The 72,089-nt window shown below is 45.7% G+C and overlaps 2 protein-coding genes across 3 annotated transcripts in view; both read left to right on the forward strand.

Annotated features, from left to right (window-relative positions):
• Nucleotides 1–7,618: 7,618 nt before the first annotated feature.
• On the forward strand, nt 7,619–30,754 carry LOC125507128 (BURP domain-containing protein 15-like). The gene is made up of 3 exons (XM_048671812.2): nt 7,619–7,663; nt 7,784–8,149; nt 30,347–30,754. The coding sequence occupies exons 1-3, from the start codon at nt 7,619–7,621 to the stop codon at nt 30,752–30,754; spliced, it is 819 nt and encodes a 272-aa protein (XP_048527769.2).
• A 37,656-nt stretch (nt 30,755–68,410) lies between these two features.
• LOC125509734 (Low temperature viability protein) overlaps nt 68,411–72,089 on the forward strand; it is a 4,180-nt gene continuing 501 nt past the window's right edge. Inside the window, exons 1-5 of one of the 2 annotated variants that reach the window (XM_048674757.2) lie at nt 68,412–68,865; nt 68,933–69,277; nt 69,896–70,504; nt 71,083–71,210; nt 71,942–72,089. The exon at nt 71,942–72,089 is cut by the window's right edge and continues 501 nt beyond it. In XM_048674757.2, coding sequence (XP_048530714.2) covers nt 68,497–68,865; nt 68,933–69,277; nt 69,896–70,504; nt 71,083–71,210; nt 71,942–71,945 — 1,455 coding nt within the window. In that variant the 5' untranslated portion in view covers nt 68,412–68,496 and the 3' untranslated portion in view covers nt 71,946–72,089. Of the gene's footprint in view, nt 68,866–68,932; nt 69,278–69,895; nt 70,505–71,082; nt 71,215–71,941 lie in introns of those variants that run through there. The other variant, XM_048674758.2, reaches the window with a different exon arrangement.

Raw genomic sequence — 72,089 nt, forward strand, 5'->3', positions numbered from 1 at the left:
AGGCATCGAACGCCTCTTGGGAGAAACAAGCGTCACGGAGTACGGCCCGGCAACGCCTGTGATTCATGGCGCTCTCCACTTCAGAATTTGTAGCAGATAATCTGTCCGCATCCTCTGTAGGAGGAACATCCGGCGTCTGCCCAACGTTAGCTTCCGCCTCTATGTCCGGCCCTGGAGCCTGACTGGTTGAGGCGTGATCGGCAGCCCCTCCGGATATAGTCTGGCGAGCGTTTTTTCTGCTAGGAAACATGGACGTCATTATATTTTAAGAAAGACGACAACCATGGAGCGGGGTTTTTTGTCATACCTCTACGTCGGCGTCTCCGTCCTGACAGCCTTCCTTTTTGGCCTACCCGGCTTCGGTGCCCCTTGTTGGCGAGTTGCTGCGGGTTCGGCACGGCGTCCCGAAGGCCTTCCCTATAAAACACCGTATGTGTACGGTAGGTGAAGTGCATAAAAGGGGATCCTTTTTGGGAATTGGGACTTTGGTTTTTTCTTACGTGCGATGCAGGGAGTAGTCCAGGATAGTCGGCCGTTATGGCCACCATGGCGTCATCACATCTCAATTGATAGAATTGCCTGTCTATCAGCTCCACAAATATGTCCGGATCCTCTTTGAGTCCGGGATCGAGGGCCCGACTAGGGTCCTCTGGTTGTGGAGGTGGGCTATTGACCTCCCTTACAGCTTTTCGCAGTTCCTGCCGTGAAATGGCAAGGTGAGTATCTACGACGAAGAATGCGGGAAGGTTGGGAGTGAAGAGTGACAACTCACCCAGTTTGGAGGGTTGTACATGGAGAATCCATCCCGTGGCTTAATACGGATGAATTCCTCTTCCTCTCCCTTGAACAACTCGGACAGGGGGTGCCCTCGATATTGAAGGCAGCAGCGGAGTCCAGTCCCTTACGCCCGCAGCGGGTGGCATCATCTTCCCCGTTAAAACACCACAGGGGGTGCCCTCGATATTGAAGCGGCTGCACCCCCCCGCATTATGCATATTGACATAACCTCGACTATCGTCAATCCTGATTGAGCCCGCACTTTAATCCGGTCCATCAGGTAAAGGGCTTCTCCGTTGTCTTCCACCTGGGGGCTCCGTGGGCGCCAACTTCAGCGTTTCTTCAGAGGAGCATTGTTGAACTCAAGAAGACCCCGCCGAACAGGGTCTGGAAGGGGGATGTCCTCCATGTAAAACCACTCCGAAGGCCAGTCTTCGGACATCCTCTTCGGGGTACCGGATAGGTATCCGGTCTCGGCGATGCGCCATATTTCGGCTCTGCCCACTTGATAAAGTGACCCCTCCTGTGTGCAGGGCACAAGGCAGAATAGCCTTTTCCACAGCTCGAAATGAGTCTCGCAGCCCAGAAACATCTCACAAAGGGCAACATAACCGGCGATGTGTAATATGGAAGCAGGGGTGAAATTATGCAACTGGAGGCCGTAAAACTCCAGGATCCCGTGGAGGAATGGATGAATTGGAAATCCGAGTCCCCTTAGTAAGTAAGGGACAAGGCATACCCGCTTCCCCTTGGAGGGATTGGGGAAGCTCTCCGCTTGCTCCTCGCCATTATAGGTGGCGAGCCCGGCTCGGATGGGGACCATATACGCTGGAGGAATAAATCCCTGGGTCTGCAACTCTACTAATCGGCTGTGCGGGACGGAACACTTCTCCCAATCACCGGGCTTAGGGCTACGGGAGCAGGAGGAGGAGCTGCGATGGCCGGCCATGATGGAATGGGTTTTTCCGAGCGCGCTCCGATGGGCTCTCACCGTGGGAGGATGGTGTGGATTGGATCTAAGAATCCCCATCCCTTTAATAGACGATTTATTTACCTAGCTAGGGGGCGAATGTAAAAACGCCCTGGCTCCTCGCATTCGCTTGCCACATGGAATATAGTCCTTATTGGGCGCAGAAGCCAAGAAGTGCAACATTTATGGGGAGCCGGACACTACTTAGCAGATATTCAAAATTTGGAGAAGAACCCGCCTTGTAATGACGAAGACAATACTGCGCGCCGGACTCATCGTCATTGAAGCCTAGTTCAGGGGCTACTGAGGGAGTCCTGGATTAGGGGGTCTCCGGACAGCCGGACTATATCCTTTGGCCGGACTGTTGGACTATGAAGATACAAGATTGAAGACTTCGTCCCATGTACGGATGGGACTCTCCTTGGCGTGGAAGGCAAGCTAGGCAATACAGATGTGTAGATCTCCTCCCTTGTAACCAACTCTGTGTAACCCTAGCCCCCTCCGGTGTCTATATAAACCAGAGGGTTTAGTCCATAGGACAACATACAATCATACCATAGGCTAGCTTCTAGGGTTTAGCCTCTATGATCTCGTGGTAGATCAACTCTTGTAATACTCATTTCATCAAGAACAATCAAGCAGGACGTAGGGTATTACCTCCATCAAGAGGGCCCGAACCTGGGTAAACATCGTGTCCCCTGCCTCCTGTTACCATTCGCCTTGGACGCACAGTTCGGGACCCCCTACCCGAGATCCCCCGGTTTTGACACCGACAATCATCTTATAATGCTACCACTAATCAAAGCAAAATAAGATGCATAAAAGATAAACATCACATGCAATCAATATAAGTGATATGATATGGCCATCATCATCTTGTGCTTGTGGTCTTCATCTCCGAAGCACCGTCATGATCACCATCGTCACCGGCGCGACACCTTGATCTCCATCATAGCATCGTTGTCGTCTCGCTAACTATTGCTTCTACAACTATCGTTGCCGCTTAGTGATAAAGTAAAGCAATTACAGGGCGATTGCATTGCATACAATAAAGCGACAACCATATGGCTCCTGCCAGTTGCCGATAACTCCGTTACAAAACATGATCATCTCATACAATAAATATAGCATCATGTCTTGACCATATCACATCACAACATGCCCTGCAAAAACAAGTTAGACGTCCTCTACTTTGTTGTTGCAAGTTTTACGTGGCTGCTACGGGCTGAGCAAGAACCGTTCTTACCTACGCATCAAAACCACAACGATAGTTCGTCAAGTTAGTGTTGTTTTAACCTTCTCAAGGACCGGGTGTAGCCACACTCGGCTCAATTAAAGTTGGAGAAACTGACACCCGCCAGCCACCTATGTGCAAAGCACGTCGGTAGAACCAGTCTCGCGTAAGCGTACGCGTAATGTCGGTCTGGGCCACTTCATCCAACAATACCGCCGAACCAAAGTATGACATGCTGGTAAGCAGTATGACTTGTATCGTCCACAACTCACTTGTGTTCTACTCGTGCATATAACATCTACGCATAAAACCTGGCCTGGATGCCACTGTTGGGGAACGTAGTAATTTCAAAAAAATTCCTACGCACACGTAGGATCATGGTGATGCATAGCAACGAGAGGGAGAGTGTTTTCCACGTACCCTCGTAGACTGTTAAGCGGAAGCATTATGACAACGCGGTTGATGTATTCGTACATCTTCACGATCGATCGATCCTCAGTACCGAACATACGGCACCTCCACGTTCAGCACACGTTCAGCTCGGTGACATCCCGCGAACTCACGATCCAGTAGAGCTCGGGGAAGAGTTTCGTCAGCACGACGACGTGGTGATGATGTTGATGAAGCTACCGTGACAGGGCTTCGCCTAAGCACCGCTACAGTATGACCGAGGTGGATTATGGTGGAGGGGGGCACCGCACACGGCTAGGAGAGATCTTCGTGATCAACTTGTGTGTCTAGAGGTGCCGCCCTGCCCCTGTGTATAAAGGAGCAATGGGGAGGCAGGCCGGCCCTTGTTGGTGCGCCAGGAGGAGGAATCCTCCTCCTAGTAGGAGTAGGATTCCCCTCTTTCCTACTCCTACTAGGAGGGGGAAAGGAAGGGAGATAAAGAGAAGGAAAGGGGGGCGCCCCCCCCTCTCCTAGTCCAATTCGGACCAGAGGGGAGGAGGCGCGCTGCCTGCCCTAGGCCGGCCCCTCTCTCTTTCCCTTATGGCCCAACAAGGCCCATTAGCCACCGGGGGGTTCCGGTAACCCCTCCGGTACTCCGGTAAAATCCGGATTTTACCCGGAACTCTTCCGATGTCCAAATGTAGGCTTCCAATATATCAATCTTCATGTCTCGACCATTTTGAGACTCCTCGTCGTGTCCGTGATCATATCCGGCACTCCAAACTATCTTCGGTACATCAAAACATATAAACTCATAAAACCGATCGTCACAGAACTTTAAGCGTGCGGACCCTACGGGTTCGAGAACTATGTAGACATGACCGAGACATGTCTCCGGTCAATAACCAATAGCGGAACCTGGATGCTCATATTGGTTCCTACATATTCTACGAAGATCTTTATCGGTCAAATCGCATAACACTATACATTGTTCTCTTTGTCATCGGTATGTTACTTGCCCGAGATTCGATCGTCGGTATCCCAATACCTAGTTCAATCTCGTTACGGGCAAGTCTCTTTACTCGTGTCGTAATGCACTATCCCGCAACTAACTCATTAGTTGCATTGCTTGCAAGGCTTATAGTGATGTGCATTACCGAGAGGGCCCAAAGATACCTCTCCGACAATCGGAGTGACAAATCCTAATCTTGATCTATGCTAACTCAACATGTACCATCGGAGACACCTGTAGAGCACCTTTATAATCACCCAGTTACGTTGTGATGTTTGGTAGCACACAAAGTGTTCCTCCGGTATTCAGGAGTTGCATAATCTCATAGTCATAAGAACAAGTATAAGTCATGAAGAAAGCAATAGCTGTAAACAAAAACGATCAAGTGCTAAGCTAACGGAATGGGTCAAGTCAATCACATCATTCTCCTAATGATGTGATCCCATTGACCAAATAACAACTCATGTCTATGGTTTGGAAACTTAACCATCTTTGATCAATGAGCTAGTCAAGTAGAGGCATACTAGTCACACTATGTTTGTCTATGTATTCACACATGTATTATGTTTCCGGTTAGTACAATTCTAGCATGAATAATAAACATTTATCATGAAATAAGGAAATAAATAATAACTTTATTATTGCCTCTTGGGCATATTTCCTTCATATGTAGGAACCAGTATGAGCATCCAGGTTGCGCTATTGGTTATTGACCGAAGATGAGTCTCGGTCATGTCTACATAGTTCTCGAACCCGTAAGGTCCGCAAGCTTAACGTTCGGTGACGATCGGTATTATGATTTTATGTGTTTTGATGTACCGAAGGTAGTTCGGAGTCTCAGATATGATCACGGGCATGACGAGGATTCTCAGAATGGTCGAGAGATAAAGATCGATATATTGGAAGCCTATATTTGGACATCAAAATGGTTTCGGGTGAGTTCGGGCATTTACCGGAGTACCGGGGGGTTACCGGAACCCCTCGGGGAGTATATGGGCCTTATTGGGCCTTAGTGGAATAGAGGAGAGGAAGGCCAAGGAGGAGGGCCCCCCTAGGCCAGTTTGAATTGGGTGGGGGGCCGGCCCCCCTTCCTTCCTTCTCTCTTCCCCTTCCTTCTCTCCTATTCCTACTAGGGAAAGGGGGAATCCTACTCCCGGTGGGAGTAGGACTCCCCCTAGGGCACGCCATAGAGAGGGACGACCCTTCCCTCCTCCACTCCTTTATATACGGGGGAGGGGGCACCCCATAGACACACAAGTTGATCTCTTAGCCGTGTGCGGTGCCCCCTCCACAGATTTCCACCTCAGTCATATCATTGTAGTGCTTAGGCGAAGCCTTGCGTCGGTAACTTCATCATCACCGTCATTACGCCGTCATGCCGACGAAGCTCTCCCTTGACACTCAGCTGGATCTAGAGTTCGTGGGACGTCACCGAACTGAACGTGTGCAGATCGCAGAGGTGTCGTACCTTCGGTGCTAGGATCGGTCGGATCATGAAGACGTACGACTACATCAACCGCGTTGTCATAACGCTTCCGCTTACGATCTATGAGGGTATGTGGACAACACTCTCCCCTCTCATTGCTATGCATCACCTAGATGGATCTTGCGTGTGCGTAGGATTTTTTTGAAATTACTGCGTTCCCCAACAAAACAAATCGTTGGTCTTCGCCCGTAGGATGCGCACCCACGATCACTCTCAGCGGATGTTGTGGGTGCTTCGTATGGACTGGCACAGTGTCCACCCTCATCCAGGAAACCCTGCTCTTCCGCTATCGTGGTCATGGCGACGTCATCGTTCCCTGCTCGCCGGCGATTTGTCCCTCCGCGAGTGGTACTCGTCGATGAGCTGAAGGTTGTAACGTTGGTCCTCCTGTGCCTATCGGAACACAGACAACAGCAGTGCCGGCAGCTCTTCCGATGTGGGCGGGGGCGCCAGTTTGTCGCCAATTCGTCGTCAGACGCCTCCTCCATTGCGTGATTGTTGTCACTGACCTCTGGCGAGATCGTTGGCAACCCAACCGCTATCCATCACGCACGAAGGGCTTGCCAACCAACCACAAGGCTAGCAGACTCTTGCTTCTACGCGGTCGAGACGCTCTCCCACATGGCTCTAGAGCCCACGGTCATGACGAAGATGGTGCAGTGTGGATCGTGACGGGCATGGACACGTACGAATAGCGGACGTCGGCCAGGCCAACCGGTGCCCGCTGTTCTAATGTAGGCGTCGGAGTGGGTTTATTCTCGGTCATCATCTCTGTATAATGCTGGCGGGCGGACAAACTGGCAGCCAGTTTGGATGTGGTAGAGAGTCATCTCGTACGGTCAAATCTCTCCGGCATTGAACAGTCACGGAGACAGGGGCGCGGAGCGGGCGGCGCACTCGGCCAGTGCGTCGTCTCAATAGCAGCTCCAGTGAACGGTTGTGTCCTCTGTGGTCTGTCATGAATGCGGCGCAGGGCGGAGGTACACTCATGAGGGAGAGAGTGCGGGTGCGGGAGAGGTTTTTGGATGAGATGGGGATGTCGGATGCATACGTGATAACGGTCCAGACGCCGCAAAGCTCCCTCTGGTTTGCATCCAGTTTGCGGGGTTTCAAACAACCATATGTGTCCGTGGATCGATGGGTCCACATTTGATGACAAACTATGTACAGACAGCTTGGTCTGGACATTTGCGGGCGTTTTGAGTGTTCGCGTTGGAGATACACTAACCCCTTGTGGTTACCTGTGATTTCCAACCAGACAGTAGTCATCCAGAAGTTTCAGTTCATAATCGTAGGAGTAGTGATTCTTTCATCACTACGTTTTGCTGAAAAGAAGTTTCTGCACCGTCGAGCGTTGCACATGACATCCTCACAGCAACCGTCGTCACTGAAGATTATATTCCGATCGTCCCCGACCATCGTCGGGTCACTCGGGTGGCGCACAGTGTCGTCCACCCGATGAGTAGGTCATCGTCGATCGTTTCTTTCCCCAGACCAGAAGGGGCGGTTAAGTGCAGAATGCAGAGATCGGAGGCGTCTCGTGTGGCTCTCTGCTCCCGGATGCAACAATCGCCGCCGAGATTATATTCTCAGCTCCCGACGATTTCCGTTTCACGTCGCCGTCGCCACCCCCCTCTATAAATTCGGCACGATCTCTCTTGGTTTCCACACAAGGAGCACCAAGGCTTCCTCAAGGTCGTGTGGGTCTAACTAGCTTGGCTCGGCCCCTACCTCCGTGCAGCTCCGACGATGGCGCGCCTCCTCGTTCTCGCCGTCACGGCCACGGTTCTCATGGTGCGAAAGAGCTAGCTAGTAGAGCCGGCCATGCATGGCTCAGACATCTACCATACACGACCGAATTTTGTCTTGTCAAACATTTCATCGGTGCGTTTTCTTGTCTCTTGAATCCCCCAGGCTCGGTCCGGGCAGCCGGCGTCCGCTGCTTGGACGTTGCCGGCGGAAGCCTTCTGGCGCGCCGCCCTGCCCGACGCCCCCATGCCGGACGCCATCCTCGAGCTCCTGCCCCAGTTTGATCACCACGCATCAACGGAACAGGGCGCATACATGAATGCAGAGACTGGCACTCCGGAAGGCGCAGTCGCCGAGGACAGCGTGGAGGACAACGACCCGCCGCGGCCCATGAACTTCAACTACGGCTACAACAACGCCTTGCCCCGGAGCGAAGCCACCAGCGCCCCCTCCCCCAACGTCCTACTGAACCGCGCCGCCGTCGTCCGCAACGTCGCCACGCCGTCATCGGCGGTGTTCTTCCTCGAGGACGCGAGTAAATTGCATGAAACCACTACTTTGAAGGCTAGCTTTGCAGAAAACACTATAATACATTTTTTTTTGCAAAAAACACTGCATCTTTAGTAATCTTTTTGCAAAAACCACTGATCGACGGATCTGGCTTAAGCGTGTTTATGACAGATGGGGCCCATTTTCTGCTTACATGGCATAACGGTTTAGGTTTCATGCAAAAACGCCCTCCAACTTTCTCCCCCTGCTTCCTAGGCCCTCCAATCACGCCACAGCCCTTCCCCTCGCTCCCAACCTCTCTCCCTCCGCAGCCGGCAAGTGTGCACGCAAGCTCAGTGCCGCCCCTCCATCCCCGTTGACCATGGGGCGGCGCCGGGATGAAGAAGGAAAGGCCAGGGCCAGCGCCAGTGTCACAGCCCCAGAAATCTTTTTGTAATTAGTGGCATTGCATCCACGCATCATTTTCATTTTCAATTAATCTTGAAATGGGGATGCTTAAACCCTAGCACCAAATGAATTCAACTAGGGTCAAAATAAAATCTTTTTCATTGAACTCAAAATGCCCTCTAAAAATGTTCAACATTTCTGGATTGAGGTGGAAGCATCTACCAAAAAATGCTTTACATTTTTGCAGGACATCTTCGGGCTTTGAATTAATTCAAACATATTTGAATTGGAGCTATTTAAATGCTATATATATTTTAAGTGCTCCAAAAATGTTGGAAGTTGTTATGGGTCATTAGAATAATTCAGACAGCACCCCTAATTATTTCCAGGATTTTATTAAATGGTTTAGTATTTTACTAAATCAAAACAGAATAAAAGAAATAGAAAAGCAGAATCAGCAGAGAGAGAGAGAACAGCACCTGGGCCTCTTACCTGGCACCCACCAAAGCCCACCTGGCTGGCCCAGCTGGCCAGCCCAACCCACTGGCCTCCCCCCCCCCCCCCCCCCGTCGTCTTCCTCGCGACAGAAGGACGCCGGGCGTGTGCCCCGTGTGCGCGGCCACGCGCCCCGGCCACCTCCTGCTTGCCGCTCCCCCTCGACGCCTGGACGCCTCTGGGAGACGCCACGCACCCCCCTGGGCCTCTCTCACTCTCCCCGTGCTTTCCCCCTTCTCTGTCTCGCTCTCCTCCCCACAGCCGAGCGCTACCGTCGCCACCGACGCCGTTCGCCATAGCTGCAGCCACCGCCTCCCCCTCGCTTCTCTGACCGGCCCAGAGGCTCCGCCTCGACCCCCTCTTTCTTCCACCCCGAGCCACGCCACCGCAGGAGCCCCACATCGCCGCCACGAGTCGTCTTCCCCGAGCACGGCCGCCGGACTCCATCGACGGATTCGTCACCTTCCGGTCGTCCCCGAGCCAGCTGAGCCTGTCGTCGGCCTCACCGTGAGCTCCCGGTCCTTTCCCCCTTAACCACGTCGTCGTTTTCGTCCCGTAGCCACTGCTGTTGGGGAACGTAGTAATTTCAAAAAAATTCCTACGCACACGCAAGATCATGGTGATGCATAGCAACGAGAGGGGAGAGTGTGATCTACATACCCTTGTAGACCGACAGCGGAAGCGTTATGACAACGCGGTTGATGTAGTCGTACGTCTTCATGGACCGACCGATCAAGCACCGAAACTACGGCACCTCCGAGTTTTAGCACACGTTCAGCTCGATGACGATCCCCAGACTCCGATCCAGCAAAGTGTCGGGGAAGAGTTCCGTCAGCACGACGGCGTGGTGACGATCTTGATGTTCTACCGCGACAGGGCTTCGCCTAAGCACCGCTACAATATTATCGAGGATTATGGTGGAAGGGGGCACCGCACACGGCTAAGAAAACGATCACGTGGATCAACTTGTGTGTCTAGGGGTGCCCCCTGCCCCCGTATATAAAGGAGCAAGCGGAGGAGGCCGGCCAGCCCTATGGCGCGCCAAGGAGGAGGAGTCCTCCTCCTAGTAGGAGTAGGACTCCCCTCTTTCCTACTCCTACTAGGAGGGGGAAAGGAAGGGGGGAGGGAGAAGGAAAGGGGGGCGCCGCCCCCCTCTCCTAGTCCAATTCGGACCAGGGGGGAGGAGGCGCGCGGCCCACCCTGGCTGCTCCTCTCTCTCTCCACTAAGGCCCATACGGCCCATTACTTCTCCCGGGGGGGTTCCGGTAACCCTCCGGCACTCCAGTTTTCTCTGAAATCACCCGGAACACTTTCGGTGTCCGAATATAGCCGTCCAATATATCAATCTTTATGTCTCGGCCATTTCGAGACTCCTCGTCATGTACGTGATCACATCCGGGACTCCGAACTAACTTCGGTACATCAAAACTCATAAACTCATAATATAACTGTCATCGAAACCTTAAGCTTGCGGACCCTACGGGTTCGAGAACAATGTAGACATGACCGAGACATGTCTCTGGTCAATAACCAATAGCGGAACCTAGATGCTCATATTGGCTCCCACATATTCTACGAAGATCTTTATCGGTCAGACCGCATAACAACATACATTGTTCCCTTTGTCATTGGTATGTTACTTGCCCGAGATTCGATCGTCGGTATCTCAATACCTAGTTCAATCTCGTTACCGGCAAGTCTCTTTACTCGTTTCGTAATACATCATCTCGCAACTAACTCATTAGTTGCAATGCTTGCAAGGCTTATGTGATGTGCATTACCGAGAGGGCCCAGAGATACCTCTCCGACAATCGGAGTGACAAATCCTAATCTCGAAATACGCCAACCCAACATTTACCTTTGGAGACACCTGTAGAGCTCCTTTATAATCACCCAGTTACGTTGTGATGTTTGGTAGCACACAAAGTGTTCCTCCGGCAAACAGGAGTTGCATAATCTCATAGTCATAGGAACATGTATAAGTCATGAAGAAAGCAATAGCAACATACTAAACGATCGGGTGCTAAGCTAATGGAATGGGTCATGTCAATCACATCATTCTCCTAATAATGTGATCCCGTTAATCAAATGACAACACATGTCTATGGTTAGGAAACATAACCATCTTTGATTAACAAGCTAGTCAAGTAGAGGCATACTAGTGACGTTTTAGTTTGTCTATGTATTCACACAAGTATTATGTTTTCGGATAATACAATTCTAGCATGAATAATAAAAATTTATCATGATATAAGGAAATAAAATAATAACATTATTATTGCCTCTAGGGCATATTTCCTTCAGTCTCCCACTTGCACTAGAGTCAATAATCTAGATTACACAGTAATGATTCTAACACCCATGGAGCTTTGGTGCTGATCATGTTTTGCTCGTGGAAGAGGCTTAGTCAACGGGTCTGCAACATTCAGATCCATATGTATCTTGCAAATCTCTATGTCTCCCACCTGGACTAGAACCCGGATGGAATTGAAGCGTCTCTTGATGTGCTTGGTTCTCTTGTGAAATCTGGATTCATTTGCCAAGGCAATTGCACCAGTATTGTCACAAAAGATTTTCATTGGACCCGATGCACTAGGTATGACACCTAGATCGGATACGAACTCCTTCATCCAGACTCCTTCGTTTGCTGCTTCCGAAGCAGCTATGTACTCCGCTTCACATGTAGATCCCGCCACAACGCTTTGTTTAGAACTGCACCAACTGACAGCTCCACCGTTTAATGTAAACACGTATCCGGTTTGCAATTTAGAATCGTCCGGATCAGTGTCAAAGCTTGCATCAATGTAACCATTTACGATGAGCTCTTTGTCACCTCCATATATGAGAAAAATATCCTTAGTCCTTTTCAGGTATTTCAGGATGTTCTTGACCGCTGTCCAGTGATCCACTCCTAGATTACTTTGGTACCTCTCTGCTAGACTTATAGCAAGACACACATCAGGTCTGGTACATAGCATTGCATACATGATAGATCCTATGGCTGAAGCATAGGGAACATCTTTCATTTTCTCTCTATCTTCTGCATTGGTTGGGCATTGAGTCTTACTCAATTTCACACCTTGTAACACAGGCAAGAATCCTTTCTTTGCTTGATCCATTTTGAACTTCTTCAAAATTTTGTCAAGGTATGTGCTTTGTGAAAGTCCAATTAAGCGTCTTGATCTATCTCTATAGATCTTAATGCCCAATATGTAAGCAGCTTCACCGAGGTCTTTCATTGAAAAACTCTTATTCAAGTATCCCTTTATACTATCCAGAAATTCTATATCATTTCCGATTAGTAATATGTCATCTACATATAATATCAGAAATGCTACAGAGCACCCACTCACTTTCTTGTAAATACAGGCTTCTCCAAAAGTCTGTACAAAACCAAATACTTTGATCACACTATCAAAGCGTTTATTCCAACTCCGAGAAGCTTGCACCAGTCCATAAATGGATCGCTGGAGCTTGCACACTTTGTTAGCTCCCTTTGGATCGACAAAACCTTCCGGTTGCGTCATATACAACTCTTCTTCCAGAAATCCATTCACGAATGCAGTGTTGACATCCATCTGCCAAATTTCAAAATTATAAAATGCGGCAATTGCTATCATGATTCGGATAGACTTAAGCATCGCTATGGGTGAGAAGGTCTCATCGTAGTCAATCCCTTGAACTTGTCGAAAACCTTTTGCGACAAGTCGAGCTTTGTAGGCAGTAACATTACCGTCAGCGTCAGTCTTCTTCTTGAAGATCCATTTATTCTCAATTGCTTGCCGATCTTTGGGCAAGTCAACCAAAGTCCATACTTTGTTCTCATACATGGATCCCATCTCAGATTTCATGGCTTCAAGCCATTTTGCGGAATCTGGGCTCACCATCGCTTCTCCATAGTTCGTAGGTTCATCATGATCTAGTAGCATGATTTCCAGAACAGGATTACCGTACCACTCTGGTGCGGATCTTACTCTGGTTGATCTATGAGGTTCAGTAGTATCTTGTTCTGAAGTTTCATGATCATCATCATTAGCTTCCTCACTAATTGGTGTAGGTGTCACAGAAACTGGTTTCTGTGATGTGCTACTTTCTAATAAGGGAGCAGGTACAGTTACCTCGTCAAGTTCTACTTTCCTCCCACTCACTTCTTTCGAGAGAAACTCCTTCTCTAGAAAATTTCCGAATTTAGCAACAAAAGTCTTGCCTTCGGATCTGTGATAGAAGGTGTATCCAATAGTTTCCTTTGGATATCCTATGAAGACACATTTCTCCGATTTGGGTTCGAGCTTATCAGGTTGAAGCCTTTTCACATAAGCATCGCAGCCCCAAACTTTCAGAAACGACAACTTTGGTTTCTTGCCAAACCACAGTTCATAAGGTGTCGTCTCAACGGATTTTGATGGTGCCCTATTTAACGTGAATGCGGCCGTCTCTAGAGCATAACCCCAAAACGATAGCGGTAAATCAATAAGAGACATCATAGATCGCACCATATCAAGTAAAGTAAGATTACGATGTTCGGACACACCATTACACTGTGGTGTTCTGGGTGGCGTGAGTTGCGAAACTATTCCGCATTGTTTCAAATGTACACCAAACTCATAACTCAAATATTCTCCTCCACAATCAGATCATAGGAATTTTATTTTCTTGTTACGATGATTTTCAACTTCACTCTGAAATTATTTGAACTTTTCAAATGTTTCAGACTTATGTTTCATTAAGTAGATATACCCATATCTGCTTAAGTCATCTGTGAAGGTGAGAAAATAACGATATCCGCCACGAGCCTCAACATTCATCGGACCACATACATCTGTATGTATGATTTCCAACAAATCTGTTGCTCTCTTCATAGTACCGGAGAACGGTGTTTTTGTCATCTTACCCATAAGGCACGGTTCACAAGTACCAAGCGATTCATAATCAAGTGGTTCCAAAAGTCCATCAGTATGGAGTTTCTTCATGCGCTTTACACCGATATGACACAAACGGCAGTGCCACAAATAAGTTGCACTATCATTATCAACTGTGCATCTTTTGGCTTCAACATTATGAATATGTGTGTCACTACTATCGAGATTTAATAAGAATAGACCACTCTTTAAGGGTGCGTGACCATAAAAGATATTACTCATATAAATAGAACAACCATTATTCTCTGATTTAAATGAATAACCGTCTCGCATCAAACAAGATCCAGATATAATGTTCATGCTCAACACTGGCACCAAATAACAATTATTTAGGTCTAATACTAATCCCGAAGGTAGATGTAGAGGTAGTGTGCCGACCGCGATCACATCGACTTTGGAACCATTTCCCACGCGCATCGTCACCTCGTCCTTAGCCAATCTTCGCTTAATCTGTAGTCCCTGTTTCGAGTTGCAAATGTTAGCAACAGAACCAGTATCAAATACCCAGATGCTACTGCGAGCATTAGTAAGGTACACCTCAATAACATGTATATCACATATACCTTTGTTCACCTTGCCATCCTTCTTATCCGCCAAATACTTGGGGCAGTTCCGCTTCCAGTAACCAGTCTGCTTGTAGTAGAAGCACTCAGTTTCAGACTTAGGTCCAGGTTTGGGTTTCTTCTCTTGAGCAGCAACTTGCTTGCTGTTCTTTTTGAAGTTCCCCTTCTTCTTCTTCCCTTTGCCCTTTTTCTTGAAACTAGTGGTCTTGTTTACCATCAACACTTGATGCTCCTTCTTGATTTCTACCTCCGCAGCTTTCAGCATTGCGAAGAGCTCGGGAATAGTCTTATTAATCCCTTGCATATTATGGTTCATCACAAGCTCTTGTAGCTAGGTGGAAGTGATTGGAGAATTCTGTCAATGACGCAATCATCTGGAAGATTAACTCCCAATTGAATCAAGTGATTATTATACCCAGACATTTTGAGTATATGCTCACTGACAGAACTGTTCTCCTCCATCTTGCAGCTATAGAACTTATTGGAGACTTCATATCTCTCAATCCGGGCATTTGCTTGAAATATTAACTTCAACTCCTGGAACATCTCATATCCTCCATGACGTTCAAAACGTCGTTGAAGTCCCGATTCTAAGCTGTAAAGCATGGCACACTGAACTATCGAGTAGTCATCAGCTTTGCTCTGCCAGAAGTTCATAACATCTGGTGTTGGTCCAGCAGCAGGCCTGGCACCGAGCGGTGCTTCCAGGACGTAATTCTTCTGTGCAGCAATGAGGATAATCCTCAAGTTACGGAGCCAGTCCGTGTAATTGCTACCATCATCTTTCAACTTTGCTTTCTCAAGGAACGCATTAAAATTCAACGGAACAACAGCACAGGCCATCTATCTACAACCAAACATAAACAAGCAAGATACTATCAGGTACTAAGTTCATGATAAATTTAGGTTCAATTAATCATATTACTAAAGAACTCCCACTTAGATAGACATCCCTCTAATCCTCTAAGTGATTACGTGATCCAAATCAACTAAACCATGTCCGTTCATCACGTGAGATGGAGTAGTTTCATTGGTGAACATCACTATGTTGATCATATCTACTATATGATTCATGCCCGACCTTTCGGTCTCCGTGTTCCGAGGCCATATCTGTATATGCTTGGCTCACCAAGTATAACCTGAGTATTCCGCGTATGCAACTGTTTTGCACTTGTTGTATTTGAAAGTAGAGCTTATCACACCCGATCATCACGTGGTGTCTCAGCATGAAGAACTTTCGCAATGGTGCATACTCAGGGAGAACACTTCTTGATAATTAGTGAGAGATCATCTTAAAATGCTACCGTCAATCAAAGCAAGATAAGATGCATAAAAGATAAACATAACATGCAATCAATATAAGTGATATGATATGGCCATCATCATCTTGTGCTTGTGATCTCCATCTTCGAAGCACCGTCATGATCATCATCGTCACCGGCGTGACACCTTGATCACCATCGTAGCATCGTTGTTGTCTCGCCAATCTTACGCTTCCACGACTATCGCTACCGCTTAGTGATAAAGTAAAGCATTACAGCGCAGTTGCATTGCATACAATAAAGCAACAACCATATGGCTCCTGCCAGTTGCCGATAACTCGGTTACAAAACATGATCATCTCATACAATTAAAATTTAGCATCATGTCTTGACCATATCACATCACAACATGCCCTGCAGAAACAAGTTAGATGTTCTCTACTTTGTTGTTGCAAGTTTTACGTGGCTGCTACGGGCTTAAGTAAGAACCAATCTTACCTACGCATCAAAACCACAACGATAGTTTGTCAAGTTGGTGCTCTTTTAACCTTCGCAAGGACCGGGCGTAGCCACACTCGGTTCAACTAAAGTTGGAGAAACTGACACCCGCCAGCCACCTTTGTGCAAAGCACGTCGGGAGAACCGGTCTCGTGTAAGCGTACGCGTAATGTCGGTCTGGGCCGCTTCGTCCAACAATACCGCCGAACCAAAGTATGACATGCTGGTAAGCAGTATGACTTATATTGCCCACAACTCACTTGTGTTCTACTCGTGCATATAACATCAACACATAAAACCTAGGCTCGGATGCCACTGTTGGGGAACGTAGTAATTTCAAAAAAATTCCTACGCACACGCAAGATCATGGTGATGCATAGCAATGAGAGGGGAGAGTGTGATCTACGTACCCTTGTAGACCGACAGCGGAAGCATTATGACAACGCGGTTGATGTAGTCGTACGTCTTCACGGCCCGACCGATCAAGCACCGAAACTACGGCACCTCCGAGTTTTAGCACACGTTCAGCTCGATGACGATCCGGACTCCAATCTAGCAAAGTGTCGGGTAAGAGTTCCGTCAGCACGACGGCGTGGTGATGATCTTGATGTTCTACCGTCGCAGGGCTTCGCCTAAGCACCGCTACAATATTATCGAGGATTATGGTGGAAGGGGGGACCGCACACGGCTAAGAAAACGATCACGTGGATCAACTTGTGTGTCTAGGGGTGCCCCCTGCCCCCGTATATAAAGGAGCAAGGGGAGGAGGCCGGCCGGCCCAATGGTGTGCCAAGGAGGAGGAGTCCTCCTAGTAGGAGTAGGACTCCCCTCTTTCCTACTCCTACTAGGAGGGGGAAAGGAAGGGGGGAGGGAGAAGGAAAGGGGGGCGCCCCCCCCCCTATCCTAGTCCAATTCGGACCAGGGGGAGGAGGCACGCGGCCCACCCTGGCTGCTCCTCTCTCTCTCCACTAAGGCCCATACAGCCCATTACTTCTCCCGGGGGTTCTGGTAACCCTCCGGCACTCTGGTTTTCTCCGAAATCACCCGGAACACTTCCGGTGTCCGAATATAGCCGTCCAATATATCAATCTTTATGTCTCAACCATTTCGAGACTCCTCGTCATGTTCGTGATCACATCCGGGACTCCGAACTAACTTCGGTACATCAAAACTCATAAACTCATAATATAACTATCATCGAAACCTTAAGCGTGCGGACCCTACGGGTTCGAGAACAATGTAGACATGACCGAGACATGTCTCCGGTCAATAACCAATAGCGGAACCTGGATGCTCATATTGGCTCCCACATATTCTACGAAGATCTTTATCGGTCAGACCGCATAACAACATACGTTGTTCCCTTTGTCATCGGTATGTTACTTGCCCGAGATTCGATCGTCGGTATCTCAATACCTAGTTCAATCTCGTTACTGGCAAGTCTCTTTACTCGTTTCGTAATACATCATCTCGCAACTAACTCATTAGTTGCAATGCTTGCAAGGCTTATGTGATGTGCATTACTGAAAGGGCCCAGAGATACGTCTCCGGCAATCGGAGTGACAAATCCTAATCTCGGAATACGCCAACCCAACATTTACCTTTGGAGACACCTGTAGAGCTCCTTTATAATCACCCAGTTACGTTGTGATGTTTGGTAGCACACAAAGTGTTCCTCCGGCAAACGGGGGTTGCATAATCTCATAGTCATAGGAACATGTATAAGTCATGAAGAAAGCAATAGCAACATACTAAACGATCGGGTGCTAAGCTAATGGAATGGGTCATGTCAATCACATCATTCTCCTAATAATGTGATCCCGTTAATCAAATGACAACACATGTCTATGGTTAGGAAACATAACCATCTTTGATTAACAAGCTAGTCAAGTAGAGGCATACTAGTGACGTTTTAGTTTGTCTATGTATTCACACAAGTATTATGTTTCCGGATAATACAATTCTAGCATGAATAATAAACATTTATCATGACATAAGGAAATAAAATAATAACATTATTATTGCCTCTAGGGCATATTTCCTTCAACTGCCCCGCGACTAACTGGAGCCGTCGTCCGCCATGGCCAATGAGGTCCTTGCTCCTGAGCACCTCAGCTCCGACCAGTTGCACCAAGGTGCTCCTGGAACGCCAGAGATGCCGCCCAGCTACCTCGCTCGCTCGCCCGCAAGCCGCAGTGCCCTGCCCATGCCCCACCGAACTCCGGCCGCCGCCTTTGAGCTCGTGGCCGTCGACTCCGGCCAACCCAGGCCCGGCTACTGCCACCAGCCGATGCGCTGCAACGCCAGCCACCTGTAGATACCAACCGCGGCTCGAACGGCGGCATGTACGCGTAACCCGAGCAACTCCGACGAGTTGCCGCCACGGCTTTGATCGCCGCCGGCTGAACTACGGTGACTCCGATGTGGCACATCATTAGCAGCTAACCCCACTAATTAACCCCACCCTCTAGACAACGACAGTGGGCCCTGCTTCCCAATTAAGCCGTTGTTTAGTTTTAAGCTAGATTAATTAACAAAACTAGCGGACCCACGCGTCAGGGTTGACTGGCTGACGTGGCAGTTGACCAGGGCCACGTGTCAGCGACACTAACTGGCCCTAAGTCACTGACCAGTGGGCCCCATTGGTCAGGTTTGACTTGGACCGGCCCCGTTGACCTGGTGACATCACAGTGATGCTATGCTGATGCAATAAGTATTTTCTGGATTTAATTTTATATAGGAAATTCCTGAAAATGTTATAAACTTCAAAAAATCATAGAAATTAATCTATAGCTCAGAATGAAATAAATTATATATGAAAAATGATCAGAAAAATCCAATCTATCCATCTGTACTGGTTTCATGCATGTTAGAGCAACTTAACCTTGCTGTTTAGGTCAAACATGTTAATGCACTTATATGAACCCACAACTTGAGTTGTATTTGAATCTTTGGTTCAAAGAAGCTCAAAACCTTCTGGTTGTAGTTGCATTAGCTCAAAACACAACATATTGACATGTCATGATCATGCATCATATTGTGCATTGCATTGATTGTGTTTTCCTTCTCTGTTGCCGATATTTGTCCCCTCTCGATAGACGTGCTCCCGACGATGAGTTCGATGACACCGATGAAGAGCTATAATATCTTTAGAAGTGCCAGGCAAGAAAAAACCCCTTGTTCATTCCGATACAATCCCACTCTCTCGCTCCTGCTCTCTTTTACTGCATTAGGACAACAACGATTCATCTGTTACTTGCTGCGGTAGCTGAACCCCTTTCCTCTGCATGACCTGTCATTGCCACAGTAATTAGATGAAACCCACTAGCATGAGTAGGAGTTGTTTGAGCCCTGATGTGCCTACTCATTCATGCTTGGTTGTCATGCCTGCTATTGCATAGAGTTGTGTCAGGTCTGATTCATCGGGGATGAATTGGAATAGTGATGAACATGTCCTACTGTGTGTGAGCTAAGTGTGTGAACACGATTTGGTAAAGGTAGCGGTGAGAGGCCATGTAGGAGTACATGGTGGGTTGTCTCATTGAAACCGTCCTCAGGAACTGAGTTCTGTGTTTGTGATCCATGAACAGCTACTACCACGCATTGGGCCCGAAACCAATGGACCCTCTCGACTTATTAACTGCATTGCCCTCTGTCCAGGAGTTGCAACTAGTTTCTGGTGTTTATAGGATATGTGTTGGCGGCCGTGCATAGCTCTGACCCTAGGGGTGGGCTATGATGTGGTAGATACACCGTGGCACGGTGTACCGGGCGCCCGTTTGGTGTCTCGGGAACCCTGCACACATCGTTTGGGGCTGTGAGCGAAACTCCGGCGGGATCTCCTCGCGGATGGAACCCGAATAGGCGATAAACCTGGACTAGAGACTTGTGTGGTTAGTCAGGTCGCGGCCGACTCCCTCGCCAGGCTTCCGCTTGAAGGTTGCCGAGATACATGATGTGTACATGGTGGTAAGTGGCAAGAGCGTGTGTGAAGAAGTACACCCCTGCAGGGTTATAAATGATCTATTCGAATAGACGTGTCCGCGGTAAAGGACTTCTGGGTTGCCTATAACAGTTCATAGACAAGTGAAAGTGGATACTCTAAAACTCGCAAGATAAGTGTGAGTGCTATGGATTGCCTTCTCGTAGGGAGACGGGAGCGGATCCATAGTGGTGTATTGAATGGTGAATATGTGGACTCGTGTGCGCCACCTCAAAAGAGTTGCTTGCAGTCATAGTTCAGGTTAGCCACTGAGTCAAAGCTGGCTTGCTGCAGTTAAACTCCACTACCCCTTTGTTGATACCGATGCATATATAGTTAGTTCTGATGTAAGTCTTGCTGGGTACATTTGTACTCACGTTTGCTTAATTTATGTTTTTGCAGAGAGACTTCAGTCTCGCTAGTAATCCCACGTGGACTTCCACGTTTAGCTTGTTACCTCAGCTACGATCTTGTGCCCTCGGCGGGATCTGGTAGATAGTCAGGCTTCCCAGCCTTTTTCATTTGTAGATGTCTGTACTCAGACATGTTAAGCTTCCGCATGTGCTTTGATTTGTATGCTATGATTGTTGGGTCATGAGACCCATGTTTGTAATATCTCGCTCCTCGGAGCCTAATGAATAAATACTTGAGTCGTAGAGTTATGTTGTGATGCCATGTTGTATTTACACATATCGAGCATATTGTGTGTATGTTTGAAATGCTTGGTATGTGTGGGATCCGACAATCTAGTTGTTTATCCTTGGTAGCCTCTCTTATGGGGAAATGTAGTCTAGTGCTTCCATGATCCATAGTAGTCCGCTACAGCCCGGTTCACCGGAGTCCTGCTAGCCCAGCACTACTGCTTAGGACACTTGACTGGCCAGCATGTGTTTCACTTCATTCCTGTGTCTGTCCCTTTGGGGAAATGTCACGCGGTGACATCCGGAGTCCTTCCTAGCCTGCTACAGCCCGGGTTCCCGGAGTCCTGTTAGCCCAGTGCTACAACCCGAATTCGCACACTGCTGACCGACATGCTCGATGTGATTCATGTATGCCTGTCCCCATAGGTTGGTGCCGCTTTGGGTTCACGACTAGCCATGTCGGCCCGGGTTCTCTGTCATATGGATGCTAGCGACACTATCATATACGTGAGCCAAAAGGCGCAAACGGTCCCGGGCCATGGTAAGGCGACACCCGTGGGAATACCGTGCGTGAGGCCGCAAAGTGATATGAGGTGTTACCGGCTAGATCAATGTGACTTGGAATCGGGGTCCTGACAGCTTTGGTATCAGAGCCTGACTGCCTGTAGGATTACCAAGCCAAACTGGTCAAAGTTGAGTCTAGAAATGCTTTAGTTATATACGGGAATTGATTATGGAAGGGAACGTAAGGCTCTTTTTACTCCTTTACCTTATGCCTTCTGATCTGAGTCAACCTCTTCTCTTCTACGAGGTTTAAGAACTAGGCCTTCTCATCTATCTATCAGGATGACGAGTTACTATGATAGAGACTTATAGGATTGATGGATTTAAGCTCTAGTTCAGTTTCTACTACTCCAGTATGTTGATAGTTGGACTTGGAACCTTGATATGATGTTGTTGAGTGGTTATGCCACCATTTTGCAGGATGTCTCAAATCTTTTGAGCATTTACAGCCGTTATGTTGTCCGAGTCATCCCAGGTCTCTAAATAGTCTGATGCAATTGCAAACCCCTTCCTCCTGTTCCTGATGTCCATTTGGGCCAGATTAATCACACTAATCGGTGAGTTGAGGTACTCTGTTGCCTCAACATATATGTTGGAGCTATTTTTATGACCCTAGGTGTTTTAAGGAGTCACCTAGTAATCTAGCCATGTTTTGTGTTCCCGGTGTGATGATTCTGGCCACCATTCTCGAAAGCATCTCGTGATGCCATTTAGTAGTAGGTATTCTACTCCTGGGTTCTTGACCCAAGATTCACTCTACTTACCTCATGTTGATAGTGTTTGGTAGTTCCTTTAGGATATTAGTAACCTTTGCGATAGTCCTCGAGGTCCTTGGTACCTCGTTCTTCCAACTACCATGAACTACTTATGGCAGAAGTTCCTCGTTGAACCGAAGGACCACAACTAGAGTGCTCTTGGCGAGTTCTCGATTCTGTGTTGTTAATCTGCCAGTCCTTCCTTTTCTGCATGGGTTTTATCCGGAAGAAACATGTTGAACTTGGTTCAACATGCTAATCCATGAATCCACAACTCAAAAAAAATCATATGTTCTTTGAGTTGTCCCCCTTCAGTTATATTCCGACCTTCATCTATTAAATGATAGTCAAGGGTATGTGCGCGATCGTGTTCATCGATGCCTATTATTCGTGTGGTCCATCAAGCCATTCTATTCCGGAATGACTAGGAGAAACAAACTCCAATACCTCATCCATATCCCGGATTGGGTCAAAGTAGTTGTGTTCTGTAGATCAAATGCCAATCCAGCTTTTGTTCTGTTCTGCCTGGAGTATTGCCGTCTTATGTCAAGAATGTCATGGGAATTGCACAACCTATTATGAATTCTTGATGTAGTGATACCTCTCGCCATCATTATTCATTCCTCGGTCCCGTGTTGTCGCAATCGGAATGCCGACAAGTGAACCATTATGTGTGAAATCAATACTCCTAGCAACTGTGTTGCTTGGTAGTTAATGGATAATAATCTTATCCTTAGCGTGTTGATTATTGAATCATCACCCTAAGGTTGATCGTGCTACCTAGTCCTTATTTCCGGTGCACTTTTCGATCAATGAGTTAGTATAGTGTCAATCCTTGCTTATTTGATCATATCGTCTTGCCCTGAAAAGCAGGATTGTTCTCGAGCTTAGTGACATATCGGTGATTTGTGATTTTTCGAAGATCTTCTCGGAAGTATTACCTGGATGTCACCTGACCGCTATGTTGAGTTCGTGATCAAGTTGTTTTTCTTATAAATCACCCCTTCTCCAAGAATCTGTGTTGGATATCCCTGAGCTAGTTGGTTGAGCTAGACAACAACTTGGAGAGTTGGAAGGTAAAAGCTTTGCTTAACTTAGTTCATCTCTAAGGGATATCTTCTGTGTGTGTGTGTGTTGAAGAAAGATGATATCTTCATCAATTGGTCCCCGTGATCAGTTGTTGGACCTATTGTCTTACCAATCTTTGATTTGAGTATGGGTTATTGTCAAATCAAACCAGAACCAACGATGTTCATAATGTTGTCTTACTCGTGGTTGATCCCTCGAGCATACACCATTATATCTTTTGGGTCTGACCAATGCTATCACTTGTTCACATAACTATGGAATCTCATCCCCATGGAAACCTGGATGAATTGTTGTTGAGCCCGTCAACAACACTGCCACCTTCTCCATGATTCGTGTTGAACATCCAGCTAGTATTGGAAACTTTATAAGCATTATCTTCGTGTTTCGTTCATGAAGCATATGTTCGGATGGAAGAAGTGACTTCCTCTAATTCACGTGCATATGATGCAAGTTGCCGCCATGAATTTGAGAAAGTTTGTTTCGCTTCATCTGGAATCATCCCAAGTCAGTCATGCATACATGTGAAGCATTCTGTGGTTTGGAGACTTGCCACCTTCATTCTATATGAATCCCTAGCACACCAAGCCACTGATTGATTTGTTCAAGGAAAAGAAGTTCTTAAGTGCTAATCCTTAAGGACCCAAAGGTACATGTGCAGGATTTCGCTCTTCGCAATGATGGTTCCCAATCAGAACTCCGTAGTGTTTTGTTGTAAGACTATTATGTGGTCATGCTTGTCTTGGACAACGTGCTCACATGTATGTAGCAGAACCAGCTTATGTTTTGGAGCTTGCTAATGTAGTTCAATTCCCGAGAATCTCGCAACATCATCTTGTCGGTTTGTGTTGCAAACTTTCTTTCCGGACATGTTGTCTGAAATATCCCGTTACCAACCAGATCTGAATCTCAGGCAGATATGATGGTTGGAGCTATTCCAAGATTTATGATGTAGGTCTCGACAAGGTTGATGTTCTGGCCGACACACCTAGCCAGAAGATCTATCGTAGTAGTATCTTGATTGAGCTATTTGACCATCTTTTCCATGAGGATTTAGTGCAACTTATTCTAGAAGTTGTTCCTCAGGGGTTGTTGTGCTCTCGGTTTCCTCGATTATGCTAGAACCATTCAAAAAGTGGGATCACTCTCTACTGTTGAGTTTATCCCCAGTTACTAGAATCATTCCCAACATTTGCATTTTGTTCCCAGCTTGCACCGCCATTGTGCCATTCTATCTTGGACTACCTTCTCGATAATTCTTGGTTAGGATCATCTTCAACAGTGGTACTACCATGGGTCCCATCCATTCCCGATGATAAGCAAAATCATCCATCGCGTTGTCTTCAACAAGGTAGTCCACATCATCCATTGGAATCCGAATATGCCATTCCTTTGAACTTCGCCAAACGATCGATTGTGATTGTCTTAGGCTGGTATAAAGAGTTTCAATGATCTTTGTATCAAAAGTAATTCTTTTTGCCACCTAAGGGAATAATTCGACGAGTCACCTCCCCCAAGGTGTCCCGTAATGGAATCATGGAAATTATTTCATCGCTATCTGGAAACCATTCACCATCCTACCTAAGCGTGGAATAGTTCCCTACCAAATTGAACTTCACCATCCGTTACTATCCATCCGTCTTGATGTATGTTTTGTGTCCCAACTCAAGAGATGTTTCAACGTCTCACTCCATGAGTTGATCCTGAGTGCTCGAACCTCAGGAAGATCGATTCTTCAAAAAAATTCTCCCTTTCTACTTGTTGTCATGTTGGACGTAGTTCTCAAAGCAAGACGTCGAGATCAAGGTGATGCAATGAATCAACATCCTCAAGAAAGACATCTGGATCGTGAAGATTGTGTTAGCTTGTGTCCCTCTGTCTTCTTACCTCACGACTTGAATCTCGGGACGAGATTCTTGTTTAGTGGGGGTGAGTTGTCATAGCCCTAGATATCTTTTTGTAATTAGTGGCATTGCATCCATGCATCATTTTCATTTTCAATTAATCTTGAAATGGGGATGCTTAAACCCTAGCACCAAATGAATTCAACTAGGGTCAAAATAAAATCTTTTTCATTGAACTCAAAATTCCCTCTAAAAATGTTCAACATTTCTCGATTGAGGTGGAAGCATCTACCAAAAAATGGTTTACATTTTTGCAGGACATCTTTGGGCTTTGAATTAATTCAAACATATGTGAATTGGAGCTATTTAAATGCTATATATATTTTAAGTGCTCCAAAAATGCTGGAAGTTGTTATGGGTCATTAGAATAATTCAGATAGCACCCCTAATTATTTCCAGGATTTTATTAAATGGTTTAGTATTTTACTAAATCAAAATAGAATAAAAGAAATAGAAAATCAGAATCAGCAAAGAGAGAGAGAGAACAGCTTCTGGGCCTCTTACCTGGCACCCACCAAAGCCCACCTGGCTGGCCCAGCTCGCCAGCCCAGCCCACTGGCCTCCCCCCTGTCATCTTCCTCGTGACAGAAGGACGCCGGGCATGTGCCCCGTGTGCGCGGCCACGCGCCCCGGCCACCTCCTGCTTGCCGCTCCCCCTCGACGCCTGGACGCCTCTGGGAGACGCCACGCACCCCCCTGGGCCTCTCTCACTCTCCCCGTGATTTCCCCCTCCTCTGTCTTGCTCTCCTCCCCACAGCCGAGCGCTGCCATCGCCACCGACGCCGTTTGTCGTAGCTGCACCCACCGCCTCCCCCTCGCTTCTCTGACCGGCCCAGAGGCTCCGCCTCGACCCCTCTTTCTTCCACCCCGAGCCATGCCACCGCGGGAGCCCCACATCGCAGCCACGAGTCGTCTTCCCCGAGCACGGCCGCCGGACTCCATCGACGGATTCGTCGCCTTCCGGTCGTCCCCGAGCCAGCTGAGCCTGTCGTCGGCCTCACCGTGAGCTCCCGGTCCTTTGCCCCTTAACCACGTCGTTGTTTTCGTCCCGTAGCCACTGCCCCGCGAGTAACCGGAGCCGTCGTCCGCCATGGCCGATGAGGTCCTCGCTCCTGAGCACCTCAGCTCCGACCAGTTGCACCAAGGTGCTCCTGGAACACCAGAGATGCCGCCCAGCTACCTCGCTCGCTCGCCCGCAAGCCGCAGTGCCCCGCCCGTGCCCCACCGAACTCCGGCTGCCACCTTTGAGCTCGTGGCCGTCGACTTCGGCCACCCCAGGCCCAGCTACTGCCACCAGCCGACGCGCTGCAACGCCAGCTACCCGTAGAGACCAAACGCGGCTCAAACCATGGCCTGTACGCGAAACCCGAGCAACTCCGGCGAGTTGCCGCCACGGCTTTGGTCGCTGCCGGCTGAACTACGGTGACTCCGACGTGGCACATCATTAGCAGCTAACCCCACCCTTTAGACAATGACAGTAGGCCCTGCTGCCCAATTAAGTCGTTGTTTAGTTTTAAGCTAGATTAATTAACAAAACTAGCGGACCCACGCGTCAGGGTTGACTGGCTGACGTGGCAGTTGACTAGGGCCACCTGTCAGCGACACTAACTGGCCCTGAGTGACTGACCAGTGGGCCCCATTGGTCAGGTTTGACTTGGACCGGCCCTGTTGACCTGGTGATGTCACAGTGACGCTATGCCGACGCAATAAGTATTTTCTGGATTTAATTTTATATAGGAAATTCCAGAAAATGTTATAAACTTCAAAAAATCATAGAAATTAATATATAGCTCAGAATGAAATAAATTATATATGAAAAATGATCAGAGAAATCCAATCTATCCATCTGTACTAGTTTCATGCATGTTAGAGCAACTTAACCTTGTTGTTTAGGTCAAACATGTTAATGCACTTATATGAACCCACAACTTGAGTTGTATTTGAATCTTTGGTTCAAATAAGCTCAAAACCTTCTGGTTGTAGTTGCATTAGCTCAAAACACAACATATTGGCATGTCATGATCATGCATCATATTGTGCATTGCATTGATTGTGTTTTCCTTCTTTGTTGCCGGTATTTGTCCCCTCTCGATAGACGTGCTCCCGACGATGAGTTCGATGACACCGATGAAGAGCTATAATATCTTCAGAAGTGCCAGGCAAGCAAAAACCCCTTGTTCATTCCGATACAATCCCACTCTCTCGCTCCTGCTCTCTTTTACTGCATTAGGACAACAACGATTCATCTGTTACTTGCTGCGGTAGCCGAACCCCTTTCCTCTGCATGACCTGTCATTGCCACAGTAATTAGATGAAACCCACTAGCATGAGTAGGAGTTGTTTGAGCCTTGATGTGCCTACTCATTCATGCTTGGTTGTCATGCCTGCTATTGCATAGAGTTGTGTCAGGTCTGATTCATCGGGGATGAATTGGAATAGTGATGAACATGTCCTACTGTGTGTGAGCTAAGTGTGTGAACACGATTTGGTAAAGGTAGCGGTGAGAGGCCATGTAGGAGTACATGGTGGGTTGTCTCATTGAAACCGTCCTCAGGAACTGAGTTCTGTGTTTGTGATCCATGAACAGCTACTACCACGCATTGGGCCCGAAACCAATGGACCCCCTCGACTTATTAACTGCCTTGCCCTCTGTCCAGGAGTTGCAACTAGTTTCTGGTGTTTATAGGATATGTGTTGGCGGCCGTGCATAGCGCTGACCCTAGGGGTGGGCTATGATGCGGTAGATACACCGTGGCACGGTGTACCGGGCGCCCGTTTGGTGTCTCGGGAACCCTGCACACATCGTTTGGGGCTGTGAGCGAAACTCCGGCGGGATCTCCTCGCGGATGGAACCCGAATAGGCGATAAACCTGGACTAGAGACTTGTGTGGTTAGTCAGGTCGCGGCCGACTCCCTCGCCAGGCTTCCGCTTGAAGGTTGCCGAGATACATGATGTGTACATGGTGGTAAGTGGCAAGAGCGTGTGTGAAGAAGTACACCCCTGCAGGGTTATAAATGATCTATTCGAATAGACGTGTCCGCGGTAAAGGACTTCTGGGTTGCCTATAACAGTTCATAGACAAGTGAAAGTGGATACTCTAAAACTCGCAAGATAAGTGTGAGTGCTATGGATTGCCTTCTCGTAGGGAGACGGGAGCGGATCCATAGTGGTGTATTGAATGGTGAATATGTGGACTCGTGTGCGCCACCTCAAAAGAGTTGCTTGCAGTCATAGTTCAGGTTAGCCACTGAGTCAAAGCTGGCTTGCTGCAGTTAAACTCCACTACCCCTTTGTTGATACCGATGCATATATAGTTAGTTCTGATGTAAGTCTTGCTGGGTACATTTGTACTCACGTTTGCTTAATTTATGTTTTTGCAGAGAGACTTCAGTCTCGCTAGTAATCCCACGTGGACTTCGACGTTTAGCTTGTTACCTCAGCTACGATCTTGTGCCCTCGGCAGGATCTGGTAGATAGTCAGGCTTCCTAGCCTTTTTCATTTGTAGATGTCTGTACTCAGACATGTTAAGCTTCCGCATGTGCTTTGATTTGTATGCTATGATTATTGGGTCATGAGACCCATGTTTGTAATATCTCGCTCCTCGGAGCCTAATGAATAAATACTTGAGTCGTAGAGTTATGTTGTGATGCCATGTTGTATTTACACATATCGAGCATATTGTGTGTATGGTTGAAATGCTTGGTATGTGTGGGATCCGACAATCTAGTTGTTTATCCTTGGCAGCCTCTCTTATGGGGAAATGTAGTCTAGTGCTTCCATGAGCCATAGTAGTCCGCTACAGCCCGGTTCACCGGAGTCCTGCTAGCCCAGCACTACTGCTCAGGACACTTGACTGGCCGGCATGTGTTTCACTTCGTTCCTGTGTCTGTCCCTTCGGGGAAATGTCACGCGGTGACATCCAGAGTCCTGCCTAGCCTGCTACAGCCCAGGTTTCTGGAGTCCTGTTAGCCCAGTGCTACAGCCCGGATTCACACGCTGCTGACCGACATGCTCGATGTGATTCATGTATGCCTGTCCCCATAGGTTGGTGCCGCTTTGGGTTCACGACTAGCCATGTCGGCACGGGTTCTCTGTCATATGGATGCTAGCGACACTATCATATACGTGAGCCAAAAGGCACAAACGGTCCCGGGCCATGGTAAGGCGACACCCGCGGGAATACCGTGCGTGAGGCCGCAAAGTGATATGAGGTGTTACCGGCTAGATCGATGTGACTTGGAATCGGGGTCCTGATAGCTTGAGCCTGACACCGGCAGGACAGCCGCCACTGGGAGTCGTCGTTGTCGTTCCTCGACAAGGACGCTGTGACTGGAGCAGTTGGGTCAGCGATCGGAGGAGCAGGGGCGTCCTGGGGAAGAAGAGGGTGGGAGGGCAAGGGAGACGACCTGGGAAAGAAGAGAGCGGGAGGGAAAAGGCTGGAGCAGCAGGGGCGGTTACCGATGCACCAGGACGGCGTGCACATCTAGCTGGCGGCCGATAGGCCGGCGATGTCTACCATGGAGGAGGAGCAGTTCCACCACTGATGCACCACAGCATACTGTAGCACGGAGGTAGGGCAGCGGCGCCCACCATGGCGGCAGGACGGCGGTGCCCACCACGCTAGATCTCGTCGGGGAGGACCAGTTCGACCACGGAGGAGGACGAGGACCCCCGATCCAGATCTCGTCGGGGAGGAGCGGTTCCACCACGGAGGAGGACGAGGACCCCCCGATCTAGATCCTTTCCGGGGAGAAGTTCCACCACGGAGGAGCATTGGGGAGGAGAAGGACGACATGAGATGGTGGGGGATCGCCGGTCGGCCATGGTCAATGTGAGGTCGAGGGCGGGATGAGGCTGATTTGCACGAGCTCCACTGGTGGTCAATTGTGTTTTTCATTTTTTTTATTTGAGGGTGTTTGTGTAAAATTTGAGGGTCTAGTTTGTAATTTTATATTAAAACCCACCTTACACAAAAAGTTACGCCACATACGCAGAAAATGGGCCCCATCTGTCATAAACACTCTTAACAGAGCCAGATCCGCCGATCAGTGGATTTTGCAAAAAGATTACTGAAGATATAGTTTTTTTGCAAAAAATGTATTGTAGTGTTTTTTGCAAACCTAACCTTCAAACTGGTGGTTTTCTGCAATTTACTCCGAGGACGCGGTGCGCGTCGGGGAAAGCCTGCCCTTCCACAGGATCCATCAGGCCGCTGCCGCCGCCGAGGCGTCGGCAGAAAAGCCGCTGGAGCTGTACGCCTTCCGCTCCGTGAGGGTGGTCGAGGGGTCCAGTTTCGTCGTGTGCCGGGGAGAAGCCGGCGAAGGGGCCGTGTACGGCTGCCGCGCCACCGGCCCGGTGAGGGCCTATGTCCTGGCCCTGGATGGCAAGCGCCGGGACATGGCGATGACCGCGGTTGCCGTGTGCCGCACCGACGCGTCCCGGTGGGACCCGGAGCATGCCACCTTCCGGCTCCTCAGCGTGAAGCCCGGCGGTGCGGCGGTCTGCCACGTGGTGCCGGACGCGCAGGTCCTGCCGGCCATGAACGGGAAGAGCCCCGCCACCAACTAAGTGGCCCTCGTGCCTGTCGTGTCCGGCTCTCTACGATCGTATCCATATCGTGAACTCGTGTCTATGGGTATAGCTGTTGTATTATCTGCTCCTTCCACTACCACTATATGTGGCTAAGCACTCTATAGAGTGATGTATGACTGACCGCAGTTAGAACACGCAAAAGTTTTTCCCCGGAACCTATAAGGCGCTCCTGGCGGCAATCTCTAGGGTTTCAACGTGGAACTCATTGGCGGCCGCGGATCCTGATCGGCGGGCTGCCTGGAGCACAGCGGCGTAGGAGATGGCAACATCCTCTCCGCCGAGCACGCAGGGGACCTCGGGACCCACTAACCCTAGATCAGCAAAATCGCTGCTGGAGGAAGTGCTCAGGAAGCTGGATATCTCCGAGGAGGCTACCCCACTCGTGATCGACGATCGCGATGAGGGTGGTCAGGCGAAGTGGCTGTTGGCTGGCAAAATTCTTCACCGCAATCAATATCATATCCAAACCATTGGCAACGCGCTTCGGCCGGCATGGGGGAATCCGAGAGGTTTGCAATTCCGCTTGGTTGGACCGAATAAATTTGTTGCAGAATTTGAGACACAGAGAGATCGATATAGAGTCTGGGTTGGATCGCCATGGCATATCAAGAAGAACGCGGTAATCTTGGCTGAGTTCGAGGAACACATGCGCCCAGATGAGATCAATTTTGATCGGCTCCAGGTGTGGGCTAGGGTTCTTAATTTGCCTTATAATCTGAGAGGTGATGCATGGGCCCTAACCATTGCGCGGATAATTGACAAGGGAGCCACTAGTGCTAAGTTCGATCATAATGGTGGTTACCTGAGAGCTAGGGTTTCATTGGAAGTCAGCAAGCCGCTCCGTAGATGGATACTGATTGATTCTGCTCAGAGGAAGAAGGTAGACCCATATGACATCCAATATGAGCAGATACCCTACTTTTGTTTCTCATGTGGTAGGCTAGGACACTCTGATTTTTCTGTCAAACCCCGGGCACCGGAGATGAGAAGGGTGACCTACCCTTTGGGCTGAGTCTGAGAGCACCTGAGGAGAACAAGAAACCAACTTCTAATGACAGTTCATCCAGGGGACAGAGCTTGGCGCCAAGTAACAAACAAGAAACCATGAACTCAAGTACCAAATCCAGACCTGATGGTGAGCAGGAGGTGAACTCGCCGGTGAAAAACAGGGACAGATCACACAATAAGAGGAAGGACGCTCCAACGTATGTGTATAAGCCGAAGCAGCTCTTGCTCCTGGCTGGCGCAGGTGATGCTATTCATGGGGATCTGGTCTTGGAAGAAGTTGCATAGGATGAGGATGAGGGGACCGAAAAGTTTCCCAAAAATAAGAAGCCTACTCCGGAAAATTCGGCAGAGACCGTTGATCGGTCCTGCCCGGCCCAATGAGTTGCATTAGCTGGAACTGCCGGGGGCTTGGGAACCCCGAGGCAGTTCGCGAGTGATACGTCTCCGTTGTATCTACTTTTCCAAACACTTTTGCCCTTGTTTTGGACTCTAACTTGTATGATTTGAATGGAACTAACCCGGACTGACGCTGTTTTCAGCAGAATTACCATGGTGTTGTTTTATGTGCAGAAAACAAATATTCTCGGAATGACCTGAAACTCCACGGAACATCTTAGAAACAACAATAAAAAATCCTCGCCAAAGATGAAGACCAGGGGGCCCACACCCTTCTCACGAGGGTGGGGGGTGCCCCCCTAGGGCGCGCCCCACTACCTCATGGGCCCCATGTTGCGTCTCCGACTCCAACTCCACCTCCATATATTGAGTTTCGATGAGAAAAAAATCAGGGAGATGAAATCATCGCGTTTTACGATACGGAGCCGCCGCCAAACCCTAAAACCTCTCGGGAGGGCTGATCTGGAGTCTGTTCGGGGCTCCAGAGAGGGGGATTCGTCACCGTCGTCATCATCAACCATCCTCCATCACCAATTTCATGATGCTCACCGCCGTGCGTGAGTAATTACATCGTAGGCTTGCTGGACGGTGATGGGTTGGATGAGATTTATCATGTAATCGAGTTAGTTTTGTTAGGGTTTGATCCCTAGTATCCATTATGTTCTGAGATTGATGTTGCTATGACTTTGCTATGCTTAATGCTTGTCACTAGGTCCCGAGTGCCATGATTTCAGATCTGAACCTATTATGTTTTCATGAATATATGTGAGTTCTTGATCCTATCTTGCAAGTCTATAGTCACCTACTATGTGTTATGATCCGGCAACCCCGAAGTGACAATAATCGGGACCACTCCCGGTGATGACCATAGTTTGAGGAGTTCATGTATTCACTATGTGCTAATGCTTTGTTCCGGTTCTCTATTAAAAGGATGCCTTAATATCCCTTAGTTTTCAATAGGACCCCGCTGCCACGGGAGGGTAGGACAAAAGATGTCATGCAAGTTCTTTTCCATAAGCACGTATGACTATATACGAAATACATGCCTACATTACATTGATGAATTGGAGCTAGCTCTGTGTCACCCTATGTTATGACTGTTACATGATGAACCGCATCCGGCATAATTATCCATCACTGATCCAGTGCCTACGAGTTTTCCATATACTGGTTTACGCTTATTTACTTTCCCGTTGCTACTGTTACAATCACTACAAAATACCAAAAACATTACTTTTGCTGTCTTTACTTTTGTTGCCGCTACCACCACTATCATATTACTTTGCTACTAAACACTTTGCTGCAGATACTAAGTTTCCAGGTGTGGTTGAATTGACAACTCAGCTGCTAATACTTGAGAATATTCTTTGGCTCCCCATGTGTCGAATCAATAAATTTGGGTTGAATACTCTACCCTCGAAAGCTGTTGCAATCCCCTATACTTGTGGGTTATCAAGACAAATTTCTGGCGCCGTTGCCGGGGAGCATAGCTTTATTCTTTGAGTCACTTGGGATTTATATCTGATGGACACTATGAAGAACTTGAGATCTCCAAAAACCAAGATCTATCCCTCAACTACGAGGGGAGGTAAGGAACTACCATCTAGCTCTGCACTTGATTCGCCTTCTGTTATGAGTAAGTTTGCGACACCTACATCTGCTTCTGCTATTCGTTCTGATATGTCGCATGTTATTGATGATGCCACTTCTGCTATGCATGATACTTATGATGAAACTTCTTCTATGCCTGATACTACTATGCCCCTTAGTGAATTTCTTGATGAACAAATTTCTAGGACTAGAGAAAAAGAAATTATTGAATCTGAATACGATGATGATAGTGATGATGAAAATATGCCTGTTATTCCTGAGGGTTATCTTTTTGATACGGAATCTTCTGCCGCTATTTTTGCTTGCAAAGATAGATATGAGCTTAAGATGTTATTAATTAAATGGAACAAGGAATCACTTAGAGATAAAATGAGACCCGACCCTGCTTTTGCTACTTCACATATATGTGTTCCTGATAAGGATTATGAATTCTCTGTTGATCCTGATATAATTACTTTGATTGAATCTGATCCGTTTTATGGCTATGAATCTGAAATTGTTGTGGCACATCTTACTAAGTTAAATGATATAGCTGCCCTATTCACTAATGATGAGAGATCGTGTTACTATTATATACTGAAAATATTTCCGTTCTCATTAAAGGGTGATGCTAAGATATGGTTTAATTCTCTTGATCCTGGTTGTGTGCGTAGTCCCCAGGATATGATTTATTACTTCTCTACTAAATATTTCCCTACTCATAAGAAACAAGCTGCTTTGAGGGAAATATACAACTTCGTGCAAATTAAAGAAGAGAGTCTCCCACAAGCTTGGGGGAGGCTTCTCAAGTTACTTAATGCTTTGCCTGATCATCCTCTTAAGAAACCTAAAATACTTGATATCTTTTATAATGGACTAACCGATGCTTCCAGAGATTATCTGGATAGTTGTGCTGGTTCTCTTTTCAGGGAAAGAACACCGGATGAAGCTGAAATTCTATTGAATAATATGTTGACAAATGAAAATAATTTGGCACCTCCTGAGCCAGCTCCTGAGCCATCTCTTGCTCCAATTACTGAGCCTATTCCTAAACCAACTCCGAAGAAGAGAGGTGTTTTATTTCTCAGTCCCGAAGATATGCAAGAGGCAAAGAAATCTATGAAAGAAAAAGGTATTAAAGCTGAAGATGTTAAGAATTTACCTCCTATTGAAGAAATACATGGTCTTAATATACCGCCTGTTGAAGAAACATATGATCTCAGTTATTTATTCACTAAAGAACCTCCTGATCCTGATATCCCGACACAGGTAGTAAAGGTAAATTCTCTCTATAGATATGATAAAGCTGAAGTCCCTCCTATTAAAATTGCTAGTCAATGCTTGGATGAGTTTGATAACTTTATGTATAAGCAAGACGACTTCAATGCTTATTTTGGTAGACAATTAAAAGAAAATGCTTATATGATTAGATGCTTGGGTGATTATATGACTGATATTAAAGGTGAACTTAAACTTGTTAGCAAACATGCTTCTATGGTTACCACTTAAGTAGAACAAGTACTTAAGGCTCAAAAAGAAGTGCTTAATGAAATGAATAATAAGAAAAATGATTATGATGTTAGAGTGGCTACTAGAACTGGTAGAATGACTCAGGAACCTTTGTATCCTGAAGGCCACCCTAAGAGAATCGAGCAAGATTCTCAAAGAAATAATATTGATGTTCCTAGTTCTTCTAAAAAGAAGAAGAAGAAAAATGATAGAACTATGCAAACTTCTAGTGAACCTATTGCTGAACCACCTGATAATCCAAATGATATATCTATGTCTGATGCTGAAACACAATCTGGTAATGAACATGAACCTAGTAAAAATATTAATGATGATGTTCATGATGATGCTCAACCTAGTAACGATAATGATGTAGAAATTGAACCTGCTGTTGATCTTGATAACCCACAATCAAAGAATCAACGTTATGATAAAAGAGACTTTGTTGCTAGGAAACATGGTAAAGAAAGGGAACCTTGGGTTCAGAAATCCATGCCTTTTCCTCCAAAACCATCCAAGAAAAAGGATGATGAGGATTTTAAGCGCTTTGCTGAAATGATTAGGCCTATCTTTTTGCGTATGAGATTAACTGATGTGCTCAAAACAAATCCCTATGCTAAATATATGAAGGACATCATTACTAATAAAAGAAAGATAACTGAAGCTGAAATTTCCGCCATGCTTGCTAATTATACTTTTAAGGGTGGAATACCAAAGAAACTCGGAGACCCCATAGTACCTACTATACCTTGCTCCATTAAAAGAAATTATATTAAAACTGCTTTATGTGATCTTGGAGCCGGTGTTAGTGTTATGCCTCTCTCTTTATATCGTAGACTTGACTTGAATAAGCTAACACCTACTGAGATATCTTTGCAAATGGCCGATAAATCAACTGTTATACCTGTCGGTATTTGTGAGGATGTGCCTGTTGTGGTTGCAAACGTTACTATTTTAACGGACTTTGTTATACTTGATATTCCCGAGGATGATAGTATGTCTATTATTCTTGGAAGACCTTTTCTTAATACTGCAGGGGCTGTTATTGATTGCAACAAAGGCAATGTCACTTTTCATGTTAATGGTAATGAGCATACAGTACACTTTCCGAGGAAACAACCTCAAGTTCATAGTATCAACTCTATTAGAAAAATTCCATCGATTATATTTGGAGGTTTTGAATTTCCTCTTCCTACTGTCAAAAAGAAATATGATATTCTTATTATTGGGGATGTGAATATCCACGTTGAGGTAACTTAGTGTTATTCAAAAATTCTCTGGTTTCATGATTATCGGAATGAGTTTGTTAACAAGACTTGATCAACCTTGTTAGTGGATTCTTTTTGATGAGCATGAGATGGATGAAACTAGAAGCACAAACTTCTGTACCCTCTCTATACCTTCTGTTATTTATATTAAATAAAGTAAAAATAGTATTTTCTGTCTGTTTCCTGACTTATCCGAGCAATATAAAAATATCCCGAAAATAAAAGTCCTCAGAATGCCATGCCAATTTAATATGATTTTTTAGGGAATATTTGAGGATTTACTGTGCAAAAATTACCGCGAGAGGAGCTGCCACCTGGCCACGAGGGTGGTGGTGTTGGGCAACATAGCAGAAATTCAAAATTTTCCTACGTGTCACCAAGATCTATCTATGGAGAAACCAGCAACGAGGGGAAGGAGAGTGCATCTACATACCCTTGTAGATCGCTATGCGGAAGCGTTCAAGAGAACGGGTTGAAGGAGTCGTACTCGTCGTGATCCAAATCACTGGAGATCCTAGTGTCGAACGGACGGCACCTCCGCCTTCAACACACGTACAGCCCGGTGACGTCTCCCATGCCTTGATCCAGCAAGGAGAGAGGGAGAGGTTGAGGAAGACTCCATCCAGCAGCAGCACAATGGCGTGGTGGTGGTGGAGGAGCGTGGTACTCCAGAAGGGCTTCGCCAAGCACCGCAAGAGACGAGGAGGGAGAGGGGTAGGGTTGCGCCAAGAAGAGATCAAATCGTGTCTCTTGGGCAGCCCAAAAACCCCACTATTTATAGGAGAAGGGGAGGAGGGTGCGCCCCCTCTAGGGTTCCCACCCCTAGGGGGCGGCAGCCCTAGATGGGATGGAGGGGGTGGCCAAGAGGGGGAGAGGGGGGCGCGCCCTAGGGTGGGCCTTAGGCCCATCTGCGCCTAGGGTTTCCCCCTTCTCCTCCTAGCTGCGCCTTGGGCCTTGTGGGAGGCGCACCAGCCCACTCAGGGGCTGGTCCCTTCCCACTCTTGGCCCATGCAAGCCTCCGGGGCTGGTGGCCCCACTTGGTGGACCCCCGGGACCCTCCCGGTGGTCCTGGTACGTTACCGATAAAACCTGAAACTTTTGCAGTGACCAAAACAGGACTTCCCATATATAAATCTTTACCTCCGGACCATTCCGAAACTCCTCGTGATGTCCAGGATCTCATCTGGGACTCCAAACAACATTCGGTAACCACATACAAACTTCCTTTATAACCCTAGCGTCACCGAACCTTAAGTGTGTAGACCCTACGGGTTCGGGAACCATGCAGACATGACCGAGACGTTCTCCGGTCAATAACCAACAGCGGGATCTGGATACCCATGTTGGTTCCCACATGTTCCACGATGATCTCATCGGATGAACCACGATGTCGAGGATTCGATCAATCCCGTATACAATTCCCTTTGTCTAGCGGTATTGTACTTGCCCGAGATTCGATCGTCGGTATCCTGATACCTTGTTCAATCTTGTTACCGGCAAGTCTCTTTTACTCGTTCCGTAACACATCATCCCGTGATCAACTCCTTGATCACATTGTGCACATTATGATGATGTCCTACCGAGTGGGCCCAGAGATACCTCTCCGTTTACATGGAGTGACAAATCCCAGTCTCGATTCGTGCCACTCCAATAAACACTTTCGGAGATACCTGTAGTGTACCTTTATAGCCACCCAGTTACATTGTGATGTTTAGCACACCCAAAGTATTCCTACGGTATCCGGGAGTTGCACAATCTCATGGTCTAAGGAAATGATACTTGACATTTAGAAAAGCTTTAGCATACGAACTACACGATCTTTGTGCTAGGCTTAGGATTGGGTCTTGTCCATCACATCATTCTCCTAATGATGTGATCCCGTTATCAATGACATCCAATGTCCACGGTCAGGAAACCGTAACCATCTATTGATCAACGAGCTAGTCAACTAGAGGCTTACTAGGGACATGGTGTTGTCTATGTATCCACACATGTATCTGAGTTTCCTATCAATACAATTCTAGCATGGATAATAAACTATTATCATGAACAAGGAAATATAATAATAACTAATTTTTTATTGCCTCTAGGGCATATTTCCAACAGTCTCCCACTTGCACTAGAGTCAATAATCTAGTTCACATCGCTATGTGATTAATGAAGGAAATATGCCCTAGAGGCAATAATAAAGTTATTATTTATTTCCTTATATCATGATAAATGTTTATTATTCATGCTAGAATTGTATTAACCGGAAACATAATACATGTGTGAATACATAGACAAACAAAGTGTCACTAGTATGCCTCTACTTGACTAGCTCGTTAATCAAAGATGGTTATGTTTCCTAGCCATGAACAAAGAGTTGTTATTTGATTAACGGGATCACATCATTAAGTGAATGATCTGATTGACATGACCCATTCCATTAGCTTAGCGCCCAATCGTTTAGTATGTTGCTATTGCTTTCTTCATAACTTATACATGTTCCTATGACTATGAGATTATGCAACTCCCGTTTACCAGAGGAACACTTTGTGTGCTACCAAACGTCACAACGTAACTGGGTGATTATAAAGGAGCTCTACAGGTGTCTCCAAAGGTATATGTTGGGTTGGCGTATTTCGAGATTAGGATTTGTCACTCCGATTGTCGGAGAGGTATCTCTGGGCCCTCTTGGTAATGCACATCACTTAAGCCTTGCAAGCATTGCAACTAATGAGTTAGTTGCGGGATGATGTATTACAGAAAGAGTAAAGAGACTTGCCGGTAACGAGATTGAACTAGGTATTGGAATACCGACGATCGAATCTCGGGCAAGTAACATACCGATGACAAAGGGAACAACGTATGTTGTTATGCGGTCTGACCGATAAAGATCTTCGTAGAATATGTAGGAGCCAATATGAGCATCCAGGTTCCGCTATTGGTTATTGACCGGAGACATGTCTCGGTCATGTCTACATTGTTCTCGAACCCGTAGGGTCCGCACGCTTAAGGTTATGATGACAGTTATATTATGAGTTTATGCATTTTGATGTACCGAAGTTTGTTCGGAGTCCCGGATGTGATCACGGACATGACGAGGAGTCTCGAAATGGTCGAGACATAAAGATTGATATATTGGAAGCCTATGTTTGGATATCGGAAGTGTTCCGGGTGAAATCGGGATTTTACCGGAGTACCGGGAGGTTACCGGAACCCCCCGGGAGCTATATGGGCCATAATGGGCCTTAGTGGAAAAGAGAAGAGGCAGCCCATCATGGGTCGCGCGCCCCTCCCCTCCCTTGGTCCGAATAGGACAAGGAGAGGGGGCCGACCCCTCTCTCTCTTTTCCCCCCTCCGCGAATCCTATTCCAACTAGGATTGGGGGGGGGATCCTACTCCGAGAGGGAGTAGGACTCTCCTGGCGCGCCTCTCCTAGGCCGGCCGCGCCCCCCCCCCTTTAGTCCTTTATATACAAAGGCAGGGGCACCCCAGAAAGACACAAGTTGATCCACGTGATCATATTCTTAGCCGTGTGCGGTGCCCCCTTCCACCATAGTCCTCGATAATATTATAGCGGTGCTTAGGCGAAGCCCTGCGACAGTAGTGCATCAAGATCGTCACCACGCCGTCGTGTTGACGGAACTCTTCCCCGACACTTTGCTGGATCGGAGTCCGGGGATCGTCATCGAGCTGAACGTGTGCTAGAACTCGGAGGTGCCATAGTTTCGGTGCTTGATCGGTCGGGCCATGAAGACGTACGACTACATCAACCAAACGCTTCCGTTGTCGATCTACTAGGGTACGTAGATCATACTCTCCCCTCTCGTTGCTATGCATCACATGATCTTGCGTGTGCGTAGGAAATTTTTTGAAATTACTACGTTCCCCAACAATTAACACTCATAGGTCACATCGCCATGTGACCAACATCCAAAGAGTTTACTAGTGTCACTAAACTAGTTCACATCATCATGTGATTAAGGCTCAATGAGTTCTGGGGTTTGATCATGTTTTGCTTGTGAGAGAGGTTTTAGTCAGCGGGTCTGCAACAATCAGATCCGTATGTACTTTGCAAATCTCTAGGTCATATTATAAATGCTGCTTCCACGCTCCACTTGGAGCTATTCCAAATGGTTGCTCCACTATACGTATCCGGTTTGCTACTCAGAGTCATTTGGATAGGTGTTAAAGCTTGCATCGATGTAACCCTTTACGCCGAACTCTTTATCACCTCCATAATTGAGAAACATGTCCTTATTACTCCAAGGACAATTTTGACCGTTGTCTAGTGATCCACTCTGGATCACCTTTGTACCCTCTTGCCAGACATGTGGCAAGGCACACATCAGGTGTGGTACTCAGCATGGCATACCGTATAGAGCCTATGACAAAAGCATAGGGGACGGCATTCGTCCTTTCTCTTTCTTCTGCCGTGGTCGAGCTTTAAGTCTTAACTTCATACCTTACAACTCAGGCAAGTACTCCTTCTTTGACTGATCCATCTTGAACACCTTCAAGATCATGTCAAGGTATGTGCTCATTTGAAAGTACCATTAAGCGTTTTGATCTATCCTTATAGATCTTTATGCTCAATGTTCAAGTAGCTTAATCCAGGCTTTCCATTGAAAAACACTTTCCAAATAACCCTATATGCTTTCCAGAAATTCTACATCATTTCTGATCCACAATATGTCAACAACATATACTCATCAGAAATTCTATAGTGCTCCCACTCACTTCTTTGGAAATACAAGTTTCTCATAAACTTTGTATACACCCAAAATCTTTGATCATCTCATCAAAGCATACATTCCAACTCCGAGATGCTTACTCTAGTCCTTAGAAGGATTGCTGGAGCTTTGCATACTTATTAGCATCTTTCAGGATTGACAAAACCTTCCGGTTGTATCACATACAACCTTTCCTCAAGAAAATCGTCGAGGAAACAATGTTTTGACATCCTATCTGCAAGATTTCATAAATAATGCAGTAATCACTAATATAATTCCAACAGACTCTTAGCATCGCTACGAGTGAGAAATTCTCATCATAGTCAACTCCTTGAACTTGTCGGAAAAAATCTTAACGACAAGTCGAGCTTTCTTAATGGTGATACTTACCATCATTGTCCGTCTTCCTTTTAAAATCCATCTGTACTCAATAGCCTTACGAACATCGAGCCGTTCTGCCAAAGTCTACACTTTGTTTTCATACATGGATCCTCTCTCGGATTTTATGGCCTCGAGCCATTTATCGGAATCCGGGCCCACCATCGCTTCTCCATGGCTCGTAGGTTCATTGTTGTCTAGCAACATGACTTCCAAGACAGGATTACGTACCACTCTGAAGTAGTACGCATCCTTGTCATCCCACGAGGTTTGGGAGTGACTTGATCCGAAGTCTCATGATCAATATCATAAGCTTCCACTTCAATTGCTGTAGGTGCCACAAGAACAACTCTTTGTGCCCTGCTATACACTAGTTGAAGTGACGGTTCAATAACCTCATCAAGTCTCCACCATCCTCCCACTCAATTCTTTCGAGAGAAACTTTTCCTCGAGAAAGGACCCGATTCTAGAAAAATCCCTTATTGCTTTCGGATCTGAGACAGGAGGTATACCCAACTGTTTTGGGTGTCCTATGAAGATGCATTTATCCGCTTTGGGTTCGAGCTTATCAGCCTGAAACTTTTTTCACATAAGCGTCGCAGCCCCAAACTTTTAAGAAATGACAGCTTAGGTTTCTCTAAACCGTAGTTCATATGGTGTCATCTCATCAGAATTACGTGGTGCCCTATTTAAAGTGAATGCGGTTATCTCTAATGCCTAACCCATAAACTATCGTGGTAATTCGATAAGAGACATCATGGTATGCATCATATCCAATAGGGTGCAGTTATGATGTTCAGACACACCATCACACTATGGTGTTCTAGACTGTATTAGTTGTGAAACAATTTCCACAATGTCTTAATTCTGTGCCAAACTCGTAATTCAGATATTCATCTCTATGATCATATCATAGATATTTTATCCTCTTGTCACGACGATCTTTCAACTTCACCCTGAAATTACTTGAACCTTTCAATAATTCAGACTCGTGATTCATCAAGTAAATATACTCAACATCTACTCAAATCATTTGTGAAGTAAGAACATAATGATATCCACTACACGCCTCAGCACTCATTGGACTGCACACATCAAAATGTATTACTTCCAACAAGTTGCTTTCTGGTTCCATTTTACTGAAAACGAGGCTTTCAGTCATCTTGCCCATGTGGTATGATTTGCATGTCTCAAGTGATTCAAAATCAAGTGAGTCCAAACGGTCCATTTGCATGGAGTTTCTTCATGCATATACACCAATAGACATGGTTCGCGTGTCTCAAACTTTTCAAAACGAGTGAGCCCAAAGATCCATCAACATGGAGCTTCTTCATGCGTTTTATACCGATATGACTTACGTGGCAGTGCCACAAGTAGGTGGTACTATCATTACTATCTTATATCTTTTGGCATGAACATGTGTATCACTACGATCGAGATTCAATAAACCATCTGTTTTAGGTGCAAGACCATTGAAGGTATTATTCAAATAAACAGAGTAACCATTATTCCCCTTAAATGAATAACCGTATTGAGATAGACATAATCCAATCATGTCTATGCTCAACACAAACACCAATCTTGATGGTAGAGGGAGCTTACGATATTTGATCAACCTTGGAAATACTTCCAACACATATCGTCATCTCACCTTTAGCTAGTCTCCGTTTATTCCGTAGCTTTTATTTCGAGTTACTAACACTTAGCAACCGAACCGGTATCTAATACCCTGGTGCTACTAGGAGTACTAGTAAAGTACACATTAACATAATGTATATCCAATATACTTCTATCGACCTTGCCAGCCTTTTTATCTACCAAGTATCTAGGGTAACTCTGCTCCAGTGGCTGTTCCCCTTATTACAGAAGCACTTAGTCTCGGGTTTGGGTTCAACCTTGGGTTTCTTCACTAGAGCAGCAGCTGATTTGCCGTTTCATGAAGTATCCCTTCTTGCCCTTGCCCTTCTTGAAACTAGTGGTTTCACCAACCATCAACAATTGATGCTCCTTCTTGATTTCTACTTTTGTGGTGTCAAACATCGCGAATATCTCAAGGATCATCATATATGTCCCTGATATATTATAGTTCATCACGAAGCTCTAGCAGCTTGGTGGTAATGACTTCGGAGAAACATCACTATCTCATCTGGAAGATCAACTCCCACTCGATTCAAATGATTGTTGTACTCAGACAATCTGAGCACAAGCTCAACAATTGAGCTTTCCTCCCTTAGTTTGCAGGCTAAGAAAATCGTCGGAGGTCTTATACCTCTTGACGTGGGCACGAGCCTGAAATCCCAATTTCAGCCCTCAAAACATCTCATATGTTTCGCGGCGTTTCAAAACGTCTTCGGTGCCTCAACTCTAAACCGTTTAACTGAACTATCACGTAGTTATCAAAATGTCTATGTCAGATGTTCGCAACATCCACAGACGACGTTCGAGGTTCAGCACACTAAGCGGTGCATTAAGGACATAAGCCTTCTATGAAGCAATGAGGACAATCCTCAGTTTACGGACCTAGTCCGCATAATTGCTACTATCAACTTTCAACTAAATTTTCTCTAGGAACATATCTAAACAGTAGAACTAAAGCGCGAGCTACGACATAATTTGCGAAGACCTTTTGACTATGTTCAGGATAATTAAGTTCATCTTATGAACTCCCACTCAGATAGACATCCCTCTAGTCATCTAAGTGATTACATGATCCGAGTCAACTAGGCCGTGTCCGATCATCACGTGAGACGGACTAGTCAACATCGGTGAACATCTTCATGTTGATCGTATCTTCTATACGACTCATGTTCGACCTTTCGGTCTTCTGTGTTCCGAGGCCATGTCTGTACATGCTAGGCTCGTCAAGTCAACCTAAGTGTTTCGCGTGTGTAAATCTGTCTTACACCCGTTGTATGTGAACGTTAGAATCTATCACACCCGATCATCACGTGGTGCTTCGAAACAACGAACTGTCGCAACGGTGCACAGTTAGGGGGAACACTTTCTTGAAATTTTAATGAGGGATCATCTTATTTACTACCGTTGTTCTAAGCAAATAAGATGCATAAACATGATAAACATCACATGCAATCAAATAATAGTGACATGATATGGCCAATATCATATAGCTCCTTTGATCTCCATCTTGGGGCTCCATGATCATCTTGTCACCGGCATGACACCATGATCTCCATCATCATGATCTCCATCATCGTGTCTCCATGAAGTTGCTCGCCAACTATTACTTCTACTACTATGGCTACCGGTTAGCAATAAAGTAAAGTAATTACATGGCGTTGTTCAATGGCACGCAGGTCATACAATTAATAAAGACAACTCCTGTGGCTCCTGCCGGTTGTCATACTCATCGACATGCAAGTCGTGATTCCTATTACAAGAACATGATCAATCTCATACATCACATATCATTCATCACATTCTTCTTGGCCATATCACATCACATAGCATACCCTGCAAAAACAAGTTAGACGTCCTCTAATTGTTGTTTGCATGTTTTACATGGCTGCTATGGGTTTCTAGCAAGAACGTTTCTTACCTACGTAAAAACCACAACGTGATATGCCAATTGCTATTTACCCTTCATAAGGACCCTTTTCATCGAATCCGATCCGTCTAAAGTGGGAGAGACAGACACCCACTAGCCACCTTATGCAACTAGTGCATGTCAGTCGGTGGAACCAGTCTCACGTAAGAGTACGTGTAAGGTCGGTCCGGGCCGCTTCATCCCACAATGCCGCCGAATCAAGATTGGACTAGTAACGGTAAGCATATTGAACAAAATCAACGCCCACAACTACTTTGTGTTCTACTCGTGCATAGAAACTACGCAATAGACCTAGCTCATGATGCCACTGTTGGGGAACGTAGCAGAAATTCAAAATTTTCCTACGTGTCACCAAGATCTATCTATGGAGAAACCAGCAATGAGGGGAAGGAGAGTGCATCTACATACCCTTGTAGATCGCTATGCGGAAGCGTTCAAGAGAACGGGTTGAAGGAGTCATACTCGTCGTGATCCAAATCACCGGAGATCCTAGTGCCGAACGGACGGCACCTCCGCGTTCAACACACGTACAGCCCGGTGACATCTCCCATGCCTTGATCCAGCAAGGAGAGAGGGAGAGGTTGAGGAAGACTCCATCCAGTAGCAGCACAACGGCGTGGTGGTGGAGGAGGAGCGTGGTACTCCAGCAGGGCTTCGCCAAGCACCGCAAGAGACGAGGAGGGAGAGGGGTAGGGCTGCGCCAAGAAGAGATCAAATCGTGTCTCTTGGGCAGCCCAAAACCCCCACTATTTATAGGAGAAGGGGAGGAGGGTGCGCCCCCTCTAGGGTTCCCACCCCTAGGGAGGCGGCAGCCCTAGATGGGATGGAGGGGGGCGGCCAAGAGGGGGGGAGGGGGCGCGCCCTAGGGTGGGCCTTAGGCCCATCTGCGCCTAGGGTTTCCCCCTTCTCCTCCTAGCTGTGCCTTGGGCCTTGTGGGAGGCGCACCAGCCCACTCAGGGGCTGGTCCCTTCCCACTCTTGGCCCATGCAAGCCTCCGGGGCTGGTGGCCCCACTTGGTGGACCCCCGGGACCCTCCCGGTGGTCCCGGTACGTTACCGATAAAACCCGAAACTTTTCCGGTGACCAAAACAGGACTTCCCATATGTAAATCTTTACCTCCAGACCATTCCGGAACTCCTCGTGACGTCCGGGATCTCATCCGGGACTCCGAACAACATTCGATAACCACATATAAACTTCCTTTATAACCCTAGCATCATCAAACCTTAAGTGTGTAGACCCTACGGGTTCGGGAACCATGCAGACATGACCGAGACGTTCTCTGGTCAATAACCAAGAGCGGGATCTGGATACCCATGTTGGTTCCCACATGTTCCACGATGATCTCATTGGATGAACCACGATGTCGAGGATTCGATCAATCCCGTATACAATTCCCTTTGTCTAGCAGTATTGTACTTGCCCGAGATTTGATCGTCGGTATCCCGATACCTTGTTCAATCTCGTTACCGGCAAGTCTCTTTTACTCATTCCGTAACACATCATCCCGTGATCAACTCCTTGATCACATTGTGCACATTATGATTATGTCCTACCGAGTGGGCCCAGAGATACCTCTCCGTTTACACGGAGTGACAAATCCCAGTCTTGATTCGTGCCAGCCCAACAGACACTTTCGGAGATACCTGTAGTGTACCTTTATAGCCACCCAGTTACGTCGTGACGTTTAGCACACCCAAAGTGTTCCTACGGTATCCGGGAGTTGCACAATCTCATGGTCTAAGGAAATGATACTTGACATTTAGAAAAGCTTTAGCATACGAACTACACGATCTTTGTGCTAGGCTTAGGATTGGGTCTTGTCCATCACATCATTCTCCTAATGATGTGATCCTGTTATCAATGACATCCAATGTCCATGGTCAGGAAACCGTAACCATCTATTGATCAACGAGCTAGTCAACTAGAGGCTTACTAGGGACATGGTGTTGTCTATGTATCCACACATGTATCTGAGTTTCCTATCAATACAATTCTAGCATGGATAATAAACGATTATCATGAACAAGGAAATATAATAATAACTAATTTGTTATTGCCTCTAGGGCATATTTCCAACAGGTGGGCGCGCCCCCCTATAGGGCGCACCCCCCTACCTCGTGGGCCCATGGTGGCCCTCCTCCACTTATCCCAGCATCTATCTTCTTCCTCTATCTCACACAAACCCGAAAAACCAACTCAAGCACAAGTTCCAGCCACTTTTGTTATGATTTTCGATCTCCTTGCTCAAAGCACCTCTCTTAAAACTGCTTGGGGAGATTGTTCCTTGGTATGTGACTCCTCCATTGGTCCAATTAGTTTTTGTTCTAGTGCTTTATTCTTTGCAAATTTGTGCTGCATAGGTGACCATGTTCTTGAGCTTGCATGTCAAATTTATATGGTTCCAAGTAGTTCTAATGCTTGATATAGGCTCTAGGCACTTGTAGGAGTAGTTGCTATCAATATTATTGAAGTTGGTTCACTTTTGTTTGAAGTTACTAAAAAATTCAGAGAAAAACAATATGTTTAGGAAGATGTTCCAAGGTGATTCCTCTAAGAAGCAAGGACCCAGGATTGCTATGCGTGATGCTGACGAGGATCCACCAAGAGACGCTCCAATACGGCCTTGCGAATGGCCGTCGGACAATTTTATGGAACGTGCGGGAATTAAAGAAGAATTCAAAGCATATTTGCGCAATGCCGGTCTTGAGGATTTTGAGGCTAACAAATGCCCCCAGTATCATGATCTCACAAGTTCATTTGTGAGGAGGTTTGAGTATTCATCTTCGCGTAATTCTCCTTCAGTCATGTTTGATCTTTATGACAAATCTTATACCATGGACCTAGAGGATTTCACTTCTGCTTGCGAACTTCCATCATGGGGCAGTATTAGGGATCCCCCTAAATCTGAATTTAGAAACTTTCTTGCTAGTATAACTGTGGGGGAATCCAGAGACATAACGCAGGCTACCATAGGGAGCATTCACTTTCCTGCTATACATTATTTTGCTCTCTTCATCGGTAGATGCATAAATACTAAGGATGAAGCATGTCACATGTGTGTCCCTGATCTTAGCATCCTTAGGAGTGTTGTGTTAGGAGACCAATCTTATCATATGGGAGCCATTGTAGCTCGTAGGTTGCATCATAATAGACATAATGGAATTTTCTTTGGAGGAATTTATGCAACCCGCTTAGCTCATTTTCTTGAAATAGACATTCGTGAGGGTGATATGGAGTTGCCTCCTGCATATTTAGATTATAACTCTATAGCTTCGCACCAGTTTGTCGAGAGGCCTAAATCACCTCTCTTATATCGCTTAATTTTTGATAAACGACGTGTTTTCCGTATTACTCTCCCTGCTCCTGCCTTCTTTGATTCACAAACAAAAGGAAGATATGTTATTACCAGAGAGGAGGCAGAAGAGTACGAGAGAAGAGTGGAGGCAGCCCGACTCCACGCTGCAGCTCAGCAGGCGATAACCGCTGCACATCAGTATGATCCCAACTATCCTTCCTCATCACAGTACAACCCCAACAGCTATTATTATGGATATCCGCCAGGCCAGCCGTGGCCATAGACCAACTTAGGCCAAAAGCCTAAGCTTGGGGGAGTACGTATTTCTCACCGACATTACATTTATGTTCACACACACTCATTACTAGATGTCGATGCTCATACTTTTTCACTGTAATATCCATGCTAGTTTATTTTCCTTTTCCTGCTTTCTTCTTGTGTGTTTGTTAAACCTTAAGAAAAAACCAAAAAAATTAGTAGTAGTTTATTTTCCTGCTGTAGTAGTAATAATTAAAAAGAAAACCCAAAAATATTTCACGTTCTTCTTTTGCTTGTTGGGAGCTTTCCCGTGTAAATAGTTTTATTTCTTTTCTTTTATTTGAGGGTCAGTAGGAGAAGACCATGATTAAATTATTGAAGTGGCTCTTATATGCATTATTGTTGATTTAACCAGAGCCCATATTACCTTGTCTTCTCCTGTTTATTGAATACTCGCAGATTCCAGCTTAGTCCAATGCACATGCACTCTTATTATTATTCACACCGTTCGGTCGTGCAAGTGAAAGGCAATTATGATGATATATGATGGACTGACTGAGATGAGAAAAGCTGGTATGAACTCGACCTCTTTTGTTTTTATAAATATGATGAGTCCCTCGTTCTTGATTCAGCTTATTATGAATAAACATGTTTTCAATGACAATTAGAGATCATAGTTGCTTGTGCCATGCTTGATTAGCTATGAGTTATAATGATTTACCTTGTATGCCAACATGCTATTGAGATGATTATGATGTGGTATCATGGGGTGGTATCCTCTTTTGAATGATTTAAATGACTTGACTTGACACATGTTCACGCATGTAGTTAAAACAAAATCAACATAGCCTTCACGATATTTATGTTCATGGTGGATTATATCCTACTCATGCTTGCATCCAATGTTTATTAATTTTAATGCATGTACATGGCTGTTGTCGCTCTCTAGTTGGTCGCTTCCCAGTCTTTTGCTAGCCTTCACCTGTACTAAGCGGGAGTACTCCTTGTGCATCCAATCCCTTAAACCCCAAAGTTATTCCAGATGAGTCCACCATACCTTCCTATATGCGGTATCTACCTGCCGTTCCAAGTAAATTTATGTGTGCCAAACTCTAAACCTTCAAATAAACATTCAGTTTTGTATGCTCGAATAGCTCATGTATCAACAAAGGCTGTTCTTATCTTCCGTGTTAGGCGGGTTATTCTCAAGAGGAGTGGACTCCGCTCCTCACTCACGAGAAAATGGCTGGTCACAGGGATGCCCAGTCCCATGCTTTATGCAAACTAAATCAAAATTAATTGCAAACAAAACTCCCCCTGGGACCTGATGTATGTTGGAGGCACTCGTTGTTTCGAGCAAGCCATGGATTGATGCTTGTTGGTGGAGGGGGAGTATAAACTTTACCATTCTGTTTGGGAACCGCCTATAATGTGTTTAGTATGGAAGATATCGCCATCTCTTAGTTGTTACGTTGACAATGAAAGTATACCACTCAAAATACAATTTATCTCTAATTCAAAACTGAGCTCTGGCACCTCTACAAATCCCTGCTTCCCTCTGCGACGGGCCTATCCATTTAATTTTATGTTGAGTCATCACCCTCTTATTAAAAAGCACTAGCTGGAGAGCGCAGCCGTCATTTGCATTCATCACTGTTAATTTATATTGGATATGACTATGATTGGATCTCTTTTACCATGAATTACAATGTCTAGTCAGTCCTTGATCTTTAAAGGTGCTCTGCATTTATGTTTTGCAGTCTCAGAAAGGGCTAGCGAGATACCATCTTGTTATATCATATTATGATTGTTTTGAGAAAGTGTTGTCATCCGAGATTTATTATTATGACTTGCTAGTTGATTATGCTATTGATATGAGTAATGATGAGACCTGAGAATTATTGCAAGTGTGGTTACATAGTTACAACAACAAGAGCAAATAGAGTTTGTAAAAGTCTTTCTTTCTTTCAGTTTGTCAACTGAATTGCTTGAGGACAAGCAAGGGTTTAAGCTTGGGGGAGTTGATACGTCTCCGTCGTATCTACTTTTCCAAACACTTTTGCCCTTATTTTGAACTCTGACTTGTATGATTTGAATGGAACTAACCCGGACTGACGCTGTTTTCAGCAGAATTACCATGGTGTTGTTTTATGTGCAGAAAACAAATATTCTCGGAATGACCTGAAACTCCACGGAACATCTTAAAAAAACAATAAAAAATCCTCGTCAAAGATGAAGACCAGGGGGGCCACACCCTTCTCACGAGGGTGGGGGCGCCCCCCTAGGGCGTGTCCCCTACCTCGTGGGCCCCCTGTTGCGTCTCCGACTCCAAGCCCACCTCCATATATTGAGTTTCGATGAGAAAAAAATTAGGGAGAAGAAATCATCGCGTTTTACGATACGGAGCCGCCGCCAAGCCCTAAAACCTCTCGGGAGGGCTGATCTGGAGTCCGTTCGTGGCTCCGGAGAGGGGGATTCATCGTCGTCGTCATCATCAACCATCCTCCATCACCAATTTCATGATGCTCATCGTAGGCTTGCTGGACGGTGATGGGTTGGATGAGATTTATCATGTAATCGAGTTAGTTTTGTTAGGGTTTGATCCCTAGTATCCATTATGTTCTGAGATTGATGTTGCTATGACTTTGCTATGCTTAATGCTTGTCACTAGGGCCCGAGTGCCATAATTTCAGATCTGAACCTATTATGTTTTCATGAATATATGTGAGTTCTTGATCCTATCTTGCAAGTCTATAGTCACCTACTATGTGTTATGATCCGGCAACCCCGAAGTGACAATAATCGGGACCACTCCCGGTGATGACCATAGTTTGAGAAGTTTATGTATCTACCATTCTTAAGAAGTTGCTCCCCACTACTCCCTATTCTCTCACCATGCACATTGTCCACATCAGCTATATGCCACGTCATTATTCAGAGTTCCAACTACTCCAACTCAGCATACATGCCACGTCAGCAGCTTATTTGAATGCATGCGCAAGCAGAAACGAGAATCTCAATGGTCAGCCGAAGAGTAACAGCGATTAGTGGTTCAGTTATTGCATGATGCATTGACCCGGTAGCATGAAGCGGAGTGCTACTTTTCTCTCCACGCCAACATTTTTTCCATCACCGCGTCTCTTCTCCTTCCTGTCTTCTCCACAGAAACTCCTCTCCCACTTTGTATTCTCCAATCCCCATTAAATCACGCCAGTGGAAAGGTTGCATTGGCACCTTTTCCTCCTCCTATATCCTTCCCATCTTCACGTCCAACCCCTTGCATACCTCCTGTTTCTCCGGTGCCACTTGGTTTGTCATCTTCTCCTCGGCTACAGGGCAATGGGACGCGGGCCGAGCAGGTTCGATTGCCACCCACCCAGATCGTCGAGGAGCACAAGCAAATCAGCCTATGCGCACGATGTTGCTCTTCTCCAGGTCCTCACCTGGCCGGCGGCCTCGGACACGCCGGACGCGGCTATCTGGAAAGGGAGTGCGGGTTCTAGTGGGAGGAGCTTGGCAAGGAGAAGCTCGTCGGGACTGTGGTCTTTCACGAGCGCCGTGTGTTCCTCTGCTGCAAGGCCCTGAGAAGTGGCGACTCCGAGCACCTCTCCCCGCCTCCTTGTTGCAGCCATCAACGTTGCCTCTCCACTTATCTTCCCGTGTTCTTCTGCCATCTGCTCGGCACGCCGGCTTCTACAAGATCGGATGCCAATCCCCTTGCCCTTGCTTCCGCTCTGGTAAGCTAGCTGCATCATGGTGTGGTTGGAATTCAGAATGCTTTCAAATATTTGTTGCTCGCGTATGGAGGCGCTGGCAACTCCCCGACCCCGAGTGAAGCACCTGCCATAATAGCCCCCGTCAGCCCAAAGGCATCCCTCATCTGTCATACCGCAAGCTACTCTTTTTTTCTACATCCTTTGTTGAGCGATTAGGACTTGCAAAACACTTGCTTGCATTTTTAGGTGGAACTCTTTGGTATTGATGACTACGGCTTCTGCTTGCCTTTCTCATACATGGCAGCTGAAAGCTTTTTTTCCTCATTTATTTTCTCTCAGTCTGAATGTTTTCTTATCTATACTGAACCAATATATGGGCCAACTTTGGACAGGTGATGAAGTCTAGCTACTGTTTAATTAGTCTTTTGATATATTTGACAATCTTGCTACTGACTAGTAGTAGATTTCTTGAAGTCATATGTTGTTGGGCCACATGCATTCGGTGTCATTTTAGAACTGATCTACCCGAGTGAGATGGTTACACTGAACACATAAATATGCACGTTATTTTAATTTTCATTTGTGCTCCTGATTGGTAGTAGTACTTTTTTTGTGAGGAGGGTAGTAGCAACATTAGTTCTATCCGAGAATAATTAACAAAATAACCCGTTCCCCAGATGGGTAAGCAATATACTCCCATGTGGACAAATAGGGCAACCTGCGACTACACTAGAACAGGTAGCTACATCTGACCAGATCATTAATTTTTCCTTTTTCAGTACCACTTTATTCTACGTATCTGCAAATTATGTTCTAACTTTTAAACTCTCAACAAGTTCATCTGTCCATGTATAAAAAACATACTATAATCTATTAATTCTCCCTCTATCCTTTACATGCTACCCATTATCAATTTTCTATTTATTGTTTCAGAATTACAGTGTGATATAGCAATTTGGTCAATAATAAATATTTATTTATTTATTTAAGCTACAAACTAAAAAAATTGTTTGAGTACTATCTTCATATTTGAACCTCAACGACCTTCGATGCAAAGATACGCAGCATAGTACTTTCATGGTGTTTTAGGCAATATTATTTTCAAGTGATATTCAATGAGTATGAGACATATATGTATCTCAATTACCGTGTCATTTTTGTATATTTTTCATATGGTGCTGGACGTTAATTTTCTTCGTAGATAATACTACAATATCTCAAGTTGTCATTTAGAAATCCCGCAGCAACGCGCGGGGAATTGTCTAGATCACTATGTGCTAATGCTTTGTTCTGGTTCTCTATTAAAAGGAGGCCTTAATATCCCTTAGTTTCCAATAGGACCCCGCTACCACGGGAGGGTAGGACAAAAGATGTCATGCAAGTTCTTTTCCATAAGCACGTATGACTATATACGGAATACATGCCTACATTACATTGATGAATTGGAGCTAGTTCTGTGTCACCCTATGTTATGACTGTTACATGATGAACCGCATCCAGCATAATTATCCATCACTGATCCGGTGCCTACGAGTTTTCCATATACTGGTTTACGCTTATTTACTTTCCCGCTACTACTGTTACAATCACTACAAAATAAAAAAACATTACTTTTGCTGTCTTTACTTTTGTTGCCGCTACCACCACTATCATATTACTCTGCTACTAAACACTTTGTTGCAGATACTAAGTTTCCAGGTGTGGTTGAATTGGCAACTCAGCTGCTAATACTTGAGAATATTCTTTGGCTCCCCTTGTATCGAATCAACAAATTTGGGTTGAATACTCTACCCTCGAAAGTTGTTGCGATCCCCTATACTTGTGGGTTGTCAGCGAGCTTCACAGTATAGTGAAGCTGGAAGGACCCACTCTTCTCTTCGTCATGGAAACAAAAATCAAAGGGAAGAAAGTGCGAGAATTACAAAATCATCTTGGCTTCGGCGGATGTTTTGTTGTAGATAGTGTTGGTCTAAGTGGGGGCATAGGCCTCTTTTGGACTAGAGATGTGATGGTAGAACTGAAGAACTTTAGTTCTGCTCATATAGATGTGATGGTGAAATACAAGGACCAAAACTCCTTTGAGTGGAGGTTTACTGGTTTTTACGGAGCACCTCGAGCTGAGGATCGTCACCATAGCTGGAGGTTTTTGCGTACGTTATATGCCGTGCCACATTCAGCATGGATTTGTGTTGGTGACTTCAATGAAACTTTATATGCTTGTGAACATTTTAGCAGAGCAGCAAGGCCAGAGAGCCAGATGCGAGCCTTTCGTGAAGTTACAGATGATGTGGCCTTCCAAGATCTGGGATGGTCCGGTACTGTGTACAATTGGGACAATCGTCAAGCAGGTGTAGCAAATGTAAAATCAAGGCTTGATAGAGCTTTTGCTAATGAGGAATTCTGGCAACACTTTAGGCATATCAGGATCAAACATCTTCCCTCCATAGAGTCAGATCATTGCTTTGTTGTAGTGGAAATAAAAGAGAATTTTCCAAACATGTCAAGAGCTAAGAAACAATTCATATATGAAAACGTATGGGCTTCGCATGTGGATTATGATCAAATAGTCGCAAGAACTTGGGAACAAGCTCGTCGTGGCCCGGGGCTCCAAGGTATAGCCGGCTCTCTTGATTTGTTAAGAAGGACGCTGGTGTTGGGGAACGTAGCATAAATTCAAAATTTTCCTACGTGTCACCAAGATCTATCTATGGAGAAACTAGCAACGAGGGGAAGGAGAGTGCATCTACATACCCTTGTAGATCACTGAGCGGAAGCGTTCAAGAGAACGGGGTTGATGGAGTCGTACTCGTCGTGATTCAAATCACCGATGATCCTAGTGCCGAACGGACAGCACCTCCGCGTTTAACACACGTACGGAACGGAGACGTCTCCCATGCCTTGATCCAGCAAGGAGGAGGGAGAGGTTGATGGAGATCCAGCAGCACGACGGCGTGGTGGAAGTAGCGGGATTCCAACAGGGCTTCGCTAAGCGCTGCGGGAGGAGGTAGATGTGTCACGGGAGGGAGAGGGAGGCGCCAGGCCTTAGATTGGTTTGCTCCTCCTTTTTCCCCACTATATATAGGGCCAAGGGAGAGGGGGAGGCGCAGCCCTTGCCCCTTCCTCCAAGGAAGGGTGCGGCCAAGGGTGGGGAGGAGTCCATCCTCCCCAAGGCACCTCGGAGGTGCCTTCCCCTTTTAGGACTCTCCCCTTTTTCTCTTCTCTTGGCGCATGGGCCTCTTGGGGCTGGTGCCCTTGGCCCATATAGGCCAAGGCACAACCCCTACAGCCCATGTGCCCCCCCGGGGCAGGTGGCCCCACCCGGTGGGCCCCCGGGACCCTTCCGGTGGTCCCGGTACAATACCGATGACCCCGAAACTTGTCCCGATGGCCGAAATAGCACTTCCTATATATAATTCTTTACCTCCGGACCATTCCGGAACTCCTCGTGACGTCCGGGATCTCATCCAGGACTCCGAACAACTTTCGGGTTACCGCATACTAATATCTTCATAACCCTAGCGTCACCGAACCTTAAGTGTGTAGACCCTACGGGTTCGGGAGACATGCAGACATGACCGAGACGACTCTCCGGTCAATAACCAACAGCAGGATCTGGATACCCATGTTGGCTCCCACATGTTCCACGATGATCTCATCGGATGAACCACGATGTCAAGGACTTAATCAATCCCGTATACAATTCCCTTTGTCTATCGGTATGTTACTTGCCCGAGATTCGATCGTCGGTATCCTTATACCTTGTTCAATCTCGTTACCGGCAAGTCTCTTTACTCGTTCCGTAACACATCATCCCGTGATCAACTCCTTGGTCACATTGCGCATATGATGATGTCCTACCGAGTGGGCCCAGAGATACCTCTCCGTTTACACGGAGTGACAAATCCCAGTCTCGATTCGTGCCAACCCAACAGACACTTTCGGAGATACCTGTAATGCACCTTTATAGTCACCCAGTTACGTTGTGACGTTTGATACATCCAAAGCATTCCTACGGTATCCGGGAGTTGCACAATCTCATGGTCTAAGGAAATGATACTTGACATTAGAAAAGCTATAGCATATGAACTACACGATCTAGTGCTATGCTTAGGATTGGGTCTTGTCCATCACATCATTCTCCTAATGATGTGATCCCGTTATCAATGACATCCAATGTCCATGGTCAGGAAACCGTAACCATCTATTGATCAACGAGCTAGTCAACTAGAGGCTCACTAGGGACATGGTGTTGTCTATGTATCCACACATGTATCTGAGTTTTCTATCAATACAATTATAGCATGGATAATAAATGATTATCATGAACAAGGAAATATAATAATAACCAATTTATTATTGCCTCTAGGGCATATTTCCAACAGCTGGAACCATGGGGCACGCGGGAGTTTGGCTAACTCACACGTAAGGTGAGACAGCTCCAGAAAAGACTAGAGAAATTACGATGCTGATCAGTTGGACGTGGACCGACTAAAGAGGAGCGGGTTACTGTTGGTAGCTTGCGGGAGGCGCTCCAACAGGAAGAAATTTGGTTACGGCAACGTTCGCGGGTGCCCTGGCTCCGGGAGGGAGATCGCAACACCTCTTACTTCCAGGCTCAAGCAGCGCAAAGACAAAGACTTAACAGGATCCAAGGCCTGCATCGTCAGGATGGTTCACTTTGTGCCACTGAAGCCGAGGACAAGAGTGAGGTGCAAGTTTTCTATGAGAACCTTTATGAATCTCAAGGTTACTCGGATGCGACCGATCAGCTGAACCATGTTCCATCCAAGGTTACTTTGGATATGAATACTGAGCTCACTAAACCATATACTGCGGCGAAGGTTCGTACAACGCTTTTTCAAATGGCCCCGTCTAAAGCACCGGTGGTAGATGGTTTCACGGCTGGTTTTTATCAGTGGCATTGGGGTTTAATTGGTGAGGATGTAACTCGAGTAGTGCTAGATTTCTTGAATGGAGGTGAACTTCCAGTTGGGTTGAATGATACTTCGATTACATTAATTCCCAAGGTACGACACCCCCAGTCAATTGCTCAATATCGACCCATTGCTCTCTGTCCAGTTCTTTATAAAACTGCAGCTAAATGTATTACAAACCGGTTGAGACCTGTAATGGACTTGATCATTAGTGAAGAGCAAAGTGCTTTTGTCCCTGGACGTCTTATAACCGACAATGTACTAGTGGCATATGAAAGTGTGCATACTATGAAGAGGAGGAAGAAGGGAAACAATTTTTCTTGTGCTGTCAAGTTAGATATGATGAAGGCCTACGATCGAGTTGAGTGGCATTTCCTTGAAGCCATCCTAACAAGACTAGGGTTCAACATGATCTTTACTCGTTTGATAATGAAGTGTGTTACTTCAGTCAGGTTCTCAATTCGTTTCAATGGAGAACTACAGCCTTTCTTCACACCTTCACGTGGATTTAGGCAAGGAGATCCAATGTCTCCATATCTCTTTTTGATATGTGCAGAAGGCCTCTCTTCGCTGCTCAAGTCTCATATTGGAGGACATATCGACAGAGGTATTTGAGTTAGTTACAGATCACCTTGGGTGTCACATTTATTGTTTGCAGATGATAGTTTGATTTTCACCAGTGCAACTAATCAAAGTGATATTCGACTGAATGAGATCCTTAGAATTTATGGTGATGCTTCGGGGCAGTGTGTCAATTGTGATGAAAGCTCTATCTATTTCAGCTCCAACACACCAGCACACTTGAGACAACAGCTGAAAACGGTTCTGAACATTCATGTGGAGGCTTTCAGTGAGCGATACCCGGGCCTGCCAACTGTTGTTGGTCGTATTAACAGTGGCACTTTTGATCACATTGGGGAGAGGGCACGGAGCAGGATGCAAGGATGGTCAGAAAAGCTACTAGCTTGTGCCGGGCGGGAAACCTTGCTAAAGTCGGTGGTTCAAGCCATTCCAACTTACTCGATGAGTACTCTTTTGCACACTAAAAAAGTCTGTAAGAGTCTTACTTCTCCAATGGCAATTTTTTTTGGAGTAGCTCTCTTGACAAGAATGGCATGCATTGGGTGTCGTGGAAGAATCTATCAACACCGAAGTACAAAGGAGGTATGGGTTTTCAAGACCCTCATCAGTTTAACCTTGCGCTACTGGGAAAGCATGGGTGGAGGTTCCTAACCAATCCGAGCTCTCTCTGTGCACGGGTTTTAAAGGGCCGCTACTTTCCTGACACGGATTTTATGCATGCAACAGTCCCTAAGTCTGCATCTGCAACTTGGAGGGCGATCATAGCTGGGAGGGAAGCTTTGAAGGTAGGCTTGATCAAAAGAGTGGGAGATGGATCTTCCATTGATGCATGGACAGATAAGTGGATTCAGGGCACAATTTCTATGTCCCCCATGATGAAACTGGCGTCAGCTACTATCCACATGGTGACAGACCTCATTGACACGGATAACTGGTCCTGGCGACAGGAGCTAATTAGGTTAAACTTCATTGCCCCAGATGCAGATGCGATCCTCAACATGCCAATCAGACGTGGGGGTGGTGATGATTTCTTTGCTTAGGCCTTTGAGACTTCAGGTAACTACACAGTTAAATCGGCGTACCGTGCTCTAATGACTCAGAACGAGCGTCTTGCTCTAGGAGAAGGGACGGATACCGGAGCTTCAAGAGATGAATCACAACTGTGGAGTGCTCTGTGGAAACTCAAAGTTATCCCAAAGGTACATGTGTTTTGGTGGCGTGTACTTCAACGGATTCTGCCTGATGAGTGCACACTCAAACACTGCCATATTGCAGTCATCGACAGATGCAATGTTTGCTTGGCCAAGGAGGAAGATCTCATGCATTCTCTTATTCATTGCACACATGCACAGCGCTACTGGAACGAAGCGTTTGCTTGGTTTGGCATCAGATTACCTCCACTTCACCCGGACTCTTGGTCTCGGGATATCTTATGTGATACTCGATTTTCTGAGGATGATCGACCAAAAATCATCACCATCATGTGGACGATCTAGCACTCTCGCAACCGAATTAAACATGGAGAAGAAGGTAGGGACCCGGCTGCAGCTCTCCGAGCCACTAAGGAAGCCCTAGCCCTACTTGAGATGCCACACAACACACCGATTGTTTTTCCTGGACATGGGTGGCGACCACCTGAATAAGGCATGATCAAGATCACAACTGATGGGGCACTGAATTTTGCAGATGGAAGGGGGTGCAAGTGGTATAGCTCATTCCTCCAATGCATTATTGGGGGCCTAGTTCAAAACATTCGTGGGCATCTCTGACCCACTTATTGTTGAAGCGTTGGCAATGCGAGAGGGAGCCCACTTTGCTGCACTCCGAGGGATGTCGCATGTGATTATGGAAGTGGACTGTCTAGAGTTGGTGACACTCTGGAACACTCGCCACAATTCTCGATCGATTGTGGCACCTATCTTAGAAGAAATAGGAGAGCTAGTCTTTAATTTTTTCTGTATTTGTGATTCAGCATGTAAAACGGTCGGCAAACTTACCGACACATCTTTGTGCTAAGCATGCTTGCACTCTAAATGTGACCGAAAGTTGGCTCGACAAAACCCCGAGCTTCCTGGTATCAAGCCTACTGGCTGACTGTCTAAGGAACTCTTTTGTTGAATAAAAGCTCTCTGATTTGATCGCAAAAAAGAGTGATGTATGACTATTAAAAACAAAGGATGCACATTTCAATTTCTTTACAAGATCAATTGTCTCGATTTCGAATTATTTGTGAATTGTTGTGAAAGAGAATTCTTCCTTTTTACCTATGTCTGCTCCAACTTTATCATCGGCTGATGACCCGCACGCTGAGGCCATTCCCACCAAATGCACTCAAAGCCGTTCGATCTTCACTGGAGACCATCTGTACCATTCAGTTTGAGTCGGCAAGTGATGTTTTCGCTACTGTCGTGGTCAGCGTCCCTTTTTACATTGACACTTTGGTCCCACCATGTATTTGGCCCACATTCAGTGACGTGTGAGGTCTTGACCAGGGTGGAAAGCTCCCTCCCTGTTCAGTTGGTTTGTAATTTGTCCTTGGAAGAAAATATTTTTGTATTTTCCCTAACTCCTGAGTCCCAACCTTTTTACTCGAAAAAATAACTTCTAACCATTTCTTCTCTTTATTGTTCACTCCCGCCTTCACTATCACTGTCACCGTACCATCTACTGAACACACGAGCATCTTTGCAACACCCCTCTCACCTACTGAGTCGGTGTTGCGGTTGGGGATTCTCCCCATCTCCATCGCTGCCTCCTACACTCATGCGGCTCGACCCTCATGCCCAGCAACGCAGAGTGTAGCTCTACCCATCCCTTCGCTGCAAACACGGCCCTACACACTCTCTCCTCCTCCCATGTGGTCCGTGAGGTGAGACGATGGATGTTGTGTCCATGAAGGCGGAGAAAGGGAGGTTAACATTCGCGACGCTCGTAGGTGGCTTGGCAGTGAAGATGTACGTCGGGAAAGGGGTTGGGAGCATACACGGTACACAATGGTAGTCAAGAGAAAGTGTTTGATTCACTTTATCAACAACAACAAGACACTAACATATTTGTCTCATATTTTCACGATGAATGGTTATCACCATGCAGAAGTAAAAGGAAAAACTTCAGCAATAACCACACGGAAAACAAAAATCAAGCCTAACCTTGTGTGTATGCTAAAAGCCTCCAAATTTGGGATGAAGTCATCAAAATCATGCACAAGTTAGTGTTGTTACATATTACAACTAATTCTTCTGACTATGACAAATCGGCCTACATCAGGAAAAGGAGGTGGAAGGAAAAATTGGGGTGAGAAGAGGCGCAAGGAGAAAGGAAGTGCCTTTTGGTTGTCTTTGCTCATGTTGTCCGCTCCAGCGATCTAGACCAGTGCTCCCTCGCTTCCTGACACCATCAATGGTGCGACATGTGATGACGCCAGTCAGTGGCACCGGTTAGCCGACGACAAGCGGATGAGGATGGCCCCGGTTGAGGTAGTCAACAAGGGTGGCGGTGGTCAACAAATTGTACCTTGGCCACCCCTACTAGTGGCTCCCACCTACCACCAAATCCCCATTTTCCGTCATGGAAATGAGGAAGAACATGAGGTGAACTGGTTGAGAAGAAAAGGGGACTGGGAAGAGCGTGAGCAAGAGGAAGAGATACACTCAAGTTTTTTAGAACACCCTCAAGCTTTATTGCATAATGTCACTAGGGATACAAGCTATAAGGGGGGTGACGTAAGCCACAATTTCTACCCACACCTACAAGCTTTATTGCATTATGTTTCTTGGAAATTCATGTTGCATGTATAGCAAACAGAACATCATAGAAGCATAACATCTCATCTTTTCTATAATCATGTTACATATAGATGAGCTACCTACTGAAGGAAATATGCCCTAGAGGCAATAATAAAGTTATTATTTATTTCCTTATATCATGATAAATGCTTATTATTCATGCTAGAATTGTATTAACCGGAAACATAATACATGTGTGAATACATAGACAAACAGAGTGTCACTAGTATGCCTCTACTTGACTAGCTCGTTAACCAAAGATGGTTATGTTTCCTAACCATGGACAAAGAGTTGTTATTTGATTAACGGGATCACATCATTAGGTGAATGATATGATTGACATGACCCATTCCATTAGCTTAGCACCCGATCGTTTAGTATGTTGCTATTGCTTTCTTCATAACTTATACATGTTCCTATGACTATGAGATTATGCAACTCCCATTTGCCGGAGGAACACTTTGTGTGCTACCAAACGTCACAACGTAACTGGGTGATTATAAAGGTGCTCTACAGGTGTCTCCAAAGGTACATGTTGGGTTGGCGTATTTCGAGATTAGGATTTGTCACTCCGATTGTCGGAGAGGTATCTCTGGGCCCTCTCGGTAATGCACATCACATAAGCCTTGCAAGCATTGCAACTAATGAGTTAGTTGTGAGATGATGTATTATGGAACGAGTAAAGAGACTTGCCGGTAACGAGATTGAACTAGGTATTGAGATACCGACGATCGAATCTCGGGCAAGTAACATACCGATGACAAAGGGAACAGCGTATGTTGTTATGCGGTCTGACCGATAAAGATCTTCGTAGAATATGTAGGAACCAATATGAGCATTCAGGTTCCGCTATTGGTTATTGACCGGAGACGTGTCTCGGTTCTCGAACCGTAGGGTCCGCACGCTTAACGTTACGATGACAGTTTCATTATGAGTTTATGTATTTTGATGTACCGAAGGTTGTTCGGAGTCCCGGATGTGATCATGGACATGATGAGGAGTCTCAAAATGGTCGAGACATAAAGATCGATATATTGGAAGCCTATATTTGGATATCAGAATCGTTCCGGGTGAAATCAGGATTTTACCGGAGTACCGAGGGGTTACCGGAACCCCCCGGGGGTTATTGGGCCTACATGGGCCCTAAGGGAGAAGAGGAAAGGAGGCAAGAGGTGGCCGCGTGCCCCTCCCCTCCCTAGTCCGAATAGGACAAGGAGAGGGGGCGGCGCCCCCCCTTTCCTTTCCCTCTTCCTCCTCTTTCCCACTTCTCCTTCTCCAACTAGGAAAGAAGGGAGTCCTACTCCCGGTGGGAGTAGGACTCCCCCTTGGCGCGCCCTCCTTGGCCGGCCGCCCCCTCCCCTTGGCTCCTTTATATACGGGGGCAAGGGGGCACCCTAGAACACACAAGTTGATCTTCATGATCGTTCCTTAGCCGTGTGCGGTGCCCCCCTCCACCATATTCCACCTCGGTCATATTGTAGCGGTGCTTAGGCGAAGCCCTGCGACGGTTCAACATCAAGATCGTCACCACGCCGTCGTGCTGACAGAACTCCTCCCCCAAGCTTTGCTGGATCGGAGCCCGGGGAGCGTCATCGAGGTGAACGTGTGCCAAGAACTCGGAGGTGCCAGAGTAACGGTGCTTGGATCGGTTGGACCGGGAAGACGTACGACTACTTCCTCTACGTTGCGTCAACGCTTCCGCTTCGGTCTACGAGGGTACGTAGACAACACTCTCCCCTCTCGTTGCTATGCATCACCATGATCTTGCGTGTGCGTAGGAAATTTTTTGAAATTACTACATTCCCCAACACTTACAATGTTAATAAAACTTTCTCATTGTGGTGAACAAAACCAGATGATAAATTTTTGGTCCAGCTTATATATACCCCACATATCCCACTAATTCATCTCAAAGCAAATTCCACTCCTACCATTTGTTCTAAGAGAGCACTCCACCTCATTGTGTTGATTTCAAAGGGCAATCCACTCAAACTATCCGTCAACCCTTCGAGATCCAATCCCCTTTCCGCCTTCCACTCCAAACCTTCTCCAAATCCATAGCCAAATCTTGAGAGTTTAAGTGTTGAGAAGATTATCATTTGAAGCGCAAGAGGAAGGGGTTCATTGTCAAGCAACCTCGTCTTGCTACTTTTGGAGGGTTTGCACCTCCTACATCGGCTAGGTGTGCTTGGAAGTCTTCAAGTTTCTGAAGAATCCAAGAAGTTTTTATGGGCTCGAAGGTCGCCTACTTCGTGAAACCTACCCTAGTGAGGTTGGTCCTTCGTGGACGTCAGCCATGGCGGAATAGGTTGGTTGCTCCTAAGTGGACCCTTTGTGGGTGAGTGTCCTTTGTGGAATATCACAAACCAGAATCCTTTGTGATTCTAGATCCTTCATCGATTAAAGCCTCATCAACGTGGATGAAAGATTGCCCCAACTATCTGAACCATGGGAAAAATCTTCACCAAGCCTATTTGTGTTTGTGATCTTCTCAACTCTACTCCTTTATCTTTTCACTTGCATGTTTTACAATCCGCTCCTTATTACTGTAGATATAAATGTGTCAGGTGCTCTATTGATTCCTCAAAAACCTTAAAATCCGCGAAGAAATTAAAATTTGGGAAAGGAGTCCATTCTTGAGCTTAGTAGTCCATTCACCCCTCCCCTATAGACATACTTATCGATCCTACATATATTTTCTAAGATTTTCTCATGGATGAGTTCATGTGTGTGCAAATACTTCTGTTGTGTTAGCTTGTACTAGATGGTGACATGGTGGTACCGGAGCCAGGCAATACTTCTAGGCTTTTAGCACTAACTGTCAGCTTCCTTTTCTAGTTTCAGCTAATAGTAGATCATGCTATTACTTCAACATTATTTTGTTTCTTAATGGGAAGTTTCGGCATTTTTGACTAGCTACAATCTCTTTTTGGAGACAGACTTATCTGGGTCTCCCTAAATAGGCTTTTGGTTATGTGTTGTTACACAACAATTAGTTCCTTGGTCAAATTATTCTGCTAGGCTTTAACACTACATCAGTTCGATCAACACATGCTTTTGGTTATATGATGTTACCCTGGAATTATTCTGCCAGGCTTTAACACTAACTGACAGGAGTACTTTCTTGTAATAAAGCCCCTACAATTAATTAGTTCCCTGATCAAATTATGATGTCGTTATGTTTACCTCTAGGTAATCCATAATCTGTATGCTACATTTGCTGATCGAACTGATGTAGTGGAAATGGTTGTAGCATTGTCTCGGAGTTTTGAATCATTATGCAAGACAGAGGTTTGTTATACATTTCTGTATCAGTAGCATCTTTGTTTATTTTTTTAGCTTTCAGAGAATACATAAATTTAACTACTATTGTTTGTCATCTCTTTATGTGTGATTGTAGCATCTTTGATTTTCTATTTAACTTCCTAGAAATGTATAAATTCACAGCTCCTCTATCTAAAAGTAATCTTCTAGTGCAGTGTCATTGAAGTGCATTTTAGTTTTTTTTATGCGCAATAACAAATTAGTTACTCTCACAACTAGATTAAATTATGCCGATGTACCATGCTTGCACTTTCTGATCCACATTCGGCACCTTATGAGCAAAATTACAACTCATAAGGTGCCGAATCTAGATCAGGAAGTGCAAGCATACACACACCAGCATAATTTAATCAAGCTGTGAGAGTAACTAATATGTTATTCCACATAAAAGACCCTGAAGGGCACTTTAGTGGCACTACACTAGAAGATTGCTATCGGATAGAAGAGTTGTAAAACGTATGCATTCATGAAGCTAAAATAGAAAAGCAAAAATACTACAGACACGAAAGGGATAACAAACAACATTAGTTAAATTTATGTCTTCCCTGAAAGCTGAACAGAAAGCAAATATGCTACAGCTACAGATACAAAAAAGGGATGACAAAGCTATGTCTTATATAATGATTCAAAACTCTCAGACAATGCTACAACCATTTTCACTACATCAACTTTATCAACAAATGTAGTGTCTAGATTACGGATTACCCGCAAGTAAACATAACAACATCACAATTTGACGAGGGAACTAATTGTAGGGGCCTTGTTCCAAGATAGTACAACTGGCAGTTAGTGCAAAAGCCTAACAGAATAATTGCATTGTAACATCATGTAACCAAAATCATTTGTTGATCGAACTAATATATGGAACTAATTTGACCAGGGAACTAATTGCAATGTAATATATCATATAACCAAAGCACATTTAAGGAAACCCAGACAAGACTATCGCTAAAAACAAATTGTAGTTCTCCCAAAATGTTGAAACTTCCCGTTAAGAAACAAGATAATGTTGAAGCAACACCATGATCTACTGTTAGTTGAAACTAGAGAAGCAGGCTGACAGTTAGTGCTAAAGCCTAGAAGTATTGCCTGGCCCTAGTACCACCATGTCACCATCTAGCATAAGCTAATGCAAACATGAGTATTTGCAGACACATGAAGTCATCCATGGAAATTCTGATAAAATACCCCATGCGGATCACCATTGCATAATATATAAAAGTGTGAACAGATGCGTGATCATAGTGTTCACATTTAAAGTTCAAAATAACTACAGAGATCATCTTATTCACAAAAAAATACTAGCATGTTGAATAGCTAGCCTAAACAAAAATGTCAATCTCACCCTTACCTCCTTCCTGTAAAGTGTAATCTCGCGCAAACATTATTCACAGAGGTGTGTACAGAAGGAGAGAAGGGAGGTGTACCTGCGCATGGAGGAAGATTGCTTGGTGGCTAATCTCACGCACGATGGTGATGCGGGCTCCCTACGAAGACGCCCAACACCAGAGGTGTGAAGAGAAGGGCGAACCGGGTTGCAGAGGAGGATGGGGCTGACCTGGTGCATCTCGGAGCAGAGGAGGACGAGCCATGGCGGGTGCAGAGGAGGACATGCACCATGACGAGCGATCCCAAGGTGAGATCGAGGCGAGGAACCCATGGCTAGCAAGATCCAAGAGGAAGACGCCATGGAGTAGCCCCACATGACGCTCCCCGTTGAGCTCGTGCTGCCGGCGACGAATCGACGACTCGATGTGTTGATGCCCCCGTACAGATCAAGGGCATGCACGGTGATGGCTGGGCGGTGGGACGCTAGGGGAGGAGGCTAGATGGGAGGTCGAGACGGCTGGATCCTAGAGGTGGAGGGGCGGCGAAGGCGACATCTCGCCTCGATCTGGATCAGATCAAGGGAAAAGAGAGAGTCGGGTGTGAGATTTTTTGGGGATGGATCTGAGAGAGCTTGGTGGGTGGCGTTTGGTGTGAGAGAAAGACACAGGTGGATGGAGTTTTATTTGGTGGGGTGCGGTTTGGGTGGGGTCCTTTCCCTGTACGCCCGCACAAACTAATGTGGCAATTTTTCTTTTTCTCTCCCTATTTCTCTCACATGCACAGATCATGAGACATCCAATGTGTAGTATAATATGTATATGCGATTTCTTTTCATCATTTTGGTTTGCATTGGTAAAAACAATCCTATTTCCAATTGGCTACCATCGGACTATTACACTATCTTCTAACACAAGGTCTTATTAAACTTTTCAATGCAATCCCAACCTATGTTTCTTCTCTATCCTGATATAAAGTGCATTTAATATTCATATATGCAGAGTATTTGCTAGAGAAAATGCTTGCTATACTCTTGCCATCCCTTGCATAAAAGGAAATGACATGTTATCAATTGAGGTGACTATAAAGCAGTTGGTGAATGGGGTTCAGACCAGGTAAAAATTTAAAAGAATTGATGGAGATGAAAACAAGCGAACACAAACTAAACTGGCAACTCAAAATCCCCTCCAAATTCATGCAGGGCTAGCTACTTGGCTCCTCGGGCCCTCCCCACTCGAGCAATTCTCACCATTCGATCTTCTTTTGGATTCATCCGGCCCATGTCGCTGATGAACTTTTAATTACCTTTGCATATATAATTCCTAACTGCCATTGAAGACCCCAATTGTAGGCCCACGATTCACTGAGATGTATGTCCCTCAATCGCCCGATAAAACTTTATTATCTTGTCGCAAGCATATCTACCCATTAAAAATATGTACAAAAGCACTTCTCAAAACACAATAGACTATTGGAAGCAGCGACGAGTGATAAAGTTACAAACTGATCAATGAAAGGTTTAAGTTTGAAATTGTCCACTAACAAAAAAAACTGCAGCTTCACCTTCTTCTTCCTCTCATTCCCCCTATTCCATCTATATAACCAATTTTTTTTTTTAAAAAGACACTCACACGGGCTCTCTCAGACGCGGTGGCACCCGCCGCGTCTTTCCCCGCTAATATAGGAAAGGAAGCCACCACCGTCGGACCTGCCCGCCCGCTCTCCCATACACACACAGATGCTCGTTGGTGCAATCGTAGCTTGTTTGTCTCAATCTAGATTCATCAAACTCGTTCAACTTATGTTTCAAGCCCACACAAATTTGGATTTTTGTTTTGTTTTTGCCACTCGAACTTATATATAATTAAAAGTGATATGTCAAATTTGAAGTGGCATAAGGGAAATGAGCAAAACCTAGAGGGGTGACAACAAAATTTCTCCCCCAAAAGTTCTATTCGTCCGTTTCACGCTCCCACGCTCCCACGGTCTCACTCTCACCCCCAAACCCAAATCCCCAAACCCTAACCACAGCACCTACCTCCTCCTCCGCCGCCGCCGCCGCCATGGCAGGAGCAGGAGTGGGCGGCCGCAAGGCTCGCAACTTCGCGACCTTTCGCCTATTCCCCCGCGACGGTGCCGCCGACCCCAACGACCGCGTCTTCGTCCGCGTCGACAACAACGCCTACACCATCCCCGGCTTCGGCGACGACGAAGACCCTTCCCTCTCCCCCACCGCCGCCGCCGACCAATTCCCTTCCTCCACCTCTGCCCCCCTCCCCGACCACGTCCGCCAGCAGATCCTTGAGCTCGGCCTCCCCGACGATGGCTACAACTACCTTCTCCATCTCCGTGAGCTGCGGCCCTCCGCTGTGGCCTCCTCCTTCGTGCCCAGCCATACCGCCCGCCCAGAGCAACTTCCCCTGGACGTCAAGGTTGGTTATTTCTCAAAAGCCCATCCAAGCCTGCCATTTGAGTGTCTAATGTTGGTTCTGTGTGCAGGCCTATGATGCAAGCAAGGTGCGGGTTTCTTCTGGCAAGGTCGAGGAAGAGCTGGACGAGGGGAGGACCATGTGTAAGGTGGCCGCAAAGACGGCACCGGTGAGGCGAGTTGAGAAGGCCGTCGACCCTGACGTTGCAAGGTTGCTCGATGAGAGCGAGGATGAGGGTTTGGAGGAGGATTTCGTCATCATGGCAAACCAAGCCGAAGGGGATGACATGGAGGATGAAAGTGAGGAAGAGGGTGGTGGTGTGTTCAGTGATGTGGAAAATGATGAGGAGTTCGACAATGAAGAGGATGAGCCCAAGCCGAGGGTGCCACGATTGCTGGATGAACAATTTGATTTGGTGAGCTTCTTTCATTTGATAACCCTCTCAGTTTGCTTTGCAAGACGGTCTGAAAAAACTGTTATCTTGTTAGTTAAAGTTTATGATTGATTGATTGCTAGCTTGTTTCTGAAAGGAAGATCACTAAGTTTTGGTAAATTTAACTGATACTATAACTTGCTAACACACAATGACGAGTCTGCAGCTTTAGTATGTTACTGTCAGCGTTGAATACTACTTCCCATTTGTTGCAACCGTACCCCTACTGTTATGGATAATTAAGTACAATATGATATGGAAATATCTGTTATATATATTTTATAACAATCTTTGCTTCCTAGTTTGTCATTTGTATTTAACCATTCAGTAGATTCAACGCGTTCTCTATGTAGAAGATTTAGCAGGACTGTGTTAGGCACTTTCCTGTTGTAGACTAGGACTATGTCGAAAGTTAAATTGACCTTGTAACTATTCAAGTGAACATATAGGATGGAGTATCTTGTATTGCTTGTATCATTAACCGCCTGCTGTTTCTGAAATTTAGGCTGGAAATCTTGTTCTATGCTTTGAACCTTCACATTTATTTTATTTTATAAAAAGCTATACTTCAGATCTTGACTTCTCGTGGACCAATTGCAGCTTGCTCTGGAAGAGTATGGAGCTAGTGATGATGATGATGGAGCTGTTAGAGATGGGGAACATGAACTCCCAACAGAGGTTATAGATGAATTGAAGTTGTTCCACAATCAAAATGTATGTGTTGATGAAGAATATAGAACACCGGCAGATTTTGTTCGTGGAAAACTTGACTCAACCACCGCTGAGGAGGTGGATGAATCTGCTAATGTGATCCAAAAGTGTGCTGAATATGCTGAAAGGTATTTAAATGAAACTGCAGAAGATGAAGAGGTCTTGCTTGTTTCAGAAAGCAGTGATGAATCTGAAGTTTGGGACTGTGAGACCATTGTTTCCATGTACTCTAACTTGGACAATCATCCTGGCAAAATTCAAACTCCAGGAAATCCTAGAAATCGTCTTCCCAAAGTTTTCCCTGGGGAAACAGCAACAACGAAAGATATCATCAAGCTTCATGGTAAAGAGAAACTTCCTGTAGATTACCTGCCACAGAGGAAAAGAAAAGTTGAAAAGGAGAAGAAAGCAAAGCCCACAGAAGCTTCAGATGCTGAATATTATTTTGAAAAGGTAGTAGTTCAGAAGGAAACAAAAGATGAAAAGAAAGCTAGAAAGGTAAACATATATTTGGTTTTATGTTCCTTGAGATGATATGATCATGTGTTCATTTGATCAGCTAACATTTGAGATGGAAAAATGGGAGAACATGTTAGTATTGTTGACTTGATGCGTCACCATTCTTAAAAATTGACCAGCTACATGTGATAAACTGATGTTGGCTTAGGGGAAATTTACTTTGTTAGTATCTGAAATTGAACCTGGACCGTTAATTCTCTTACAACGTATTTGTTCTGTCCATATAGCTTTACCAAATCATGGTAATTCCAAATACACATCCGATGTAATCTGTCATCACAAAACCTATACACGAATGGACTAATTGTTTGTTAAGCACTACCAAATTCCAATCCTGAAAATGCGTGGATCATAGAAGTGCAGTCATGTTTCTTGGTTATAATTTTGAACTGCATACTGATCCATAATATGGCTCAGTTGGCGGTGCTTTCATGCTTGGTTGTTAATGGATCTGTAAAACCACATGTATACATAAATCATTTACCTTCTACACCTGATTGAGATAACATTTGCTTATTAATTTTGACAACCTTACCCTATGTGCCTAATTTTTCTAGTCCGCGGTAAAAGAAGAGAAGAGAGAAGCCCGGAAAGCAAAGAAAGAGCTGAAAGAACTGTATAAATTTGAAACACAGAAGGCTCAGAAAGTTGCCGCTGTTACAGGACCATCTTCCATACGGCTAATGTAAGTGGCCATACTGATTGTCATGTTACATTGTATGAATTGGATAAGTTTATTGGTAATTGTCACAATTCATTACATCGCGAAAAAAGGAGTACTCTTTGATCGACATGTCTGTAGATATGGAATTAACTATCATTCCTGTCCACTTAAATGTAGATGTAAATAGATATCTCTATCCATATGACTTAAGTGACATGTCTGTTGATACCTTCATATTAACCGGGATATCCATGTTTTGAAAAAAATGAGTACTCTTTGATTTTCATCTTTGATTGACATGTTTTGAAAAAAATCAGATAAGATGGACAACTATTCAAGATATAGATGTTTGATAAAATAGTAACCTGGATATCCATCTTCCTTACATTTAATCTCCAACCAGTAAATAGAATTCTTCCGAAACAAATGAGTTGAAACTCTGTGGAGCTTGCATAATCTTTTAGCATGTTATAAGTTTAATTCTGAAGGTCTTAAGAAAGATAAAATGGAGAATATCCTGATATTATTACTATTATTTCGTTCTAGTTATTTATTCTTCAGAAACTATCTGAACATAATCTATCGTATTAACTTGAAGCTTTTTGCATGGAAGTATTTGAACAAAGAAATATTTGTTGCTTGACCCAAAATGATTAGTATGATTCAATTACGCCATGGTTTGCACTTGATTTTCCCACCACTAAATTGATCAAATATTCTGTGCATGCTAAAATGTCTTTTCACCGTTGCAGATAATTGTCCTGTGTCATATGTAACATGTTTCCTACATCTGCTGAACGGTTGAAGCCTTGAAGACAGTGGTCCAGAGCAAGATAGGTTGTCCCATTCTCTGGACTGGAGGCAGTGAATGATTTTGCTTGGCGTTACCTTTTTACTGCC

Source organism: Triticum urartu, chromosome 5A (genome assembly GCF_056163025.1).
Source record: "Triticum urartu cultivar PI428250 chromosome 5A, HENAU_Tu73, whole genome shotgun sequence".
NCBI lineage: Eukaryota > Viridiplantae > Streptophyta > Magnoliopsida > Poales > Poaceae > Triticum > Triticum urartu.

Bases quoted from the DNA above. Each gene is read 5' to 3' on its own strand.
- LOC125507128 (XM_048671812.2), top strand. From the start codon at position 7,619: ATGGCGCGCCTCCTCGTTCTCGCCGTCACGGCCACGGTTCTCATG. The intron at 7,664-7,783 runs GTGCGAAAGAGC...TGAATCCCCCAG, and splicing joins TCACGGCCACGGTTCTCATG to GCTCGGTCCGGGCAGCCGGC. The intron at 8,150-30,346 runs GCGAGTAAATTG...ATTTACTCCGAG, and splicing joins CGGTGTTCTTCCTCGAGGAC to GACGCGGTGCGCGTCGGGGA.